The 72,089-nt window shown below is 31.2% G+C and overlaps 4 protein-coding genes across 4 annotated transcripts; 2 read left to right on the forward strand and 2 right to left on the reverse strand.

The window, feature by feature from the left end:
- The first annotated feature begins 1,345 nt into the window (after positions 1-1,345).
- Positions 1,346-1,825, forward strand: LOC137824594 (uncharacterized). Its single transcript, XM_068630257.1, has one exon. It carries the CDS (start codon positions 1,346-1,348, stop codon positions 1,823-1,825), a length of 480 nt encoding a protein of 159 aa, XP_068486358.1.
- A 24,490-nt stretch (positions 1,826-26,315) lies between these two features.
- LOC137824595 (protein ALP1-like) lies at positions 26,316-27,407 on the forward strand. The gene is made up of 3 exons (XM_068630259.1): positions 26,316-26,589; positions 26,750-26,974; positions 27,058-27,407. The coding sequence occupies exons 1-3, from the start codon at positions 26,316-26,318 to the stop codon at positions 27,405-27,407; spliced, it is 849 nt and encodes a 282-aa protein (XP_068486360.1).
- A 10,530-nt stretch (positions 27,408-37,937) lies between these two features.
- LOC137824013 (laccase-7-like) lies at positions 37,938-42,712 on the reverse strand. The gene is made up of 6 exons (XM_068629428.1): positions 42,371-42,712; positions 41,640-41,791; positions 40,352-40,593; positions 40,127-40,252; positions 38,456-39,427; positions 37,938-38,340 (listed from the first exon to the last, which is right to left on the reverse strand). Exons 1-6 carry the CDS (start codon positions 42,458-42,460, stop codon positions 38,210-38,212), a joined length of 1,713 nt encoding a protein of 570 aa, XP_068485529.1. The 5' UTR covers positions 42,461-42,712; the 3' UTR covers positions 37,938-38,209.
- A 13,131-nt stretch (positions 42,713-55,843) lies between these two features.
- LOC137824596 (uncharacterized) lies at positions 55,844-56,392 on the reverse strand. Its single transcript, XM_068630260.1, has one exon. It carries the CDS (start codon positions 56,390-56,392, stop codon positions 55,844-55,846), a length of 549 nt encoding a protein of 182 aa, XP_068486361.1.
- Between the last annotated feature and the right edge of the window lie 15,697 nt (positions 56,393-72,089).

Here is a 72,089-nt window from a genome sequence, read left to right on the forward strand (position 1 = left end):
AATTTACTGCCATGGATCATGAAGACCCATATATGCATCTGTCTACATTTATGAGTTGGTTGGAACAATGGGCTTTTAAGAAGGTGATATTGAATTTGTTTATTTACGTTTATTTCCTTTTTCATTAGTAGGTAAAACTAAAGAATGAATCAAGTAACATCGAAATCAGAGCCTCACTTGTTGGAAAGATGTTAAGAAGATGCCCAAATCATGGATTTGAAGATATTGCTCAATTGAACATCTTCCACAATGGCCTCAAACCTAATACAAAGATGATTATGGATGCAGCACCTGGTGGTACAATAATGGTTGTCGATGTTGAACAAGTAACAAGGATTATTAAGGCATTGGCTTCAACAGATTATCAAGTTTAAAATGATAGATAGATTGTTCAGAAAAAGGGGGTGCTTGAGCTTAATACTTCATATACAATTCTGGATCAGAATAAAATTCTAACATAGCAAATTGAAGTGTTGACTGCACAAATGTCTAAACTACCGCAACAATTACAAGTTGTGCATTCTTCCGAGAGCCATAATCAATCTATGAAGTGTGATTTTTGTGGAGGTGATCATCCAAATGGTCATTGTTCTTTACAGAATAATCCATTTGAAGAAGATGTCCACTACATGGGTAATCAGGGAAGATAAGGTGGTTTCTCCAATAATTATTAAAATAATATTCTCAAGGTTGGAGAAGCAATTAGAATCAGGGTTTTGGGTGGAAACAAGATGTTGGTTTATTTAACAGGAAAACTCATTCTCAATAACAACCACTTTATCCTTCAATTCAAAAGAGAATGAGAAAATTAGATGATCCCTTGGATATATTTATGAAAGCATCTTTTTCTAATTAGAAGAATACAAAAGCTTTAATTGGAAACTTATAAACACAGGTTGGACAAATTGCTAAATAGTTGACAAATCAACAAGGTGGTAAATTTTCAACTAATACTTAGACTAATCCCAAGGAGAATCGCAATTCAATCATCGTCAAAAGTAGTAAATTTATAGGAGAAGGGATTGGTGATAAATCATTTGTTGATGAAGGAAGAAAAGATGAGAAATAAAAGAATGAGTGTGAGGGAGAAGAGGAAAATAATAAAGAAAAGACTAAAAAAATTGAAGAAAAAAAAGGAGAAAAAGAAAAAGATGGAAAATAAAGAGAGAAATGCTCCCATAGTGAATATACTGTATCCTCTAGCTCCTTCAAGAAAATAAGGGAAAGGAAATTTGCTAGATTTCAAGATATTTTTAAAAGGCTTTAGATTACTATTCCATTTGCAAAGACTTTAGAGAAAATCCCTACATATGCAAAATTTATGAAGGAGTTGTTGACAAAGAAAATGAGATTTACACGGGAAGAAACTATAAAGTTGGAGGTAGGTTCCAGTGCTATAATACAGAAATCTTTGCCTTTAAAATCCAACCATTCAATAACCATAGTTGTTTTACTTATGGAAAAGGCTTTATTGGATTTGGAGGCTAGCATCAACTTAATGTCTTTGACTTTGAGGAAAATGATAGGCGATTTGGAGGTTAAACCAACCAGGATAAAATTACAATTAGTTGATAGATCATTTAAGTATCTGTATGGTATGGTTGAAGATGTCCTTGTGAAGGTGGATATATTCATGTTTCCTGTGGATTTTTTTGTGATGGACATAGAAGAAGACAATGAGGTTCCCTTGATACCTTTCATGAAAACTGTTAGGGTTATTATTGATGTTGAAGTGGGAAAGCTTAAATTGAGATCTCATCATGATGAGATGACTTTCAATGTTTTTGAGGTTTTGCATGTTGAACCAAGTGTGTTCAAGCTTTGAAGAATCCAAACCCTTTGAAGGTTGATGAAAGACTGGATGTGCTTGTTGTTGCTAAGTTGTCTTTAGATAGTATTTGGGTAGATTAATTGTATATATCCACTCTTAATTGAATCCAAAGCATAAGCATTCTCAAACCTTTTAATTGAAAAGTATTTTTCAAACTAAGTGGAAAACAACCTGTTGTTTTGTCGAAACAACCGATTGATTTGTGGAAACAACCGATTGTTTGTTTTGGGACTAGAACAGAAAACTGTTTTGTGCTTTGACTGAGCATTAAATGATTTTCTAACTGTTTACGCTCCAGTTTTTAATGCTTTGACCAATATTTAAATGCAATGAATAGTTTGTTAAGATTATGTAACAAACAACAACTTTGTTTTAATGCAGAAAAACAGATTTGAGTTTTTCACAGATTGAGATTTTGAAAAGTTGAGAATTGTTTAGCGATTGCATTGATCAAAGAGTGTGAGATAAGATTTTCATCTTGTATTGATTTCAGATTTGTTCTATAACAAGTGTAATCCTTTGTACTTTGAAAGAAACTCTGTGTGTATAGTTGAGAAGTGTTGTGTGTTTTTGAGGGGATCAAGATCAGCATTCTTAGTGGTGTTGTGCTGGACCAAAGGAAGTGTGTGTCTTGAGGGGATCAAGGTCACTTATTTGGTTGTGTTGTAAGTGATCTAGGGTTGATTGCTTAGTGGATTCCCCAGTGGTTTCTGGGAAGACTGGATGTAGCTCTGGGTTAAGAGTGAACTAGTATAAACCTTTGTGTGCATTCTCTCTATCCTTAATCTCTTTAAATTCAGTTTTTATATTTGTGAACTGGTATAAACAACCGATTCTTTTTCTGGTGTTGTGCTTATTTGCTTTGTGTTTTGTCAAACTGAATTCTGATTCAAAATATTACTCGAAGTAATTTCATTCTAGACTTAAAAGTTTGCGAAAACCCTCTTTAAACCATTCAACCCCCCTCTAGTTTAAAGCCATACATTCTAACATTGCAACCTTCCAACAAAGGGAAAGATTGTTTAAGAATAAATGATGGAGGAGGGCCAAGCACACCTACCCAAGGAAGCCAAGGAGAGCGTCTAGACCAAGACCAAGGTGAGCGTCTAGGACGTGAAGGTGAGCGTCTAGGACGTGAAGGAGGGAGGCTATCCATGGAGCTAGACCGTCTAGGCCCCCTTACAAGATCAATGGCCAAACATGCTCAAACACAAGTAAATGAAGCCACGGATGGGAGAGAGAAGGCTTTGTATATGTTTGCATAAAGGCCCATTAGGGGTACTTAGTAGATAGGATAGTGTAGAAAGCACTTTTGATGGAAACATTCTAGAAACTAGGGTTGTGTGGCCGGTCATTGCACATGGCACATGGCTTAGCATTTAGATTTAATTTTGGTTTTCTTTTCCCTAGAAGTTAGCTTACCATTTACGTCCAAGATAGCTTATAAATAGGAAAGCTATCTCATTGTATTTTTCAAGTTTAATTGAGTAAGGTTATGCTGCCATTTTTGTGCACAAGCTTTACTTCTCCTAGAAATCTAGGCTCTAAACTTCAATCCTTTCACCTTCTCCCTTGAGCTGGCCGAACCACTCAAACACCATACTCATCATGCACCTACAAGACCAACACAACTCCTAGGAGGGTCTTGATCATATCATCCATTGCTTCCGCACCTTATTTTCTACTTTGATTCAAGAAGAACACATGAAAATGCCATCATTTGGTATCATGAGCTTTTGGTTCTTCAAGATGAGTAGCTTGGTCTTTTAAATTTTCAGTTCTTCTTTATTTCATATTGTCATTTAAATTCCATACTTGTCTTGCTGTTTTTTACTTTTTAAATTGTTCTTGGTGTGCTTATGGAAGATCCAACCAAAGCACAATTGTTCAATTGATCTTGAACAAATTCTGTGCAGCTTGTGATAGGATTCCTTACACCATTGAGTGGCTGTTTTCTTTTAGGAATTTGAGTCCTTATTGCTTTCTTAATTTTGCTTCATTTTATGCTTTGAGTCTTTATTTTCTGAATCTATAAATGTTGTGTCAAGTCATGTGAATCCATATTTGTCAACAATTCTTAGTAGTCCTATTATTGGCTTGATTGTTTCTTGCTTTTGGGTCTCTTTAATTTGTTTGAATCTGCTGTTCTTTGATCCTTTTGTGCCTTTTTTATTTTTAGTTTGAGTTCATATTGTGTTTAGATCATACACAATTCTATTTCACAAATTTCCATTGTGTCTAAACTTTGGTATCTTGCTGTTTTTGTTTCCAGTTTTCAGATTCCCCTGTTTACACCTTCTCTGTTTTGGCTGTTTTAACCCAGAAAAATATTTCCACCCATAGAAAAATTCTGATTTTCTGGAAAATGCAAGTTTAAAGTGTTATAGAAAAGACAAAAAAAGAATGAGGTCAAAAGAAGCAACAGAAAAAAAATGATAAATCTTACAAAATCAGAGTGCAAATCTTGAGCGCTCCAGCTGGCCTAACCGAACACCAATTTTGCAAAATTTATTAAAAACAAATGGTGCATCCGTTTTGAGTGAATCCAAAGCCAGATTTTAGATAAGATCCTGAATATCTTGCATAACAAATTTCAGAGCCAAATTCCAAAAATACAGATCAGCATAAATCGGGGAACAAACACGTTTTCTGGCCCACAACATTTTCCAGTGGTGCTGTTTTTTTTTTTTATTATTTGGTCATCTAATCTAGTGCTTTTCTTTAGGAATTCTTTTGTGTGCCAACCTTTAATTGAGTACCTTTATTTGTTTGCTTTAATTTCTTGAATCTCTTTCTAAGTTGTCATATTATAAATCCTTTTGGTGGTACTGTTTTCTTTCAATTAAATTTGTTTCTTGCTTTTGTTCCTTGACCTCTCTTTTTGGGTACTGGAATTTAACTTCTCCCTTGGTGCTTATGTGCATGGAATTTGACTTGGTTTAAGGTTTAGCCCTTGTGAATAGGTGCTGGAAATTGGAGAATTAAAGCCAACATTTTAAGGAGGAGACAAAGCCAAAGCCGAAACAAGCTCTCTTGAAACAAACACTACAAACACTTAGGAGAACAACAATCAAGACAACAAAGAAGTGCACTAACCAAAAGGAGGAACAACAAAGGGAGTTTTCTTATTTCCTTTGCAACTTGGTTTATTGTTAAATACCTCTTTTAATTACGTTTTAGACGGTGAGTGTGTCTTCAAGGGCTCAAAGTGTCCAAGAAGCCTCACCTAGGGCCGAATAGTATAGCATTCTTGATTAGTAATTGTTACTTGTTTGTAATTGCTTTTCTTTTGCTTTCATAACTACGTTTTGCATGTTTATTTTTGTTTAATTTGTGTGCTAAACCGACTAGCTTTGATTGCATAGTTAGCTTGCATTTATTTCTCAACTTATTTGTGTTCTAAGTGTTTCACTAAGAGAAAGTCTTGTGTGAAGATATTGGGGGATAGTTTTTGGCAAGGAAAAGGCTTGGTACTTAAGTAGTCCTTTGTGACTCACCTCCCTTACCTGGAAAACTACCTTCTCTAACTTTCCTAAACTTTCTCAAAGTAAAACACCTATATACACAAAGTTTTAGCCATGTCTTCTTCTTCTCACTCTCCAAAGTCTATAGAAAGTGAAGTAAAATCTTTAAAAACTCTTTTAAAAGAAGTATCCCAAGCGGTACAATTGATATCTTTTAGACAATTGGAGAATGAGAACAAAATCAATGAGTTGGCTAAAGCTCAAGAAGAGAAGTCACAAAAGTCACAAAAATCAAAAAAACTCATGCATCCCATTCTCAAAGTATTGAGTCTCTAGGCAAAGGGAACAAGAGGTGCCAAGGGAAACAAGAGTAGACCTACCTCATTTTCATGGAAAAGAAAATGTAGAAGTATATCTAGATTGGGAGATGAAGGTAGAGCAACTCTTTGCTTGCCATAGGGTAAGTGAGGAACGAAAAGTACCCTTAGCCACCCTTAGTTTCCAAGGGAACGCCATGTATTGGTGGACCTCTCTCGAAAGAGATAGACGTCTTCATAGGGAACCTTCCATTACATATTGGAATGACCTTAGGGGAGCCCTAAGACGTCGACATATACCTTCCTACTACCAGAGGGAGTTGATGGACAAGCTCCAAAGACTCCAACAAAAGAACATGAGTGTGGAAGAGTATAGGCAAAAAATGGAGCTCTACATGATGAGAGCCTCCATTAGAGAAGAGGAGGAAACCACCATAGCTAGGTTCCTTAGTGGCCTATCACTTGAGATAAGAGATAGAGTAGAGCTCTTACCTTATCAAGACTTGAATGATTTGGTTCAACTTTGCATTAAAGTTGAGCAACAAAACTTGCGCAAAACCTCAAGTCAAAAGGTGAGCCCCTATTCTAGCTTTTATCCCAAGAAAGAGTTTAGAAGGGAGGGTAGTACATCCAAGGAAAAACCAAAAGAGCCTACCAAACCCTTCACCAAAGAAACCTCAACCCCACCCATCCGAGCTAGAGATGTTAAATGTTTTAAGTGCTATGGTAGAGGGCATGTGCAAGCACAATGTCCAAACCAAAGGACTTTGTTTCTTAAAGGTGTAGATGAGTACACTAGTGGCGAGGATGAGCCTAGTGAGAGAGAGGAAGGGGGAGAGGATGAGAGGGTAGCTCCACTAGAGGGAGAATTGCTTATGATTAGGAGAACCCTCAACAATCACCCTAGCACATCCATGGAAACACAAAGGGAGAACATATTTCATACAAGATGCAATGTTTTAGAAAACATATGCTCTCTCATTGTGGATAGTGGTTCTAGTTGTAATTGTTGTAGTGCTAGGATGGTTGAAAAGCTTAAGCTACAAGTGGTTCCCCACCCAAAACCTTACAAACTTCAATGGCTTAATGAAAATGGGGAACTACATGTAGACAAGCAAGTGGAAATCAAGTTTTCCATAGGGAACTACAAAGACAAAGTTTTATGTGATGTAGTGCCTATGGAAGCTTGTCATATCTTATTAGGGAGACCATGGCAATTTGATAAGAAAACCTTGCATGATGGTCTCACTAACGAGATTTCCTTCACCCATAAGTATAAAAAGTTTGTACTTAGTCCTTTACCACATTCTCAAGTGGTGAAAGACCAAATACAAATGAAACAAAAGAGGGATGAGGAAAACAAAAAAAAAAAAAGAGCTAGAAAAAGAGAAAATCCTTAGGGATAGGAAGGCGTGGGAGAAGAGTGTTCCTTCCCACAAGGTTGGTCAACAAGAAAAACCTCTTGAAAATGTTTTTGAAAACTTGCTTCTTGTTGAACAACCAAGCCTTATCTTTTGTAAAGGAGCACTTACATGCACTGCCACAAGTAGTGAACTCATGGTTTTACCTCCTCAAGTAGAAAACCTTTTGAGTGAATTTGAAGATCTATTCTCCCAAGAAGGACCCATTGGGCTTCCTCCTCTTAGGGGCATAGAACATCAAATTGACTTTATTCCGGGGGCAAGCCTACCAAATAGGCCTGCTTATAGAACTAACCCCGAGGAAACTAAGGAGATAGAATCACAAGTTCAAGACTTGTTGGAGAAGGGTTGGGTTCAAAAGAGCCTAAGCCCTTGTGCTGTACCTGTCTTGTTGGTGCCAAAAAAAGATGGAAAATGGCGTATGTGTTGTGATTGTAGAGCAATCAACAACATCACCATCAAGTATAGGCATCCAATCCCGAGGCTTGATGATATGCTTGATGAATTGCATGGGTCAACTCTATTCTCCAAGATTGACCTTAAAAGTGGATATCACCAAATTCGAATCAAGGAGGGTGATGAGTGGAAAACCGCTTTTAAGACCAAATTTGGATTATACGAGTGGTTGGTGATGCCCTTTGGGCTTACTAATGCTCCAAGCACATTCATGAGGCTTATGAATCACACCTTGAGGGATTGTATAGGTAAATATGTAGTAGTTTACTTTGATGATATCTTAGTCTATAGTAAAAGCCTAAAAGACCATCTAAGTCACCTTAGGGAAGTTCTTCTAGTTCTTAGGAAAAATAGTCTTTTTGCCAATAGGGATAAGTGTACCTTTTGTGTAGATAGTGTAGTTTTCTTAGGTTTCATAGTTAACAAAAAGGGGGTGCATGTAAATCCCGAGAAAATCAAAGCCATCCGCGAGTGGCCAACTCCACAAAATGTAAGTGATGTAAGAAGTTTTCATGGGTTAGCTAGCTTCTATAGAAGGTTTGTACCTAATTTTTCTAGTCTAGCTTCTCCTTTGAATGAACTTGTGAAAAAAGATGTTGCATTTTGTTGGAATGAAAAGCATGAGCAAGCCTTTCAAAGGCTCAAAGCTCAACTCACCAATGCACCCATCCTATCTCTTCCAAATTTTTCCAAAACTTTTGAGATAGAGTGTGATGCATCGGGGGTAGGCATAGGTGCGGTTTTGTTGCAAGGTGGACACCCCATTGCTTATTTTAGTGAAAAACTCCATGGTGCCACCCTCAACTACCCCACCTATGACAAAGAGCTCTATGCTCTTGTGCGAGCCCTAAAGACTTGGGAACACTACCTTGTGTCCAAAGAATTTGTTATCCATAGTGATCACGAGTCTTTAAAATATTTAAAGGGCCAACACAAGCTCAACAAGAGACATGCTAAATGGATGGAATTTCTTGAACAATTTCCTTATGTAATCAAATACAAGAAAGGGAGCACCAATATAGTGGCCGATGCTCTTTCAAGACGGCACACACTTTTTTCAAAACTAGGTGCCCAAATTCTTGGATTTGACCACATAAGAGAGCTTTACCAAGAAGATCAAGAACTCTCATCCATTTATGCCCAATGTCTACATAGAGCACAAGGAGGTTACTATGTGTCCGAGGGATATCTTTTTAAAGAAGGGAAACTTTGCATTCCCCAAGGAACACATAGAAAACTCCTTGTCAAAGAATCACATGAAGGGGGACTCATGGGCCATTTTGGAGTTGATAAGACTCTAGATCTTTTAAAAGCAAAATTTTGTTGGCCACACATGAGGAAAGATGTCCAACGACATTGTTCTAGATGTATCTCATGTTTAAAAGCAAAGTCTAGAACAATGCCGCATGGACTCTACACCCCTTTGCCGATTGCAAATGCTCCTTGGGAAGACATTAGCATGGACTTCATTTTAGGACTTCCTAGGACTGCAAGAGGCCATGACTCTATCTTTGTGGTAATGGACCGTTTTAGCAAAATGTCCCACTTTATTCCATGCCACAAAGTAGATGATGCTCAAAATATTTCTAAACTCTTCTTTAGAGAAGTGGTGAGACTCCATGGTCTCCTTAGAAGTATAGTGTCCGATAGAGATCCCAAGTTTATAAGCCACTTTTGGAAAACTCTTTGGGGTAAACTTGGAACAAGACTACAATTTTCAACTTCTTGTCATCCTCAAACGGATGGGCAAACCGAAGTAGTCAATAGATCTCTTGGAACTATGCTTAGGGCTATCATGAAGGGCAGTCACAAATCTTGGGATGAGTACCTTCCCCACATTGAATTTGCTTACAATAGAGTAGTTCACAAGACTACTAATGCTTCTCCTTTTGAGGTAGTATATGGTTTTAATCCTCTCACGCCCATGGATTTGATACCCCTTCCTAATCCACAAGATTTTGTGCATAAGGAAGGAGTACTTAAAGCTGATTTTGTCAAGAAAATGCATGAGAAGATTAAAATTCAAATACAACAACAAAATGAGAAGTACACAAAATACAACAACAAAGGGAAGAGAGAAATAATTTTTGAGGAAGGAGACTTAGTTTGGCTTCACCTTCGCAAAGATAGATTTCCAAATCAAAGGAAGTCCAAACTAAGTCCTCGAGGTGATGGACCTTTTCAAGTTCTCAAGCGAGTCAATAACAATGCATATAAGTTGGACCTACCTCTTGAATATGGAGTACATGACACTTTTAATGTAATTGATCTTTCTCCATTTGTAGGTACCAATGACGATGACGAGCTGGATTTGAGGACAAATCCTTTCCAAGGGGGAGGGGATGATGGAGGAGGGCCAAGCACACCTACCCAAGGAAGCCAAGGCCCAAGCCAAGGAGAGCGTCTAGACCAAGACCAAGGTGAGCGTCTAGGACGTGAAGGTGAGCGTCTAGGACGTGAAGGAGGGAGGCTATCCATGGAGCTAGACCGTCTAGGCCCCCTTACAAGATCAATGGCCAAACATGCTCAAACACAAGTAAATGAAGCCACGGATGGGAGAGAGAAGGCTTTGTATATGTTTGCATAAAGGCCCATTAGGGGTACTTAGTAGATAGGATAGTGTAGAAAGCACTTTTGATGGAAACATTCTAGAAACTAGGGTTGTGTGGCCGGTCATTACACATGGCACATGGCTTAGCATTTAGATTTAATTTTGGTTTTCTTTTCCCTAGAAGTTAGCTTACCATTTAAGTCCAAGATAGCTTATAAATAGGAAAGCTATCTCATTGTATTTTTCAAGTTTAATTGAGTAAGGTTATGCTGCCATTTTTGTGCACAAGCTTTACTTCTCCTAGAAATCTAGGCTCTAAACTTCAATCCTTTCACCTTCTCCCTTGAGCTGGCCGAACCACTCAAACACCATACTCATCATGCACCTACAAGACCAACACAACTCCTAGGAGGGTCTTGATCATATCATCCATTGCTTCCGCACCTTATTTTCTACTTTGATTCAAGAAGAACACATGAAAATGCCATCAATAAATGCATCAAATGAAGCCTTTCTTAGAACCAAAAAGCAGTTACGCACTTCAAATATGTTAGAGAAAGTTATAAATTGGTTTATTCCACAAGTAGTTGAAGAGAAGAAAGAGCTTGTAGCCAAATTTTTGGCAAAAAAAAACTCACTGCCAATAAGTTACCTACATCATGCTTGAAGGAGGAATACAAGGTTCACCAAGACACAATCATAATGAAAGAGTAGTTTAAACTTGGTCAACCAATTATGTTTAGTAGCTCTAAGATAAAAATCCTCCGTAGAAGGTTAAAGATAAAATGGTCAAATATGTGGGTTCTCAAGGAAATTAGGAATGATGGAACTATTGAAATTGAAATTCCATACTCCAAAAGAATTAAATTTGTAATTATGAAAATGTTACAACAAATGGCTCATCCACCGTGATTGACACAAGTGCCAAGCTATATGAAATTAAACAAGTGCTTTTTAGGAGGCAACCCAATGTTTTTAGATTTGTTATGTTTTTTTTTTAATTTTGTTTTGCTTTATTTTATTATATGACGAAACCATGTCTGAGATTGAACACAAGAAACACTTATTTATTTATGCACCTCCACCAGGGGCTTTATAATAGTATCCCTCGAGGGCAACCAAACCCGTGGATGACCCCGAACAAGTTTGGGTCATATGTTGCATGGCCTAGGGACAAATATTCTTTTCCTGGGGGCCAAGTCGAGTAGATTATGCTAGTAACTATTTTAATACGAGAGCATATGAAGGAGGATGAACTACTAAGAAGAGATTGACAGGAGTTTAAAAATAAATGGTTTTATCATTTAATTTTTATTTTTATTTTTCTTGTTTTTCTATTCTTGGATATCTAGTTGTTTTATTTTTCTAATTTTTAGGTGTTTAATTTTTCTATTATTGTTTATTTTTTATGTATTTGGTATTTCTATTAGAGTTATGGTAAATTAGACTTTGTGTTTTAAAATTAGAACAATGCAAGTGATATGAGTAAGAGTTGAAAAAGAAATTATGGGGAATCCATACTTGAATTAAGTTAATCATTTGTGCATAAAAATTAAGCATGATGATTAGTTGGAACAATGAATGACAAGCAAATGGAGAATTTTAAGTATGCGTTTTTTTTATTTGGAAAACAAATATTTTTGAAACTCATTTTCATTACAACCTTGTAAAAGACCTTAAGATTTATGTTCTGGTGTGATTGTGATATGAATAAAAATGAAAGGCAACTGTGTTTTGTTAGGATTCAATGAAAATGAAGAGAAAACACTTATCTGTGAGAATGTGAGAAGAAATTTCTTGATAAAATTGTCATTTCATTGTTAAAACTATTTATCCTGGAAATTGATTGTATATGTATCTTGCTGTAATTGGAGTTGGAGGCACCATAATTTTCTAATTTAATTTGTTGTTTAGTGAATGAGTTGTTTTGACAATTGAACCATGGTGTGATTTGTCTGAATTCCTTTACTTTGCTTAAGGACAAACAAGATTCTAGGTTGGGAGAGTTGATAAGTGCCATAATTTAGTAAAATTTTATGCAAAAAGCTAAACATTTATTGATTTTAATTGTTGATTAAGTTGTGACTCAATCCTAATTTGAGAATTTAGAATTCAATAATATATTTTGGAGTTATGAGATTAATGGGACTATTTAATCCCAATTTTTTCTATTTTCAGAAATTTAAGGAAAGATAGAGCAAATGACTAGAGGACTAATATGGAGGCTTGACAAGAGTTTGAAAAGAGAAGGGTTGGACATTCAAGATTCGATCAAACTCAGCCAAGTCAACTCAATTTCACTCAATATTCACTCAAGCGAGCCAATCTCACCCAAGTGAGAATGATCCAGAGGCATACTTGCTCTTTGGACCAAGCTCGCCCAAGACTCGCTTGAGCGAGCCTGCTTCAGAGAATAGGGATTTTTTATTTTATGATCTCGCTTGAGTGAGATATTATTAACTTGAGCGAGATGTCACATAACCCAAGCATAATTTGGTTAAAAAAAAGGTCTAAGGCAGAGAGAAAGGGAAAGAGAGGAAACCCTAGAAAGCATCCACGAAGTAGAAACGTTATGGATCTTCTTTTTTTGCTTTTCATCATATCTTGGTGCATGTAATGACTACTATGAGTGGCCAATTCCTTTCTTTAGGATTGAATGTAATCTTTTCAAACTTCTATGTATTTAGGTGATATTTATCTACAATATTTTGTTCTTATTTGATATTGTTATTTTCATTTTATGCTTAAAGCTTGAACTTTTATTCTTAATTTAGATCCTTGGATTTGACTGTAAGTATTTTTTATTATCTGACCTAAATGAATATACTTGAAATATTATGATACTAGGAATAGATTGTGATATAACAAATGTTTTATAACATCTTTTCTTAATGATAAGAACTTTTGTTGAATAGTTGAGGAATCAATGTTTAGGAGATGATCTTAATTATTTTATATTTGAGAAATCAATGTGAATGACTCTTTTTGTTACATCAATGTCAATTAAGAATTTTGTATGTTTTTATTTACTAAAATACAGACGAATGAAAAAGATAACTTCAATTTCAATTCTATCAATTGAATTCTTAAAATCTTTTACTTTTTTTAATTTAATTTACTTGCAAACTTTATTCAAAAATTGTCAACATATTTTGAATTGAACTATTGTATATATTTAAATATTTAATGTTACACCTTAAAACTTTAATAGAACTTTTTTTTGTGGGTTCAATATCCGTTTCTTGAAACAAATTATTACTTCTAACTCGGTACACTTGCCGAACTAGATCAACAATCAACCTATTGTAGTTCTTTGTTCCCCAAAATGTCAAGTAAAGACCTTTTGTCATCTTTTCCAACTTAGACTCTTCAATACCTTCCTTTGTAATAGTTTCTTTTATATTCTTCAATATCTTCCTTTGTAATAGTTTCTTTTATATAACGCTTTTTAATCACCTCGTAGTCACCTTATATTACGCTTTAAGAGTTTCATTGGACATTTTTGTTATTCCCATCTCCTAAATGTTTCTTCGGTAAAAAGTCTCTTTCCTCCAACTAAAATCTCAAAAGAACTCATTCTTCATCCCTGGTAAATGTTACACCTAATGCCTTGACTATATTCCATAGCTTCACTACCTCAGTAGGCCTATTATTTAACCATAAACCTTATTATAGTTTCTACTACATTCATCAAAAATAGAATCACTCAAAGAATGAATAACTAACCCTTGTATTTCTCATCTATTGTGCTCTAGATAACTGTTTGTAACAGAGACGTGTTTTGACACATTAACTTAAGAAGGAAGAAAATAAGTGATTTGTACAAGATGGATGATGAGAGTAACTTAGAGGATAAGAAGAAGTTTGAGAGAAGAGATTTATTAATAAACTCAAAGTGTTGTGTTATAAGCAGGAAGCGATGAGACAAAAATCAAGGACTAAGTAGATAGGCAAAGGTAATCCAAATTCTAGATATTTTTATTCAATGCTCAATTGGAGAAGGGTTAAGAATAAAATTAAAGGAGTGAAAATTGTAGGACAATAATGTGAGGAACTGACTATAGTAAAAAACTTATAAATTCCTTTTCTAGGGAGAGATATTATTAAAATTTATCAAAGCATAGAACGTATCTTAGTTAGAGAAAGGACAATGGAAATGGAAAAAATATAATACCGAAAATATATCTTTTTTTGTACTTGTGTAGGGAAAAAAGGGACCCAAGTAACACAATTTGGTGACATGTCAGTGCCTGCTGATGATCTTCTGAGTAACTTCGAGCTTCCTTCTTTCACTGTCGGACACAGGCGGTTGGGGGTACCTGTGATTACACTCCGACGCTCAAGTCAGTATTAGTATTTTTGGGGTGTTCTTTCAGAAAACGTACCTTACAACTTTATGGAAGTTTTATTTATAGTGCTAGTTATGGCCTTTCTTCATGATGGGTTGAATATCAGTTATTAATTGACAGATCGTGATCCTTGATTAATAGGGAGGTGTGATGTTTAAGGAATATCTATAACGTCTCTCAGTTAATTAGTATTTGACTGATTTTGCGAAGATGTTCCCACATATTTCGGATACGGTTACAACACACTAAATGCTCTTATAACTGGTGATTCTTATTCAATTTGTGACTCGGTCGGTCGTTGTGTTCAAGACAGACTCATCCGGTGTCGGGCGGTACAGTTGCCCCCCAGGCTTGAAGAGATTCATATATGAAGAGTCGAACATAACCATTGGAGTTCTCGAGGTCAGATGGGACCGCTAGAAGTATTAAATGCGTAACAGGGATGTGACGTTTGGCAGAGCCGCCGTTTCAAGATGCACTATTCCCTCAGATGTATTTGATGGTTAAGATTTTGCTTCGCTTGTATGCCGAGTGGTGCTGACCATTGGATGACGTTAGATCTAACACTTCCGATCAAATGGTGAGACATTCTCTCTCTTACTTGACTTGTTATAAATAGGGCATTTGTAGAACGTGCCGAGTCTTCCAACTTTCTTCTTTAGTGATCGAATTCTCAGGTTAGTAATGGCTTCTTTTGTGGATTCTTCCCATAATGTTGTGAATGTAGAGTCTTTTGTGACCCATACTGCGTTTGGTAGTGTGAGTAGTAGTTCGAGTCAATCGTCAAGCAGTCCAAGCTACAATTAAGTGAAAGACTCCAATAGTTTAGACCAACTTTTGTTTAAGAATTCATTTATAAGATCCGATTGTCCGAGAGATGCGGTGATGGCCGATATTTGTGGTCTGACCACCAACCGCGTGTGCCACGGTCGGGAAAACGCACCGCAGAATTTCTTCTTTGTGTATAGTACTTTCTTTGTTGACTTGCATGTAACCTTACCTTTCGATGATTTTACTATGGGGGTCCTTCGGATCCTTAATGTGGCACCTACCCAACTGCATCCTAAGTCGTGGGCAGCCCTTCAGGCGTTTCGAGTGCTTTGTGACCTTTTTAAGCTTATTCCCACCCCTCAAACCTTCTTATATTACTAAAATACCCGTCTGAGTACTCCTGTGAGTTGGTTATCCTTATCCAGTCGACCGGGGAGCATTTGGTTTGCTGCTTATACCACATCTTATAAAAATTTCAAAGAAAAATATTTTAAAATCTTCGTGGAGCCGGATGGCTGGGACTTCTTCTATAATGCGGAGGGGCAAACAAAGTTTCCTTTCCATTGGACAGAGAATCTGACCCAGCTTAATAACTGGTTGAGGTCATCCATGTCACTACTGGATAAGTCAATTCTGGTAGTGTTTGACCAGCTGATAAGTGTCTAATTTCAGTAATATTTCATATTAAAATATAGGCACTTATGAGGATTTATTGCTAATTTACATATAAAATAATCCCTAATTTATGAATTTATACCTTTTTACATTTTTTATGATCTTTATTTGAATAAGAGTATTTTATTCCCAAATTTGGTGTTAATTGCAGATTTCTAAGGAAGATTGGAGATTTGGGTTAAAGATGAATGATTTGAGCTAAAAAGATAAAGATAGAAGGTCCCAGAATGGAAAAAGATGTAAAGAAAGATTGGGCCTTTTTTATGTTTTATCATTTAGCCCATTAGTGCGACATAGGAAACAACCTAACCCTAGAAAACTGGGATAAATAGAGGGCTAGAGGCTCAACCTTAGTGTGCCAGATTGAGAGTAAAACACCATAGAGTGAATTGTAACCCAATTGGGAGAATGGAAGGTGATAGAAGTATGCGTGGCTAATTCTACCCTTTGGGATTGGGAGTAATCTGCTCAAACTCTTATGTATTGAGGTGATATTTTATATATTAATATTCAGTTCTTGATTGATTATTGGTATTGTTGTTTTACTTTTAATTCTCCGTGACAAATTGAGAATCTTAAATCTGACCGGGAGGTATTTTTAGGGTTCGGACCTAAACAACAATACTTAACATATTTGAGTGTTAGGAATAGACTTGAAATGTTAATTGCTATTAACGTCTGAGCTTCGTTCTAAGTTGTTCTTATAATTATGCGAGGGATCGATAGTTAGGGAACATTCTTAAGGATTTTATATGCGAGGAATCGATATAAATGATTTTTATACGGGCATCAATTTCAATTAAAGAACTTAATATTGACATGCTAATCAAAATACATGAGAGGGAGAGAGATGAAACCTAATCCCTATTTTTCCAATTGAAACAATTAATTCTTTGTCTGTTTTCTTATTGATCATCGCCAACACAACCACTTTCAATATACTTTTAATTGTTTTGTTCTATATTTAGCGATTATTGTACTTGATAATTCACTGTTCCTTGTGGGATCGATATCCGTCCTTAGGGACAATTATTACTTCTGACAAACGCGGTGCACTTGCCGTAAAAAGTCATCACCAGCTCCCTTATAAACTGCCTACCCGAGAGCTGATAGTTTTACATGGGTCGTCCAAGAAGTGGGCAGATTTCAATGGTACATAGATTTCTTGCATCTGACTGTGTATTTGTTATGTTGATATGGTTTAATTCGTATGTACCTTATAGCGATTATCCTACGGATGGATCCAGCTTTGGGTAGTTTAATTAATAGCCTCAAGTGACAAGCGACCAATCGAAAGCTTGGGAGTCTGATGGTGAATGGGAAGGACAAAGCCGTTGTCCCGATTGAAGCAGGTTTTACTGATGTCTCGGTTTCGCCGGTCGCTAGTAGAAAGAGGGGTCGACCATCCAAGGCCCAAGCAGGTGATGAAGTAGGCAGTCGTCCATCAGGCAACCTTCAATGTTGAGTCCTTCTCTGCGACTGGCACAGGCTGTGCACTTCGACTTGCTCCCCGAAGATGAAAGTGTGTTGGCAACCATCCCCACCGGAAATCTCATAGAGGAATTAATGGAGTTGCAAAGCCGAGCCAATAAGGCACTTGGTGAATAATTTAAAAGGACTAGTACAATCCTAGTGCCCAAGTTGAGGTCTGAGTTAGGAGAGTCGGCCAGTTCATTGAAGGCGATCGTGGAGACTGTTGAGGCGTGCAGAGAGAAGATGCGGCAGGATCAACTGGAGTCTGAAGGGATGGTGGAGGCACTGAACACTCAACTTAAGAGGATGGAGGAGGAGAGGGCTCAATTTCTAGAAGAGAAAGCTGAAAGAGAAGAGCGGGAGAAAAAACTAGATGTTGAGGTGGCTAAATGTCACAAGTTCATGCTCCAGATTAGCGAGGAGAGCTTTCGTCAAGGTATCCGCCAGGTAGCCTTTTTCCATGGTGTAGCCGCGGACGACCGTTGCTATGACTCGAGTAATGATGTGGTAAATGACAAGCTTATGCCACTTGGCGGAGGGACGGACGAGGTGATGGTGGATAATGAAGTTGAAGGGAAAGTCAGCCAAGCGGGGTCGGTCGAGTCGGAGCCTTCGTTTGAAGTCATCATAGATTCTTAAAGTATTCAACCTGGACCCGAGGTGTGGGCTTGATACAATGTTTTATTTTTCTTGAACAAGGTATTTCCGTATTCGCAATTTATATGTTGTGCCAACTGACAAATTGTTGGATTCGTACTCGATGTTTACAACTATTTGAAAATATGCTTTTCCGACCGACCAAGCAGTAAAATCAAAGTAAAAGCAATGCTAATCTGATCGACCAAGCGGTAAAATCAAAGTAAAAGCAATGCTAATCCGAATTTGATTTAAAAATGCGTTGTCCTGGCCGACCAAGCGGTAAAATCAAAGTAAAAGTAATGTTAATCCGACTTTGATTTAAAAATGTGTTGTCTTGACCAACTAAGCGATAAAATCAAAGTAAAAGTAATGTAGTTTAAGTCAGACCGTAAGGTGCAATATATATATATATATACACACGTTGTATTGATCGCTTGGGGCGATAATTGATATGTTACAAATCGGTTTGACCGATAAAATATGTGCAGGTCGAGTTTATTTTCTCCATAGTTTTCGTAGTTTTTCTGAGGAATGATCCTTTTATTAGATGCGACCGGAGTCGAAACTCCTTATTGTCTGACCGACCGTAGTGGTATGAGTATAAAGACGGGAAATAAGATGAATAAAGTATTTAAAGTGTCTCGTTAAAACTTTTTGGGTCGAAAACCCTCCTTAAGGATAAAACAACTGAGCGAGGAAAGAGTACACTATCAATGTTTATTAGTTGTAATAAAATTTTAGATGCGTGGCATTCCACGTTCTTGGCACAATTTTTCTTAACAAATATTCTAAGTAATATGCACTGCCGGCTACCGTGTCGACAATACGGAACGATCCTTCCCAATTGCTTGAGAATTTTCCTTCAGCTTTTCGAGTGTCGCTGCACATTCGCCATACTAAGTCTCATTTTTTGAAGTTTCTTGGCTTCACTTTGGAGTTGTACCGTCTGGCTGCCCTTAGTTTGCATGCTTCCTCTCTGATTCGACTTTTGTTTCTCAGCTCGTTAATGACGTCGAGGCCGACAAGCAGACTTTCTTTATTGAGGTCTTGGTCCAATGATTGACGTCACAGAGAAAGTTCTCCCACTTCGATCAGAATCATAACTTCTGTTCCGTAAGTGAAACTGAACGACGTTTCTTGGGTGATAGATTGCGATGTACACTGATAGGCCCATAGGACCTTTAGAAGTTCTTCAACCCACTTGCCTTTAGTCAGACCAAACCTCTTTTTTCAATTCATTCAGGATTACTTTGTTGGCAGTCTCCGGTTAACCGTTTGTTCGTGAGTGTTCAACAGAACTAGTAACATTTTTTATTTCTAAGTTTTTCATTAAACGCGGCAAATCCTTGATCGGTGAATTGCCCGCCATAACACGAAAAGAGATCAGAGCCGATGTGTCATAGTTAGAATTCATGACAGTACAAATACCATAAAATACACCACTATTTTTTATCATTCACGAGATAAGGTACAAGTTTTTTCAACCTTAACCAGATCCATTGACAAAACTAGTGCAGTATCCCACAATTTTATATTTTAATGATAAAAAAGTAGTGCAATATGTTATTTTTTGTATAAATAAAAGACTTAATTGTGTTTTTAATCTAATGAAGTTTGAGGTACATTTTATTTGTGATTTCTTAACATTAAAAAATATTTTAATTCCTTAAATTTAAAAAGAAAAATACGTTTCTACATAAGAAATTATGTTTTTATTTTTTATTTTTATACCATAAAGACTACATAATTTTGAGAAACTAAATATTTTTCTTAAAAGATGAAGTTGTATTAGTCTAAATTTGAAAAAGTAAAGACATAATTAAGTTGAATAAAGTGACGACTTTAATTTCTTATTTTCAAACAAATTGAGACCATCAATAATTTTTTTATTAAAAGTTAAATTAAGGAGTATATGTTGATTTAAAGCCTAAGAGTTACCATTCATCTAAATTGGACCTTTATAAAAAAAATCTATGAGTTGATCAACATTCATCGAGAGAGAGTATTGAGTCAAGTGTCAATTGTTACACAAACATGATGCAGTATAATATATCTTGGTAAATTAGTAGAGGTGTAAGAATGAGTTGAAATCCACATAATAATTTAGTTCAGAGTCCATTTTGGTTGAATTTTTTTTTTTAAAAAAAATATGGATCAAATTAAATCTGATTCACTTAAATTAAGGATTAAATAAGTTTAAATCAGATCGAAAATAGTTTGACTCGTAGTCCACGAACAATAAGTTTGTTTTTATTATAATTATTTATTATATTTAATGATAATTTGAATTTTTAAAGATTAAAATGCTACTCAATAGTATTTGAATAATTTACTTCAAAGTCAACTCGTTTTGAACTGCATTAACTCACTTTCAGATCTCTAAAATTTAGAATGAATTGTTTTTAAAGATCAATTTATAGTCAATTTATCACTACATAAAATAATTTTAGAAAGTTACTATCTAATTGACAGTTTCTTTTAACAAAAAAATCAATTAGTTATCGATAATTAGTAATTATAATAATTATCTCGTACTATCATGATAATTGACAAGTTAGTTGACCTTGTGTTTTCCACGAAATCTTGTTTCATTTAAGAACTCAGCCTTTTATATTTTAATTTTAAATTTAATATTTAATACACAAATTTGAATTGATTTTTTTTATTTTAGAAAGTAGTTATAGTCAAAACATTATAGTGCGTACGCGTGTGTGTTGCATCCGTTAGTATGGGGTTACCTTTTTTGTGCATGAGATTACAAGAAATAAATATTGACTTCTTATTATAAAATGATTAGTATTAAGATACGTAACTAAGTGACATAAGTTTTTAATTAAGTGTGAATTAAAAATTTATAATCTTGATCACTGATTTGATTTTATAATTTTTGTTTTTTTCTTACTCATAAAAACACATTTCTAATTACACACCACGTGCTCATATACGTATGTATTTGGTGAATTAAATGAAAAAGTCCTTTTAGTGTAAAAAAATACGAATAAAAATTATATATATAATAAAATAATACGAACACAAACATATTAAGTTTTTTTTAATAAATTTTTCATCTTATGCGTTATTATGAACATGAGAATCCAACTATATTGACAAATGCATGCCATCAATAATTTACATTAAAATATAAAAAAAAAATTTAAGAAACTTAGAAAGAGATCATCTTTATTAATTATTATGTAATAAATTTTATTTTTATTAAATATTTTATCTCATTAGAAACATATAGATGTAATTAGCATATATCTATCTATCTATTATAATAATAATAATAATAATGTATGTTTATGTTCACCTACAATTGTTTAACATAATAATGCAATAATTAGTATAATATTTGTAATAATATAATAAGCTGATCCTTCTTTAAAACCATTATACTTCAATTAATTAGTTGGACACAATTTTATATACACTAACCTTATATAATATGAACTAACTTACTTGATTACATTTTGCTGTTTCTCATTTATTGTGTGCTGGTCAAAGGAAACAGAAAAAAAAAGATAGATTATATATGATTTTTTATGAAAATTTAATAATCAAAGAATAAAATATTTCACTAAAAAAAATAATACTGACAAAAAATGTAGTTATTTTTAGAAATAAAATTTTAATATTTAAAATAGAAAATAAAATAAACTTAACATTGATGTTCAAAAAAAATAAAAATTGACCAATAATAATAAGTTGCATTATAGAAATTATTTTTTATAACAAAAATACGAGCAAACGAAATTATTTTAAAAATATTTTTTGTATAAGTTGGGAATATTTCGTCCTAAGAGTATTGTTCACATATGTCTTCTTGGTTTCTCTTTCGAATAGATCTTTGTAGTTGTAGTTGTCACGTGTAATACCTGCAAAAATGTCTTTCGACATTCAAGTTAGTATTTGATATTTGATAGTTGTAGGATATAAATGTTATTAAATGCGTACACTGGTATGAGTATGGTCAACTTATTTATAGAGTCGAATTGAGTCTAAAAGGTTTTGGGTCCAATTAGCATGAATTTCTTTGAATTAGTCTGACATATAGTACCTAATTATGTGTTAATATTAGTCTGACATATGAATTTCTTGGAAGGTAATTTCTAGGTTGTCAAGATGTATTGGGCTATGAGACAAGACACTCTTATCATGGATGTGGTCTGACACATCTAGGCCATACAATACAAAAAATAATATATTAAAAAAATTTATTTTAGTCTTTTTTTTCTTCAATGAAAAATAGTACTAATTTTATAAATGTATTAAGATAAGGCTTATTTAGTAGAATAGCAGGATCTTTTTATTGAGAGCAACAGAGCAGCAGAGCAATAAAATTAATAAAAAAGTTCTAAAATTTTAAAATTTTACCTCTGGCGTTGGAGTAGCGACGATGAAGGAGTGGAATCTGACCGTCGTGAAGCAGGAGGTGGAGCTCAACATCAGGAATGAAGAATGAGAAAAAAATGGAGGTAGAGTTGAAATGAAGAATGAGAAAAAAACCTAGAGCGGGAATGGAGAAGAAGAAAAAAATAAAAGACCAAAATAGAAGAAGAAAAGACAACCAGTGAACAATGCCAGACCAGTAACGATCACACAATGCAGTGGAGCAGAGACAACGATGATGAAATCAACAAACGGTGGAGTGGAGCAGCAACACGGTGCAGTGGAGCGGAGACGACGACATCGACAACAACAAGCGGTAGAGTGGAGCGTCAACACAGTGCAGTGAAGCGGAAACGACGATGCGATAAACGATGGAGTGGAGATGGCGACAGTGGAGTGGAGTGGTGATTGGAGGCAAAGTGTGTAAGGAAGGTAAAACGCGAACTTACATTTTCTGATTTGGGGAAAAGTGGACTAAGCGGAGCAGCACAAATTTTTTAGTTTAAATAAAATAGACTATGCGTCGGACGTGGCGAACTCATAGGTTTTATAAAACTTAATTTCATTTAAAAATGAATTAAAATTTTAAAAACTGAATTAAAACTTTAAAAATTTTAATTCAATTTATAAAAAAAAACTTCAATTTATATAACAAATAAAATAATTTAATATATAAAAAATGCATTTAATTTATACAACAAAACACTTTCTTTAATTTATACAAAACAATTTAATTTAATTTATAGAAAAAAAAATTAATATAATTTATACAAAAAAAAATTGATTTATACAACAAAAAGTTAATTTAATTTATACAAAAAAAACTTATACAAAAAAAATAAATTAATTTATATAACATAAAATCAATTTAATTTATACAACAAAAACTTAATTTAATTATACAAAAGAATTTATTTTAATTTATACAAAAAATATTAATTTAATTTATACAAAAAAATATTCATTTGATTTACACAACAAAAAGTTAATTTAAATTATACAAAACAGTTTAAAGAAAAAAAATAATTTAATTTATACAACATAAAATTAATTTAATTTATAGAACAAAAAAATAATTTAATTATAAAAAAGATATTTTAATTTATACAAAAATAATAATTTAATTTATACATTAAATTTAATTTAATTTATACAACAAAAACTTAATTTAATTTATACAACAAAAATTTAATTTAATTTATACAAAAAAAATTAATTTAATTTATACAACAAATAATCAATTCAAGTGTTCGTTTTATCTACTATTATCTAAAAATAATCAATTTATTAATGTCTTGATGAAATAAAAAAAAATACTCTTAGGGGTTGTTTGCTTCTAGGGGTGGTATTGTTGTCGACGACGGAAGTCACAACACCACCTCGTTTGGATCCATGCATTGTTGCGGGTGAGGGTGGAAGGAAAGAGAAATGTGAGTGAATTGTGCTTCTCCTTTCAGATGAAGAGAAAGTTGCACTGTGAAGTGCGAGTGCCAAATCATCCACACGAACTTACAATCTTGCCCTTGCTTTTGTGCTGGAATCAAGAAGAACAGTGGCCCTGCATGCATGCCACATGAAAGCATGAGATTCCTGACTTGGCTCAGGAATCGTTTGACCATGTGAAAGTTTGAAAGGTCATTAATGAAGTGGGTGAGGTAGGTGTGGAACCTGGTTTCTTTATAAAACGATGAAGGTGCATGAAGTTGGTTCCTCCATTCACAGATAAGCAAAGAAAGCGAAGCCATAGAGTGTGTAGTTGGAGAGATTCGTAAGTCATAGTGTGTGGTAGGGGCTTGAGTTACGTATAGGTTGTTCATCTCAAAGTGTTGTGTTCATCTCTGGGTTGATCTGAGGTGAGTGTATGTGTTTGATTGTTGCTTAATCGATTATGGCTGAAATAGCACAGGTAAAATAATCGATTATGATGTAGATAATCGATTAAGTTAAGCCAGTAACCGATTATCTGTAAAAATTTCGACCCATAATCGATTATCTGAAGTGTGTAAAAGGGGTCTTAATCGATTATTTATTGTCATAATCGATTATGCTTGTTTTTTTCCTACTAACATAATCGATTATACGTTGATAATCGATTATCCTGTGTATATAAGTGATGGGATAATCGATTATGTTGTAAAATTTGTGAAATAGAAATGTTTCTTAATTTGTTTTATGTTGTTTTCAGGTGTGTTCTTCATCCTATAAGTCATCTCTATTGCTGTTCTTGAGTGCTTATCTTCAGGTTTTTAAATTTTTTATGTAAATTTATTTTTTTTAATTTCTGTTTTATATTTCTGTTTGAATTATTATGGTTTTGTAATATAAATTGTTTAGAATTTATTTTAGTTTATTATGTTAAGGCGTTAGTAAATTCATGTTGGTTGTAATATAATTTGTTTAGACTTTAGTTTAGTTAATTATGTTAAGAAGTTGGTAGATAGTTAATTAAATATGTTAAGGAGTTTAGTTAATTAAATTAATTCTTTCATTTGATTTATTGTTTTAATTTTTGTAGATAGTTATTAATTTTTTAACATTTAAGAAAAATATTTATTTGTATGAAATGAATGATTTAGAGAATGGAAACAGAAATTTGTAAAGTTTAGGTTTTTTATTATATTAAACATAAATTATTAATGTTATAATTAAATCAAATAAAAAAATGTTGTTGTGATTAAAAAAATTTGAAAAAGTTTAGATAAATATTGTTTATATTTATAATAATAAATATACAAAGTTATTTTTTTTTAACACTTAATTGTTTATAAGAGAATAGATTTATTTATTTTAAATGAATATTTGTATTCTGTATGGTTAATATTTTTTTTAGATTGGACAAAAATTATTAATGTTATCACTTGAAAAGATTAAAAAAAATGTTTTTGTAATTTTTGTTATAAGATTTAATTGTTTATAAGAAAAAAATAAATGTATTTAAAATGAATATTTTTACAAGTGGAAATAGAAATTTGTAATTTGTAGGTTTTTTAAAAAGTAATTGATATTTTAGAAGTGCTATTTTTAATTGATATTTTAATTATAAATGTAGAAAGTAATTATTTATTTAAAAATGAATTGTTTATAAAACAGATTTAAAAATTTTAATTTTGACAGAATGGAATTCAAAATTTTAAAAATATTTTTATAGGATTTTCATTTTTGTAGATTAAACATAATTCATTAATGTTATAATTAAAAACATTATAAAAATGTTGTAGTAATTAAAAAAAACAGTAAAAGTTTAGAGGAGAAATATGATTTTGACTTAATTTTTTTTAATTTGTATTTCACATAAATTATTGGTGTTAGAATTAAATGTTAAAAAAAATATTATAGTAATTTAAAAAGTCAGAAAAAGTTTACAGAAGAAATTTGAATTTGTAATAATAATTGTAGATAGTTATTAGTGTTTAAAAATTAAATTGTTTATAAGAAATAATATTTTTACAGAATCCAAATAAAATTTGATAATCTGTAGTTAATATTATTTGAGATTGTACATAAATTATTACAAAGAAAAAAATTTATGTATTTAAAATGAATATTTTTAAAAGTAGAAATAGAAATTTTAGGTTTTTATTTAATTTTATTTGTTTATATTTATTTGTTGTTTGATTAAATTATGTTATTGAATGATTGAGTAATTTTTATTAAAATTAATTAAAAGTACGTTTTAGGGTAACTGTATTGGTGTACTTTTACACCGATATGGTAACCGCGTTCAGTATGAATTCGGAAAGAAATTATGACGAGACAGAGATGGTACACTTTGAGGAAACAGTTGCAATTTATGACGATCTTGTTGCGGCGAACATGAATTTAATTTCACAAATCGAAGAACAAATAAAAAAAAATAATTAAGGTGCATCAGTCATGATTCTTTGTATGATTGCTTTTGGATTGAAATTGTTACGCACAATGCCTACTACAAGCAACTGTATCAGTCAGTCCCAACCACAAGCGTCGCAGACAAGAATTGATGGAGTACTTGGTTCACATTGAACAATCTCGTCACATTATTCGCATGGGACCGAAAGCTTTCATTAAATTATGTGAACGAATACGGGAAACTGGACTTGTTAAAGATGCATATCGATCAACCGTGGAAGAACAAGTAGCGAAATTTCTCCACATTATTGGGCATAATGTGAAGAATCGAAGTGTGTCATTCTTTTTCCATCGGTCTGGAGAAACAGTTTCTCGTCACTTTCATAATGTTTTGAGTGCAATTTTAAGGTTGGAGGGGAATTCTTAATTCAACCAAATGGAACGGTTGTAGAACCACACATCCTTAACAACAGTCGATTTTTCCCCTACTTTAAGGTTTGTTGATAATAACATTACTTGAAATGATGTGTAATGTCTTATTTAGTTTGTGTTTAACTAAAATTATGAATTTTTGTTTACATTAAGATTGTTTAGGGGCCATAGATGGGAGTCATGTACATGCTAAGGTTGCACGTGCTGATGCACCTCGTTTTCGAGGGAGAAAAGATTGGCTAACCCAAAACATATTTGCAGCCTGTGACTTTGACACGAAGTTCACATATGTCTTAGTCGGTTGGGAAGGAACTGCCTCCGATTCAAGGATATTGAAAGATGCTTTGGTACGAGGCGATCCTTTGGTTATTCCAGAAGGTTAGTTATAGTAGATTGGGTGTGCAAAACAATTAAAAGGTTGTAGTAGTTTATACTAACCCAGTTTTCCACAATCTTTGTAGGAAAATACTATCTTGGTGATGCAGGTTTTATGTTAAAACGAAATATAATAACACCTTATCGCGGGTTGAGATACCATTTGAAAGAATATTCACGAAGAGGGCCACAAAATGCAAAAGAGTTGTTTAATCATCGACATTCATCACTTAGGAACGTAATTGAGAGAACCTTTGGGGTGATTAAAAAACGTTTTCCAATTATAGCCAGTGGGACTGAGCCACATTATGATGTGGATACTATGACAAAAATTGTTTTAGCTTGTTGTATTGTGCATAACTTTCTACGCGGGATCGAGAATGATGAGTCTCTGCTTGAAGAAGTAGATAATGAATTGTTAGAACAAGATGTCTAACCAAGCACCACCCATGCTCGTGAACATGATTACAGGATAGGGTGTGATATTAGGGACACTATAGCAAACGAAATGTGGCAAGATTATGTAAACAATTAATTTCATGAAATAATATATTTTCTACCATTTTTCAATGTTTGTCATCCTAACTTTATTTAAGTTAATTAGATGGATCACGGAAAAAATGTGGCTTCAAATTCATCAGGTTCTTATAGAGAGTTCACCAAGTGGACGACAGAGATGGACCTAATTTTGCTCAATGCAATGATTGATGAGGTACGAAAAAGGTGTAGAATTGATGGTAGCTGGACCACTCAAGGATACACTAACATATTTATTCAAGGGTGTAGGATTAATCATTATTTATTCTTTTTTTATATACAAGGGTAAAATTGTAATCTCACAAACTTTACTATTCAAAATAATTTATAATATTCTTACAAGTATCACATCACTCACAATTTTCAATAAACTTTCCTCACACATCCACTCTAACATACCCCAATCCAAACAACCTCAACTTTCTTCACACTTCCACTCCCACTCACCCTTAACTTTCCACTCCCCCACACTCTCTAATCCAAACACACCCTTAAGGTGTGATATTGAAAAAAAGGTTCCCTTTCAGATCAAAGAACTCCATCAAATTATGTATAATTTGTATGAGTCATAGCATCTACTACCACAAATATATATGAACTCTATTATTGAAATTGCTCATGAAACCCTCTTTTAGCCTTTACAATCTAGTTCTTAGTTCAACTCTTACCTTATTAACTACAATAAAAAAAAACAAGTACATATGATCCACCCAAAATGGCAATGGGCTAGGATTATGAACTTATAATTCAAAATCTAATGATCAACTTTATTCCATAATTCTAAATTCATTCTACTGGACCCAATCGAAATGGAGTTATATATGTTACATTTATTAAGAACTAAGTCTACTAAAATTACTATGTCAAAGATCTATTATTCATACAATGATAATTGTTTTACATGGTACAACATTTATGTTCTTTAATACGAAGTCAATGACATACAATAAAAGAAGCTAAATCTATGAATTTGTTCTTTAATGCATTGAGAAACTATATTAACACACTTATATGAATATTGCACATGTGTCATCTCGTGACTCAAAACTTACTACATTTTTATGTGTTTTAGTTGAAAAACATCAATTTCTTTTGGAGATCATATTAAGTAACTATAAGAATTGCATTTATAGAACATGTGGTCAAGTTTGGGACACTTTGGGTATTGTAGCAATCTAAGAATTAATAATAAGTTACTTACTCACACACTTAGTCTTAATATGCTTGTATCATATACATTCTTGATAAATCATTAAGATGATCTTATGTTTTATTTATGATAAGTAACATCTTTTAAATCACAATAAATATCAAAGAAAACAGTTCATTCATCCATTTCACAAATATGACATTCAAATTTATTTAAATTATCAATCAAAAATTTTATCTCACTTTTTATTTTCTTAAGTTTACTTTACATTTTAAGATAAAATTGATTCTCTATTTTTAAATACATCCATTACATTTTACATTAATTAATTACTTCATGTTAATTTTATATTCCTAAATTTATGTATATTTTACATAATATTTACAAAATTTAAATACATATTTTTTTTACTCAATTATTATTTTTCTACATTTTTTCAATTCTTTATAAACTTTATAAGATAATTTCTTTAAATAATTTTAAATTTAAACACTTAATCATTTTAATAAATTTAATTTAAATAATTTATATCAAAATTTAAATATTTATTATAATAGTATACATTAAATAAATTTAAAATAAATAATCTTTAAAAAAATAAAATATTTTATACAAAATTTAAATACATATTTCTTTTACTCAATTATTATTTTTCTACATTTTTCATTTCTTTCCAAACTTTTTAAGATATTTTTTTTTAATAATTTTTAAGTCAAACACTTAATCAATTTAATAATTTAATTTAACTAAGTTATATTAAAATTATTATAATATTAAAAAAATAAAATTTAAAATAAATACAATAAAGTATTAAAAATTAAAATATTTTTTACAATATTATACATTAAATAAATTTAAAATAAATAAACTTTAAAAAATTAAATATTAAAATATAACTATGTATTGGCTACGTCCGATGCAAAATATTTTTTTACAAGTATCGATGCAAAATTATTTTAAAATCTCTTTGTTATGTGTCAGACCACCCACGAAAAACTATTTTGTATCAGTTTTGTATTGGTTTGGCCGACGAAAAACGCATCGACATTAAGTCCACGCAAATATCTAGAAGCTAATAGCCTGTTTTCTTGTAGTGATATAATTAAAATATTAAAAGCATTGGTTAATATTTTTCTATAATCACTCTTAATTGTTTTAAGGAGAGTATTATCTATTTATGGTTTTAGGTCTAAAAAGTGTTTTAACGTGAGGAATTTTCAAAGTTATAATAACAATATTTTTTCAATAACACTAACAATAATATTTATTAAAATGGTTATATCTTTGTAAATATTTTATAAACTGTAATTAAATAACTGAAATTGATTTCATTTTATTGTGTTTTAGGAATATTTTATGGGTTAAATTTGACCAGAACTGAAATATTTAGAGTCAAGCTATTTAAATAAAGTTAATTCATAATTATTTTTGAAAATCAGAGGTAGTAAAAAAATCAAGGTCTTAAATAAAAGTTTTTGTTTTGTTTGACATTTTTCCCTAACAAGGTTAAAACTCCATTATCAGAAAAGAAAAGCATGTTATCGTTATCAGTATACTTAACTAATTATTAATAAAAAATATATAATTATTAATAAAAAATATATAATTATTAATAAAAATATATAATTATTAATATTTAATAATTTTTTAGCCGACTTGAACTTTGACCGGCACTGCAGACACTATTCTGTACTCATTAATCCGTTTCTCTAAAGTGATCTTATCTTGCTCACTTTTTTAAAAGAAAGTAAACTAAACAATGATTATGCAAATATTGTATTAGCATCCCTATCAGATAGTCGCGGGATCTATGCTTTTACCCCTTCAAACTCTTTGACTTCACATTAGTACTAATTATTATTTTAGTTAATTATTACCAGTCTTTCACAATTTCAAGGCTCATTTCAAAACAATATCAGTGTATTTGGTGAGGTATTTTTAAAGTAGTTATTTGAATGTTAATAAATAAATAAAAAATTATTGAAAATATGTTCATGAAACAAGCAAACTACTTTGACAAACCTTTCTTTTAGTTTAATACAGCATGCATAACCAGAATATTTTATATTTCTTAGGATTTTTCTATGTGAAACTTTCACAATATATATGAATTTATAGGAAATTCACTTTCTACAATTTTTTATATGAATTTTATAGAAAAAATGTCAGAAAATATGAGAAATTATTGATCTCATTCTAGGATAGCCTCTCATCGATTTATCACATTATTTTGGTATCACAACAGTCAAAATTAACATCGTTAGTAAAACGATATTGATGGAAGAACTAATTTGATTTAATAGAGAAACTTTTAGAAATCAAAATAAAACATTTTCGAAACCAAAAATCCTAATGATAAACAATTAACTAAAAAAACTATATAATGTTTCTGAATAAGAGCTCTTCTTGTGTCAAAGAACTTTTTTTGTGGTTGTTAATCATTTTGTCATATGTAAACTACCCGCTTGTGAAATCAAAATAAAGAAAAAAAATATTGTTTATTTTATAAACAAAAAACGTTTATAAAAAATGTACCAAAACAATTTAAATATTTTTTTGATTCATATATAACTAAAATAATATATATTTTTAATGCCTAAGATAGTCAAGAGTTTATTTCATTAGGGAATTTCTTTTGAGAAAGCATACTCTATTGGTCAGTGCCTTTGGCCTAGTCTAATAAGTTTTCTTTATTTCCTTTTTCTTCTATTTCCTTTTTTTTTCTTTCTTTTGCTTTTAAAAGATTTTCTCTTTTTTTTTTCTATCTCTATCTCTTTAAATATGTTAAGAGGTTTTCATACATATAAGGATAAAAATGATGAAGGGGTATGGAGAGGGGATTTGTTGGAAAAATACTTTGTAAAATTTGTATATGCAGTGATTGAAAAGGTGAAACTTGAGTGGATCAATAAGTTTATATTAAATTATGGAAATCTAGAGTATTATCATATGCCACTGCTTTGTGCTAGAGTTTTATATGACAAAATTATCACAAAGCAGAATTTACTATACAAAAACATTCAAATCCAAGAGCTATAAACTATCATGTATGATAAGAAATTTGAAAATACAAATAATTTATTTTTCATATACATAGAAGTTGTGAAAATTTGTAACATAATTGCTAAGTGATTAGGATTTATCTCAGTTTATCATTGCATACATATGCTTTGTTGACTTTGTTTTCGTGGATCTAGAAATAAAATTCTAAATATTATATGGATTACGATCATATGAAATATATGGACACACATGAATAATATCTTTTTTAATAATCACTTACAAGATTGAAAATAATTTTTTATGATCATTTAGATAAAAACTTAGCATGGATAAAATCCAAATTTTTAAAGGCCTCTTTCTCTTATTTTTTTTTTATTTTGATTGGGTTTTATATCATATTACTTGCATTCAACTATTAAGCTAGACTACATTTTTTCTTATCGCTTTTCTTTGTGTTGAATGCTGCCAGGTTGTTATATATGAACAAAGACTGCTTTGTGACTACAAATCATGCTACCTTTTCAGTTTTTAACACTTGTTCTTTTCAAGAATTTGAAACAATGTAGCTTAGGGTTATGGGCATTTGTTTTTCTATTTGGTTTTAGGATAGGTTCTGGTTGTTTTCTTTGCTTTATGGCAAAATGGAGTTTTGGATGATCTTTTGAGGGGACAGATGATGACATGCTATGTTGACTTTTTTTTTCATCATCTGTTATTTCTTTTTTCATAGAGGTTGAAACACCCTAATGTTTCCTTATTTATAAAAATTTTTGTTGCTCATAAAAAAAAAACTTTGTTATTCTTTTCACGTATCTGCATGCTATTCTTTTCACATATCTTACCTTATAATAACACATATCTTACCTTGTAATATCCTACTAGAATAAAATTTATTTTAGAGTAACTGTCGTTTTGTTTTGAGAATCCATTAATTCTTATTTTTGCTGATATTTGAGCTTAAGTTTGGTTTACTCAAATAAAAGTGATATTTTAACTAGTTTAACATTTTACTACTTTTTTAGGTCTTTAAATTTTGTGTTCCCTCCAAATCTTTCCTAACAAATTCTTGAAGTACAAATAACTTACACATAAAAAATATCTTAATGAAATGTTGTTAATGAATTAGATTGGAAAATTTAATTAAAACTAAACTTGGTAGGATTATTGCAAGTATAAAAAGTTAGGATTTTGAGGGTACTTTTAAAAAAGATGAAATGTGTTGATTGAATTTTGTTTCAATGAAAGTAAATATTATGTTGAGCTTTGAGTAATAATTTTGATGTTGAAATGATTAGAGTACGAGTTTCGAGCATATGAAAATTGTAATTGAATATTTTAAACTTTTGAATAAGGTTTAAAACTGTTAGAAAGATATTTGGTGAGTTAGAAAAATTATGAACTATTGTGTAAACTTTTTTTTTATTTTTTTATTTTCACTAAAGCTTGTGATATTTTTTGCTCAAGCAAGAATGTGAAGGAGTCAACTCTCTCACCTCTAAGATATTTTTTCTCAAGTGACACACTTCTCACTCAAGTGAAAATATGAGCAATATCTTGGCCTTGTTTTTGTTGTGCATCTCGCTCATGTGAGATTATGTCACTCAAACGACATTTTCAAGTATTACAATTACTATTTAACTTAATTTTTAATAGAATTAAAGGATATTATGATTTTGAGTGATGATTTATTGGTTTGTTTGGATTGAAACGTATTTGAAGTGATGAATATTTGAAATTGAGTTCAATTGAGGTCACAAATTTGGGATGATATATGAACCATTGTTTTAATGTATGTATTAAATACTTGAACCTACATATAATAGAGAGATTCTTGTTGCGTTAATGGTATAAATAATGTAAAGTAAGATATCAAACGACAAGAAGTTAGGTCAGAATTCTTATTTGCCCATAACATTTGAGATGCATAAATATCAATTGCATTAAACTTACTTTGACCTATTAAGTAAAGTTTTGTTGACATGAGATGCTTAAACGAGTTAGATGTTAGTTTCTTATAAAAAAAATACTTAATAGAAGTATTCTAAAATACGTTAATAAATATCTCTTATTAAATGTTTTTTTGCTACATAAATATACAGATTGATATATAATTGATGAATGATTGGAGACATGTATCAATTATATTTAATATAGTAATTAAATTCATATAAACTATTTTTTTTTTTGTTTTAAATAAATTATTATTGTTGTTTATATGGAAATCTATGATAATTATATTTAGTAGATGAATGAATATTTTATAGATCCAGAAGGTAAACTGGAAAGAAAACCGAAGAGCTCTGATATCATAATACGCTTGATTGAAGATGACAAAGAGACCACTAGGAAGATGTTGTTTAGGTAGAAGCCTCTATAATGGGAGAAATATTTTTGTACTGTGAACTTATTTTGATCTACCTCTATTAAATATCGTTTGACTAAGGAACCCACATAAGTCTTGAAAAACTAATCCTGTTGAGTGAATTTTTTTGTTGAGGAATCAATCTCAAAAGCAAAGGATGACCACCATTAATACTTGGGAGATGATAGTAAAATTCATTAACCTTGGTGGTGTGATGTCAAATGGTGTTGAAAGATCACACAACCATAACAATAAGCATATTCATCATTAGTTAGCAAGAGTTTATCTAAGTACCAAAGGATATGATGTACTCTTAACAGTTATCCAATTTAAATAAAGCAAGTATACTAAGACTTGTGAATTGAAGTGATAACAAATCCAAAATATGATAAGTTAAGGACATAAATGAACTTTTGAATAATGCGATAAAAGAAAAAGAGAGATTGTGATTTGGTAAAAATGAATGATATAATTTGTATGTAACTAAAAGGTTTTATGTTTGTGTCTTAGAAGGATTGAGAATTCACTGCATGCATAACATTTTTCATGCATAACATTTTTATAACATTTTTCATGCATAACATTTTTTTAGAGTTGTAAGTGCATGAATTAGTGTTTACGAATGCATGATGCTAGATGAACAATGATATATTGACATTTTGTTCCACTATACAACATCTAATTGATGATATGAAAAAACGATATTTTTCTCATTTCATATAAAAATTAAAATTTTAGATAAAGAAAGAAGGTTGTATAATAGAACAAGTTGTCAATGTATCATTTTTCTATGAATGAGTCACATTTTATTATACATTGTATCAATAAATGACTCACATACACAACTTAGACTTACTAGTGTTTTATTTAGGGGAAGACTTACTAGTGTTTTATTTAGGGGAATATAGAGATTGAACCTTCTGCTCAACCTATATCAAAGACCATGTTAGCTATTGTCTGCCATGAGCATCACAATAGGTGACTAGAGTGTAGGACTGTTTGAAGGTTGCAGTAGGAGTTATTTGGAACCAGAAAAATAAAGTTATTTTTAAGAATGGTGGCATTGACCATAATGAAAACTTCATTATAACTCAAATTAAGGTTTGGTGACCAACGAAAGGCGATCTTTACATATTTTCAATAGTGTATGGACCTAAGACATGTCTGAAATCCATAAAAAAGAAGTAAACTCGATGGGTGGGAACATCGATCTTAGAATGGTGTGATGCTGTTTTTTTTTTTTTCTGATGTGTTTTGGGTGCTGGTAAGTCTATCATATGCAGTTGCAAGGAATGAAGCATGGTGCAGAGCAGAATGACTACATTTTTGGGCTGTAATAGTGTGGTGGTCAAGCCTACATAGCTACGCACATCACGGTGCTGATCAGGGAATGGCATGGGAGGCTGAAGGACAATTTTTTGGCTGCTGATAAGAGAATGACAGAGGCAACGATGCTAGCAGATGTAGCAGGGGCTCTCGGGAGTAATTGCTACAGTGGAAATGTGGAAAATGGTTGGATGATAATTTGGAACGGGGTAAGTAATTCAATTTACATGGGCATGGAGTAATATGTTTTGAAGGGTAATATAGTGTAGACTCTGGTGGAAGAATATATGGGGTTCTTGGCACCAATGTGGTATGTGCGGTTACCGCTGTTATAACCATAAGTACCAATAACTTTTGTTATTTACCTAATTTGTATAAGCTAAATCTGCTAGGATGCATTGTTTATTTGTCAGTTGCTATGCATGAATTTTTTTCGGGTAAGGTTTGGAAGTATCTTTGCTTTGCTTTTTCTTTCATCTTACATACTCATTTTAATTTGATTCATTCAATTTTGTTATCTGCAAATAATAAATGAATTAAAATATCACTGTCTTAACCCTTCTTTTGTAAGTGTTTAGAAAACTTCACCACCTATAATATAATCCAAAAAATTAGACTTATGCTTCTTTAGCATTTCCTCCACATCTTTAACATTACAAATGCTACACCAACAACTATTTGTCCAACACTGATGCCATTACAACTCTAAATAACAAAACTATTTCTTACAAATGCAATCCCAAAACCATTGCAGCTCTAATCAAAACAATTTCTCACTCACAACCACTATAGCTGAATTATCAACAGCCATAGCTCCTTTAAATATATAAAATTCAGCACCTTATTCACTAATTGGTGGGGTGGCATAAAAGAAGGTGCGGCTAAAGTGGCTAGGCATAAACCAAGCTCTTACTATTCCACAACAGCATTGCAAGCTTCAAAAAAAGGTTAGGAGCATAGCAAAGCAGGACATATAGCAAAATGAGCCTAGGCTTCTCAATTATGAAGCAAAACAAAATAGAGTTAGGCAGCAAATTCTGCATAAAAAACTTACCCAACATCTGCAGCACTTGCATACCAGCACCTGCAGTGCCCTCTATTCATAACCGGTTCTGCATTTCTTTCTGTTTAGGTTTGCCTCAGAAGAAACCATCTTGCTTCCATGTGATCTACAACTTTTGTTCTACTAAAACAAAGTTTGCTAACAGCTGCTCTGTTTTCGCTCCTTCTCCCTTCATATCCCCTTCCTCATGTCTCCCTCATTCCTCTTCTTAAAATCCCCCTAGATACGTAGGAAACCATACCCCTTGTGCAACATCTATTTCGTTTAAACATATAAAATCTTTGACAAACAATATATCTTTTTTAGTCTGGCCAGTTAAACTAACTTAAAGAGTGTAAACAGTTTAGGAGATATAATATCCAATCAGAATATATGAAAAATTAAAATTAAGTGTTTTCCTCTTCAGCCAAGACCACACTTGCAATTAGCTAAGCTAATAATTTCTTCAGCAAATGTCTTATCCTCTTCAAAAACATCTTCATTCCTTTGGCTCCATATGCTCCATAACATTGTCACTTAAACCCTTTTTCAAACTCGATTCCTTTTCAAGTTGAACTGAGGAAGGTAAAACTGTACTAAGTGGTGTTTGAGGTCATTATGATATGCTCCATGTAACCCCATCCATCTAGATACCTTCGATCGACCACACCAGATAAACTATCTTGCCTTCCAGAAAAAGGTGATGGATCATTTGACACATTAATAATGTTAAGCCTCTTCTATATAGACTCACTCTAGTTGGTACCTTAAATACCTTTAAGGATCTTCCAAGCTAACATAATTAAGAGCATCAGGTATCACTTTGATTTCCGATAAAGTTTTCATAGTATTAATAAAAAAATTGATTTCATAAGTGTTTAAAAATAAATGAACATGTTTCATAAGTGTTTATGATTTTTTTTATCAACAGTGTTTATGACCATATACAATTATCAATGTGCCATTTATATGTTTACAAATTATTAAAACATTTAATCATTATTAACTTTTGTCTCATAAATGAATAATAGTCTCATTAGGTATTAAAATGTCTAAAGTTGGTTAAAGTCATCTCACAAATAATTGATAGTGTACAGGTTTATAGTTATATTTTTTATTTTTAACCATTTATTAAACGTAACTAACTAACTAACTAACTATATACATACAAACATATACATACATACATATATATATATATCCACTTTTCCGTTTGTTCATAAGTTTGATTTTCCACACATATAACTTTCTTCTATATATTTATTTGCTTCGTTTTTGTGATTGGTTTGCCTGGTCCTGTGTTATAATTAATAAAATTATTCATTTCTTCGTCAAATTGTGACAGAAGTGACTACCCATTATGAGATTAAAAAGACAGCCAAAGGAAGATCGAACTTAAAGTTGATTTAATGAATTGGGCATATTTTTGAATTAAGTCATCTCACATTTCCGTTGATTATGATGAAACAGAACGATTTCTAAGAATATGATGATTCCTACGAAGCTGAAGATATATAATAGACATGCATTTGCTGTTGCAAAATACTTTAAAATGCTGACAAAGATTCCCACTTTTTTTATTTCTCACACTTTTACAAGATGAACTAATTATAAAATAAAATGAAAATGAAAAGAGGAGAATTGGTGGAAGGTGCTTCTATTAAGGTCCTTTTAGTTAGGAAGAATTTAGAAACAATTCTGGTTTATGCTTGATCCTGTGTTTAAGTAAAGCTAAAATTTTAATATCTGATTAAATACACAGAAAAACACACAGGAGGAGGGAAATTGGAATTCAATTGTGATTGCAGGCACATATTGTTAACACTTGGGTAGATCAGGTGGTGGTGGTGGGAGAGAAGTTGAAGCTGTTGGTCCACTCTCAACCTCAAAAGCCATGTTTAGTCCCCATAGCGTATGATCCTCCACATGGCAATGCACAAACCACATCCCTAGAAAAGAAGATATTATTATATCAGTGTCACATATATCTCAATCAAGATCATTAACTCAATTATTAACTCTAATGTTATATAATGACGATAGTTATTCTGAATAGACATGCACCTGGATTGTTTGCTTGGAATCTGACGACAGCCCATCCTCCAGCTGGTACAGCAATTGTGTTACGTATTTGTGGATTCACCAAATTATACTTGACTCTATCTCTGGTGGCATTATAGTTCCCAAACCCTTGAGCCAAAATATGGAAACTAAAACCATGAAGGTGCATGGGATGACTTTGCGGATTCAAAATTCCGGTGTTTTGAAACACAATCTCAACGGTTGAATTGAACTTGAGTTTCTTCACCTTGGTCGATTTCGATGGATACATGCGGCCAAAATCCAAAGCATTTTTGGGGCTTGTGTAGTCAAATGCTACAGGAGGGTAGTCTGGAAAATCAGTAGTATACACACCACTCACATTGTAAAACGATGCCTCCATCATGGAGAACCCTTTCCCTACAGGGTGCACAAAGGACTCGTTGTTCAAGCTGGCAGAGAATTTCTGTTGAAACAAACCTAGGCACGTGGCATTCTTGGAACACCTTTCTAGGTTTATGCTAATGGTCATGAACATGTTCTCGTCCACCTCAAGTGGCACCGGGACCCAGTGCGGGGCCCCCACCAAGCTTGTGATGTTGGTGAAGAATTTGTTGGCGACTTGTGTGGCGTTGAAGGGTGGAAGTATAGGCATGATGGGTTTTGAATCTCTCAATGATGACGTGTGACCTTCGTAGACGACAATGCCTCGCGTTGTCGTGTTGTCGAACAGTGGTGACGGCTGGCCCACAACGTAAGGAGAGGCTGCCATGTAATAGGAGCCTATGGGTTGGTCGGCTTTCAGAAGCACATCAGCGGTTTGGCCAGGACTGATGGTGATGATGTCAGTCACGTAGTGTTCGATGTATGAAGCGTCCATGGCAACCACTGTGAATTTGTGGTTGGCTATCTTGAAGAAAAGGTTGTTATTGAATGCAGCGTTGACCATTCGTAGCAAGTAAGTCTTTCCTTGTCTCAACTTTAGCTTGAATGTCTCTGAATTATGTTCATAAGTTCATGCATCAGAGATAATTAGAGATAGATAGATAGATACACCACTATCACTTTATGTCACTCAAACTTTCAAATTATGCTGATGCTCGATTACAGGTTTACTGTAATGAGAATATTATTAGGGTGACATCAAATTACCTGTAATTTTCTACAAGGATTATGACAAAAGTCAAAATCATACAGCTGCAACTTATTAAAAGCTCAAATTTTATTACTCTCACAATTAGAAAAATATTACTGATATCTTTTCTATCATTATTCTTTTTTAACGGTTTTAATATAAAATTTATTTGGTATTATAATTTAAGGTAAGCTTAATCTCTTAGAGGTTAAGTCTCCCATTTTTTTTAATAAACTTGAATTAACCTCAAGTGTTAAAAAAAGTTGTAGAGAATATTTTTTTAGTGTAGTCAATAATTAAACTCACATGTACTTAGTTGTATTTGCGTATAATTATAGCTGTATATATATATACACACACACACACAGACAGTAGCCGGCTAGTAACATGTCATAATCTAAAGCATATGGCCCACTATTTTTCATGATTTGGTAAGCACAAGCAACCTTAATTTAAAATTATTATCCTACGAGTTTCAACACATGTTTTCCTTTTGAATTGAAGTGGTCCACTTTAGATACTCTAAAATAAAACATTCACATTAGAAGGTGAAGACTTACGTTGTTTTGAGCAGTTGAAGAGATCACCAGGCAAACCATTGATGGTGAAGGCATCAGATACTCTTACAGCACCAACGGCGAGAGTGTAGTCATAAATATCCACCACATTACCGTCATACCAATCACCTGTATTTAAATAACAAAATACAAAAAATATATAAAAAAAATATTTTCTTCATGAGTTTTTTCATAGTAATTACATTGTATTAAAAGATTTGGACTTACCTAATATTATTGGAACTTCCTTGTAGGGTTTAGGAAATGGGTACTTTCCCGAACGAGGGTAAATGATTAAAGCACCATGAACGGTGGCACGTAAAACTGAAGCATGAGCATGCCACCACACTGTTCCTTCTTGTTGAACCACATTGAATCTATATGTATAACTATGTTGAGGACCAATTGGGCACTGTGTTATGTATTCAGGGCCATCTGCCCATGCAGTAAAGAGCTGAAATACTCCATGCCTACAAAATAATATTTACGTTCATCAGTGATATAGGAAAAGAAACTTGGAGAACAAGGTGGAGAAATTTTGTACTTACCCTTCAAAACTAACTACTGACAAATTATACAATTTATCTTAAATAATAAAAATATTTTTTTAAAATAAATATTAAAATTAAATGGAGAACTATTTTTTTTTTGTGAACTATAAAATGGAAAAGGTTGGTAGCAGCCAAGAAATAGAAAAAATATAGTCAACCGTATACTTTTTATTTCATGCCATTTTAAATCTCTCAGCCTTTCCCTCTTCTCTTCTGTCACACGTTTACCAATTTTTTCTTTGTTTTTTTCTCTATTTGTTCGTTGTTTCTTGCTTCTAGCCACCAAAATATATCTGTTTAATTTAAAACGAACTTTCCGCCAGCCTTTCTTGAACCTCGTAGGGACCACTTTTGACTTTTCAACATCTCCAGCCACATCTTCCAAGCAAATAATGATAGAAACACAAAACAAAATTGAACATGCAAAAGCCTATATGAAAGAGATGGAAAATATATGCATGATAAGTAGTATGATTAGATAGAAAAGAAATAATCATTAGATATTTGAAAAGCAGATTGGTCAAAAAATTACATTACTATTCTAATAAAAAAGGAAATTCAGTGCTTTGCCACTTCATTGTTGACAAAAAAAATAGTAGGTAAAGAGAAGGGAAAAGAATTGGAAAATTAATTGACAATATTCCAATGCTTTCATTGAATTTCATTGTAAACGTCACTATAGGTGACTGGGAATCAGCAAAGAAAGAGAGCATCGTAATTTCATTCACACCAAACTTGTAGTTCTTTAAATTTTTCTGATAAAAAATAGCTTTTCGCACAATACCAACATTATCATATTTTTTATGAAGAAATAAAGTAATATAAAACAATTTTATTGATTATTTTTTAAACGAATCTAAGTCATGGCCAATTTACATATGAAGTAAGAAATAAAAATAATTGTATAATATAAATGATTTGATATTACAATAACAAAATTGATTAAAATGATTAGAAATGTTTACCAGTGAATAGTGATATTGTAGGGTGAGTTGTTAACTACATGAATAATCACAGCGTCCCCTTCTCGAACTTCTAACTTTGGTCCAGGAAAAAGTCCATTAACTGTGACAATTTCTCGCTCATTGCACAAGCGTTTGATAATTTTGTTTTGAACCTGTAAATCAAGGAATTAGTTTGAACATTATTGTCATTTATCAATAATATTAAAGTGTGCATGTTAATCAACATTAATTAGTATTGTGCAGTAGTATGATTATATTTTCCTTTCTTAATAGTATGTGTCACAGCATATACAAAATGATTGAGAATATGGGTTGAAAATATTATTCTATAAATCACTGGCTGAAGTTGGTAAAGGAGTGGTTGGTGATGTACAAGTTGGAATAAAATATTCATAGAGTCGAAGAAATTTACACTGATTAAAAAATTAGTAAACTCATGACTGTATAAGGATCCATCAATACAAATTATACAAAAACACACACACACACACTATTAAGACTTCAAATTTTCAAAACCTGATTTTACCCTTTGTCAATCTTTTTCACTCTTTCTTATCACATCTATCCGACTTAAATTCATCTCTCAATAAATATGTTTAGTGTTTGTATGTATGTATATATATATATATGAACTTTTAACCACATACTTAAATAATGGATTTGTAAAGAAAAGAAGAAAAGTAAAGTAACAAACAGAACCAGTAAAGAGGAGAAAATTGTTAGCCATTTACAGTGAAAGTGTGCTCTACTGTTGCAGCTGAGGCCAAGGAAAAAAGTAGAAGAGCAGAAGCCAATGCAAACCAAAACGCCAAAAGCTTCATGTTGAAGTGGCAAACCGAAAGAAACAGTGAGATAGAAGCTTTTCTATGAACTATCAATTGGTGACACAAAAACTTCTCTGAGAAAGTAGAGAAGTTGCACCTGGTTATGTTAGTGAACTGTTTGATTTGTTTTGCTGGCACAACAACACAACAACAAGGACTCCACAGAATGTAGAGACTTGTTTCTGTGTGCTTCCCAATGCAAGGCTATGGATGGTATATATATATGGAGTCAGAAAGCTAGTGATGTTCACTGCTTCAATGATTTTACGTTCATATTCTTTAAAAATTCATTTGTTTAGTTGGTGTTGGTTGCATCACTTGGTCCACAATATCAAGTTGTATAAAAAATATGAAAGTTGATATGCTAGACATATGTTCTTAGAAAATCATAAGAAGTCAAAAACTACACATTAAAAATTGGAATTGAGTTAGGAAACCGTCAATTAACATATCTGTCATATTTAACAAATTATTCAAAAAGGCAAAAACATCTATAATGCATTGCATGGTCGTTCTCACATATTCTTTATTTGACTAATGTTTATACTCCTTAGAGTGTTTAAGATCTATTTATAATTTAATAATTTATTGCAATACAATATTCTACTTCGCCATATAAATATTTAAGAGTCATGCGTATTAAAAATATTTATTTTAGTTAATAATATTAAGTTTGCAGTTTTTTTTTAAAATAACAAATTAAAATTATTAAATTTATAAACTGCTGCATATGGCAAACTGGGATTATCTTAGAAATTCGGAAAATAAAGTATTCCATAAAAAATGATGGGTTCACAATGCTCCACCAAAGATTTTGTGAATAGATGTCTGAAACCGTAAAATTTAAGAAAATGATTCCTTGACCGAAAAGAATGACTCGAACGAACATAACATATAGCAATTTTTTTAAACATTTTACATTGATTTTTAAAGTCCAGATATCTATTCCTTGTAAGTAATCAAATACTACAGCGAAGTCACGAGTATTAAGGCGAGTTAAGTTTATATAATTTTTTTAAAAACACGTTAATTCAATTTGATTCACTTTTTGTGAATAATAATTTTTGTAACCAAATTCGATTTACTATGATTTTAATAAATTATTATTTTTTTATCGGCAATAAATAAATTAGATAAAATGAGATATTTTAGGAGTGTTCTAAAATTTATTTAAATATATTTTGTTTTTTCAAATTGTTTCTTATATTAAAAATAATTTCTATTGCTAATTATGTACTAAAAGTGTTTCTATTGCTAATTCGTGGGGCTTAAAAGTGTTTCTATTGCTAATTAATGTATATATTGTATATATTTATACAAGAGTTAAGATGTCTCTAATGTTTCTGTTATATTATATATTTTTTCTTGCTAAAATAAATGACAAAAATAAATTTAATTTAAGTATTAACTATTTTAAAAGTATCATAAGTTGGGGTCTATAATTACTAAATAACTTATGTAAAACTGGTACACATATAACAAATAAAAGTGGTTACAACCCATTTAAATTGATATAAAAATAAAGTTCTCTTTTCCTGTCCAATGTTTTACGCATGTCTTGATTAGGGTGAATTTGTTTGAATATGTTCAAATTATTTTTAAAAAAAAATATATTTTTTTTTTACATTTATTTACTTTTCAAGAAACGTAAGTTAGAAAAAGAAGTTGGTGTGGAGATTATTATTGTTACGACTTAATTAAGAAAACATTATCTACAATTATAATTAGGTATAAGAAATAGGGATGACAAAGTGGGACGAGTCATGTGGTTCGCATTGAGGAAAAATGCAGGACGAGTTGCAATTTCAACCTGCGGACTCATTTAGGCTTATCTTGTAATATCGTGATTTTTTTAAAAAAACCAACTTAATCCCCCTCCCCCTAAAGTGGGACGAGTCATGTGGTTCGCATCGAGGAAAAATGTAGGACGAGTTGCAATTTCAACCCGCTGACTCATTTAAGCTTATCTTGTAACATCGTGATTTTTTTTTTAAATCATATATTTTAGAATCTGATCACAACACGTTGTAGCTGAGGAGGTAAGGAACATTTCTACCTTTATCAGATTTTTAAACAGAGTAAGTTCATTTTTGCTCCATAGATTATTCTCTATTTTTCTTTAGGATTTAGTCATCAATCTTGGTGGGATCACTTGAGAAGAGTAATACGCATATTTTAATTTAATAAATTATCTACAATTTATATGAAAATCATGTTTTCACATATTAATCAATTATTACTAAACATATATTGATTATATGCGTATGTATGAAAATTTTCCTCATAACTGAGATGATAGATTATTCTTTTTCATAATCAAATATTTTTTTCTTGTTTAAAAACACTAGTTTTAACTTCATTGATTATATATTAAGCCTAATGGGTTCATTATTCATATATTTGTTTTACTGCACTAAATCTCTTAGAGATTAATTTATATTTTATATTTTGATCGTAATAAGCAATCGAGGGGGAAATCGTCACCATAAGATACATGCATCATCAAAATATCATAATCAACACATTATATTTTGACATCTTTTGGTAAAAATAAGTTATAGAAAATACTCATTTATGCTTTATTGGCGAGGGACGTGGAGATTAAATGATTAGTTAGAGTTATTTGGAGAGAATTGTGCTTGGTTTAATGGAAAAATAATTGATTTGAATATAAAATTTATAGATATTTTTGATTAATTTAGTTGAATTAATGGAGGTTGGTAAGTCATTTTTACTCTAATATCAAAATTGTCCGTATTTATATTTTGTAAAAGTATATAAACATTTTTCATATGAAAATATTAGTTGAGAAAATAAAAATAAGTTATTTCTTAAAATAGTATATATTTTAAAAAATATTATTTATTAATTTCCAATAATCTTTATAAAAAAATTTAAAAAACCTAAATACATAAATCAGATATTGAATATATGAGTAAATTAACAACTTACTAAATAATGCCCAAAAATCTACCACTTTAACCTCATTTCACTTAGTTATCTCTTTTCAATTTTTTTCCCTACAAATCATCATAAGTTTACCTAATTACCTGATTAATTTGTTTATATTAATTATAATTAAAAACATTTTAGAAATGTTATAAGTTTAATTCATATAAAATATGATTATACACCAATTAAATTTGATGTTCATGTAAAATGTCACATTGTATACCATTTATACCTAATTGTTTCTGAAAACATGTGAAACATATATATAAAACATTTGGATGAAATGAAGTATCAACTATCCATCATTCTATAGATATAAAATGTTCAATAAATTCAATATCAAAAGACGTAATATAAGAAGCACAAAAAAAATAATGAAACAAGAAGTAAGACGCGGTTTTCTTTAAACTCTAAAAATAAAGTAATTTTGATGAAAATATTATTAATAAGTGTTTTTTGTAAAAGCAAAAATTTCTTATTGGTATGTTTGTAGGCTAGTCCGCTCTACATTTGGCCGGTTCTATATAGAAAATGCGAATTGATTTTACTCGTCTGTCTCGTATATTTTTTGTTTGTTAAGTTAATTCTTTTTCTTATTTAGATGAATTAGGTAAATGATCTCATAGTATTATTTTTACAAGACATTCATAATAAGATGAGTAAAACAAATTATAATGATGTTGAGAGACTTCCCAGGTTATAGAATTTCAAAGTTAAAATTTGTGTTTTGATTTGTACAAATTTACAATCCATATTTGTATTTTAGATGGTAGAATTTGAAAATGATAATTTTAGAATTTTTGAGAATATAAGGTTACAGAGAAATTATTAGGGTTTAGAAAAAAAAATATAATTTTTTAAAATATATGGGTTATGTCACCCCGCCTTGCACTTGGTCTGAGTGGATTGTGAGTTTAGATATGTAACACCCAATAAATACTTCTAACTATTACAATACAAGTTCTACATATTTCTATACAAGCTTAGAGTTTTTTAAGCTATAATAAGTGCAATTTTTACCCATAATTGGTTTGAATGAAAAGAAACAGTTGTACTAATGCACAGAGTTTTAAAACAAATTTAATACAATGCTGTCAGAGGTAAAACAATCGGTTGCTTCGTGAAAACAATCGATTTTTTTTTTCTGTGACAAGAGTTTGGATTTTTCATAAACCAAAAGCTTTGGCAGAGATGAAAATGTAGAACGCTAAACACACATATTTTTGTATGAAGATGAATGAAAGAGTTTATTTAACCAAACTATATAAAGTGCACAAAATTGAAGAAATGAGTTCATAGCTTTTGAGAATGTTTTCAATCAAATAATCATAGTACATAAGTCAAATATTTCACTTGACTCTCAAGAAACTGTGTGCAATTAAGAGTTGTACTCAAGAAACAAATTTTGTTCTTTCCCTTTCAAACTTGATTCTTTAATCCACAGATTATTGGTCTTTGAGAGTACCTACAAAAAAGCAAGATCAAGTAGCAAGGTTTGGTCCCCTAACAAATTTGGGTCCATTGGCATTAATTGGATCATTAGAACCCTTAGGATTCTTGGGAACCCATTTTAAAATACCTTTGGGAACAAAAAATTTCCTAACTCTGCAGAATCTGACAGAGTGACCCTTTTTCATACAATAGAATCATGAAACAACCGATTGTTTCAATTTTTTAATCAGTTGTTTTTCAAATAAGGTTGAAAAAGGCTTTGAAACACCACTTCTCTTGCTCTGTGGATTAAAACCCAAACCAATTTTACCAAAGAAACATTTTTTAGAAGAAAGAACAATTTCAAAGTTAGATTTACCTTTTGAAAGCTTGTCCATAGTTTTCACAAGATAGTGAGCCTTCTTTTCAAGAGATTCACAATTTTTACAAGAACTTAAGTCACATTTTCCATAAGAGTTTTTGTAAATCAGTTCCAGATTTTCAAAATCATTTTTCAAGTTATCCAACTCTTCTTACTATGCTTTGACTCTATTTTCCAGCCAATTATTCAAGCCTTTCAACCCGTTATTTGAAAGGGTCATCCTATTAGCTTCTTCATGAGTTTCTTTAAAGGCATCAAGAAGTTGGTTGTAGTTTTCAAAATTAATTGAAGTGCTGGAACTTACATTGCTTATATCAGTTTCTTCTTTTGCCATTAAGCAAGGATTTGCTTCTTCAGCTCCTAAAGATGAGCTAGAGGAAGAAACTTCATTATCTTGCCAAACAATGTAGGCTTTCTTGGCTTTGCCTTTCTTTTCACCTTTCTTGCTTGCTCTTTTTTCTTTATTCTCATTGTTGAGGAAATCAGTTTTAATATGTCCATGTTCACCACATCCAAAGCAGGTATATTTGTTAAAATTAAAATTATTAAGTTTTTTGCTATTATACCTATTGGAGGATTAATTCATGTTGTTGTTTTTCTTCAGAAATTTGCTGAATTTGCTGGTCAACAAGCTAAGGTTTTCTCCATCACTGTCATCACTTGAGTCTTGACAGTTTTTATGTCCAACAGTCTTCAAGGCAATGTTTCTCACATGCTTATCTTCATTTTCTTGAACATTCAGCCTATTCATCTCCAATTCATGTTCTATGAGCTTCCCAAACAATGAAGTTGTGGTCATAGATGTTAAATCTTTAGATTTAAAGATGGTTCTTGGGCTGCCAAGATCTGTCTAGGCACTTGAGGATTTTGATGTTGAGTTCCGTTTTTTCAAACACTTTTCCAAGACTCATGAGGTGGTTAACAATATGGGTAAACCTCTTTTGTACTTCAGCAATTGTCTCCCCTTTTTGCATCCTATACATCTCATATTCTTGGATAAGAGCATGTTTCCTTGCTCTCTTCACGTTATTTGTTCCTCCATAAGTAACTTCTAGAGTATCCCACATTTCTTTGCGAAGCCACATTGTGATACCCTAAAAAACTCATCAAAACTTAAGGCAAATGTAATAATATTTTTTGCAATACAATCATATTGAGCCTTTTTGCTTTCATGCACAGTCCATTGGGACTAAGGCTTTTCACAAATCACTTTATCATTTTCAAGCATAGGAACAAAATGACCATTTTTAATTGCATCCCAAATTCCTTTATCAATTGATTTTACAAAGATCTTCATCCTTACCTTCCAAAACTTGTAATTCACACCACAAAACAGAGGTGGTCTGTTAATAAATGCACCCTCCTCAAAGAGTAGTTTATCAGTCATGAAAAAAAAATTAGGATCAAAACTTGAATGACTTTCAAGAACCTAACTCTTGATGCCAATTGTTAGAATTGTAGGCCTTAAACAAGAGGGGGGTAAATTGTTTATAAAAAAAATTTCGCAAATATTGAAGGTATAGTGATGGCCAAAAAGAATCAATCAATTAGAAATCTGTTCAGATGAATTAAAAAACAGTTTTCTCTTAACAGCAGAAAATCAACCGGTTGTTTTTGTGAAACAACCAGTTGTTTAGAGCAGCAATTATAAAATTCAAGAAAAAACATATTTAAAGAGATAAGAGATTGAAAGATTCATACAGTAAATTTATATTGGTTCACTCTTAGCCAAAAGCTACATCCAATCCCCAGAAAACCTCTGAGTATTCCATTAAGCAATCAAAACACCTTGATTACAACACACACACAAAAGTGGTAATCTTGAACCCTTCAAGAACACACACCACCTTTGGTAAATACACCACAAAATTCAAAACACCCTCTGAATCTGCACACCAACAGTTCTTACAAAAATGCAATTGTTAAGAGAGAAAAGGAATGAAAACAAATACAATCACAGATTGAAAATAAGAAACACAATGCAATCTTATTCCACTCATAGAAAGAATCCAAAGCTTGAAGCAATCTTGGAAAAACTTGATTTGAAAGCAATAATCTGAATCAATAATAATCAAGAGCGTAAAACAAATTATACATACTCCAATCAGTTATTAAAAACATTTAATGCAATAGGCAAATCAGTTTTAAAACAATTAAAAAATATTGAAGTAACTTAACAAAATTCTGTTAAGAAATTCAAAAATCAATCAGATGAATTCTCGAAACAACCGATTGAATTGGTTTGACAACAAAGTCAACCAAAGTCATGTTGTTCCAAATCCTTTTCAAAAACCTCTAAGTGTAAAACAACCGGTTGAAATGAATATTCAACAGGTTGATTTTCCACTTCTCTTTGAAAACACATCTTTTTCAAAAAGCTTAAAATCAAACAAACATGGATCAAATCTATGAGTGGATTACAAATTCAAACTACCAAAAACCTACAAACACAAACAACAACAAAATCTTCAAGCAATCTTCACATATTTGGAGACATCAAAGCCTATGTTCAACATAGTCTATATTAAAAATACTTCCAACTCTTCAAGTAGCTCAAATGAAAGTGAAGAAGAAGAAGAAGAAGAAGAAGAAGGTAATCTTTTTTTGATGGCAGATAAAGAATCATCAACTTAAAGCATTGTGAGTAGTTCTAATTTTGAAATTGATGAAAACTATAATCAATTGTTTGATGCATTTAATGAATTTCATGAAGAAGAAAATCATCTCTCTTATTTAAACAATAGACTCAAAGTAGAGAATAAAGGGCTTAGGAATAGGTTAAAACAATTCAGGAGGAAAATGATAATTTGAAAATTGATTTTGATGCTTTAGAAATTATTTATGAAAACTCCTCATGCAACTGTAAATCAAATTCGTAAGAGGAAACTCCTGATAGTGAGGATTGCAAGAAGCATTTGACAAAAAATGAGTATCTTATGAAAAACTCTTGTAAAATTCACATTAGGGAGATCAAGTCTTGATGTACTCCTAAGTTCACAAAATTTTAATGGACAAAGTTGGAATTGGTTTTACACATCAAAAGAAATAAAAAGCTTTTAGAAATTCCTTTAAATTCTTAATACTATCTACATCACCATTTGTGACTTGTTTCTATTATTCGAAAAAAGTTCATGCATCAAACACATGCTATATAAAAAAAATCATGGTATTCTTAATGGAAAGTATGTTTCGATTTCTAAAGGAAGCCACAAGAGTGGTAACCCCAAAGGACCCAATATAAATTAGGTACCTCAAAATTCCTATTAATCAGTATTGGAGATATGTTTTGAAGCCAAAAAATTCACGTGGTATCTTAATAAGTGGTTGCTTAATATATATAAAGTGAGCACAAATTGCTTAGTGTAATTTATCTTTATGACAAATGTCTTAAGGTAATATTTGCAGTAAACGATTTTTTTATATGTTTGTGCAACATCAATTAGGTATTTTAGATTATTCCTACACTAATTTACTCTATTTTATGAGATTTGTATAATTTGGTTTGTGTTTCTATGTAACTTAATCAACTATCTTGTCATGATAATCTAATTCACTTCATTTCACTATCTGATATTTTCTTTTATAGATGATATTTGGTTATATCAATAATCATTCATACTTTCTTTTAAAATTGTTAACAAGTTCTTTTACAATTAACATTGTCCTTTTGTCATTGCATTGTGCTCGTTCCTAGGGGAGCTTTTATGACTCATATTGGAGACAAATGTTATTGTTAATAATGTTGCTAATAATAATGTTGTTGATTAAGTGATGTGTATATGATTTATTTGTATTGATTGATTGGTTATTTTTAAATATGTGATGTTTAATTGTATTTTTTTGAAGTTTGATTTCTAATATATTTTGTCTACTTTTATAAAATGAATATCATATTGAATATTAGTTTATATTCTATTTTGGTATCATGTTTAATATTGTCTGGACTATATTGTTTTCTTTTTTATCATGTCCAAAGGAGCAAAAAGATACTTATTAATTGTTTCAATAACAAATGTCATGAATTAACAACACAAGACTAGTTTTGGTTAGCTATCATAAAAAAAGTGAAGATTGTTAGTAAAGCATGTCAAAACATGATGTGTTAATTTGATGATGATTTTGACAATGCATGCACCTCATGTTGATGATCAAAATGTAAAATATAAACTAGTCTCCAAGATGATATTGAGTAGCAAAGCTTAAATATGAATAACTAATCCATTAGGTTTAGTATATAATCAATTATATAAAGTTAAAATGAGTGTTTTTAAAGAAGAAAATAAAATAATCAATGATAAAAAAATAATCGACTATGTTAGCTCTATAGGAAATTTCCATAGATACGCATATAACTTGTTATGTTCAATAATAATAAATTAATTTGTGCAAACATGATTTTTCATTTAATTTATAATAGATTAAATTAAAATATAATCAATTGTTTTGTGTTTCTTTCAAAAACACAACATTTCATAAAAAAACAATTAAGTCAGGTTATAATCGATTAAATTGACTTAAAATGTTTCATGGATTGATGAATGAACAAATTTATTGATTATATTTAATAATAATCGATTATTATGTTTAGTTATTTCAAAATCCTTTTAAAAGTAAGTTCTCTCTCTTTCAATTAGACATTCATATTTTTCAAATTATAACTCAATTGTTTTAGAAGAAAGATTGCTCAAGGTTCATCAAGAAATGTTGAGTATGATACATGTTGATTTGTTGTACAATTTGTCACACACCAGGTGATATCTTTCTTTGTTTTTTTTTTCTAATTTGAATTTGAAATTTATGCACCATTGTTTGGTGTGTATTGTATGTAATTGAGAGTTTTAATTACATGTTTAAAATCTTAGAACGGTATTTCAACATCTTAGAACGGTATTTCAATGAGTGCTTGTTTCTTTCTTGATCTAGTTACATAAGTAATTCTTTTAATTAGATATTTTAATATTGTAGTGAAAATTAAGCTCAAATTATCATATCAGTATACAAATTCTTGTGTGTTCTTGAGTTTTTAATTTTGCTTATGATGTTTTGGTGTTCATAAAACACTTTACTTAAAGTTCAAAGTTTTCTTTGAAAATTTCTAAAGAATATTTTTCAATCTCCTTAATTGTGTTTTTAGTTATTATTTGTTTTATATTTTTCTACAATAACAACTAATAATAGTGATTAATGATTAAGGGGAGTGATATATTATTAGATACACTCATTCATTATGGAAAAATAAATACTCATTGTATATAATTTCAAATAGTATTCAATATTAGTGTCAAGTGAGAACTCATATTGTAAAAAATGAAAAAAGAATAAAGTATTGGTATGTTATTTTTTATAGACTAGACTCGTATTGGTCAAAATTATAAGATACTATATACAAGGTATTACCTACCTAAAACCCTAAGAAGTAGGTAATTTTATAGTTATATATACTCCACTCATTTGCATAAAAACTCTACTTAACAAGACATTTCTTGCACCGCAACAAACAATATGTTTCTCTCCTTTCTTGACCTATAGAGGTTCAATTTGTATTGTTATGTGATGAACCAAAAACATATTTGCACTCTTTTTTGCATGATCCTTTTATGTGAAATTTCTTCTCGTGGTTGTTGAAGATCCACATTTCCTAATTATATACTTGGTATATGTTCTTCCACAGTCCATTTTTGCCTAAAAGTGACGTTTAAGACTAGAATATGTTATGCTGGTCTTATAAAAGAATGTTTGGTACGTATTTACCATTAAAAACCCAAAAGTACATATGTATTAAATGACTTACAAATTAAAAATAGGTATTACACGACTTTTTCATTTTTTATGTAAAAAATATTTTTTAATAATTATTAATATTTCTTTATTTCTCATCATATTTTTATCGACATATAAAACAGAAAATCTTAAAATAAAAAGGATTATGATCCACCCTTTACAATAATAATATTTTAAAAAATGTTTAATACGTTTATGCATTGAAATCACGAGACTGAATTATTTTCAATGAAAAAAAAAAGTTACATAAGTGCATCACTATAGGCAGAAGACTTTTTGACTCATTCACCAGTTATAAAATTCAAAGATGTTTTAAACAAATCAACGAGTTCACCTACCCAGAACAAGTTGCAAGTTCAACTCTAACCATGCTGCATTTGTAGACACAAAAAATCTCAAACCATTTTCTTAATTGTTTTTATTCACTCTACCAGCACAGCTTCACGTGCCTGGGCCATCTACCAGAACCTAATCATTTTAAAATAGGACTGTAGGAACACATATTCGAATATTTTTTAATTCACAATTATTTATAAATACAAATTTATAAAAAAATAGTTATATAGAATGAAAACAAAGATTTAAAATAATGAAACTCATAACATTTATAGCTTTTAATAAATTTTAAAAAAATAAAATAGAAAATGTTTAGAAATGTGTTTTTATCTTTATTTATAAAAAAAAGCATGAGTTAATCCTTCAAAAAGCAACCCTAACATTTTCCTGGTTTAGATTTAACCCGATAAACCACTTAATTTATTGGGTACAAGTTACACTACCAGCTTGTCATGAAATTTATTAATCTATTCCCGTTGAAGCAACAACATAATAATATTAAATTTCTAGTAAATTATTTTTTTCATAGGAAACAGATATCCATGTGAGGATTCAGTAATTTAAATCCCCAAGTTTCGTAGATTTTAGTTTTGAGAACTTGCTTATATTTTTTAATGTTTGATATTATTTCCAAAGTCATATTGGGCTTTAATTATGGATAAGTTACTGTACTAGTAATTAAATAGTTAGATTTAAATGTTATTATCTTAATTATTTAGGGATTAGTGTAGTAAATTGTAATTTTAAAAATAATTACATTTATTAGAAAAGAAAAATAAAACTATTTTTATAAATTAAAATTAATTTATGCACAACTTCAAAAATAGAAATATGAAGAAACTATATAATAAAAATTTTATAAAATAGTTTGTATATATAAATTATTTTATTTTATTAAAAACTCATTTTATTTTTTTTCTCTTATTTTTCTAACTAAAAGCTTTTCCAAAAACGTCTCTAGAAAACTCTAAACTCAAATTGTTCGCCAACTTTTTTTTAACATGATAGTTAATGTCATAGCAGTGGCAGTGTGTAAAGAATTTATCTAATTTTCGTAAATATTCTAGAACCTGACGAAAATAGAGAGAAAATCTTTGTGGTATTCAATCAATATTTTATAATGAAGGTGTCAGTTAAACCACGTTTGCAAAAAGACAAAGGAAGATTCAAGAACAAAATAATTTCAACGTCGTATGTGACAAGTGTTATACACAAATTATTGCAGAAAAAAAATATTGTGCAGATTTATTTAATGAATGAAAGTCAATGTGATACTGCTATAGTGCATAATTGTAAACGTACCCACCAGCAAAAAGAGAAATTGTAAACATCTATCAGTCACTTTCGAGTTATCAAAGTTTTTAAGTTATATATATATATATATATATATATATATATATATATAAATGGTTTTATATTTTCAATTAAAATATTTTAACTATTGCAGACAAACATATTTTAAAAATAAAATATAGAAGATAAGGAAATAAAATTAAACAATGTGATATGATGAGAAATGTTTATAGAAAGAGATCGGAAGATACAAGTTAAAGTGAGTTGTATGAAAATAAGATAGATGTTTAAAAAAACAAAAGCATTATAGTTATCTTTGCAGAAGATTGTATTAAGATTTGTATCCACATTAAATGAATTAAAAAAAAATACTATGCATATCATTAAATTAAGATACATGTGGACAGTAGTTTTATATTACATCATTGACCAATGACAACTGTCTCACTTACTAGTATTATTAGTCCTATGAAAACTTAAATACGTAGAGGACATAAACCTTTTAATCAAAGTTTTGAACTTCTAAATGGTATTTTTTAATATTTTTATCCGTTTAATAGTTATATCTTATTTCCAAAAGAAAAATTATACTTTCAAATGAAAAAAAAACACACTCACTTAACCATTTTATTTTAAAGATATATTAATATTTTAATTTATAAAAAAAAATTAAAACATTAAAATAATTAATCTCACTCTCTTGTCTGTGTTCTTAGTCTTCATCTTGCTCATTTCTCCGCTCAAACGCAGATAAGCTTTTCACATTCTCTCATACGCTCTGTTATCTCGTGCCTGCGTCTTGCATTATTGTCAGTGACAATTTTCAAACACAAACATTTGAATATGATCTTTGTTTTTTTTTATCAGTAATAAAAAATAAATAAATAGGAACCATTTCAAGGGTGGTTTAATCCTTATACAAAAATACATGACATCAATCTCTTATTAGAGCGCCTACCAGCTTAGCATAGAGACAACTAGACCAACACTAACCAATATTAATGAATCAACCTCATACAAGCCAAAGGATTTAAAACCCAACTAGAATAAGGGAAATAAGAAAAACGAGACTTTGCAAAAATTCACGACCAAACCTTTACTTGCACCGATGCAAACACTTCAGACACATCTGTCACACCTCTATTGAAGATGACTGAGTTCCTATGTTTCTAGATTTTGCTCACTATACCAACTCAAATTGCACCCTAGACATCATTAACCGAATCAGAAGCCTGACTCATCTTGAATTGTGAAAAATTTGACATAGGGTCCTTGTGAATTACGAACGACACTCCAAGCCACTCAAAGCACAGACACCAGACACGCCAAGCAAACTTGCAAACAGAGAACAAGTGACAAGACGACTCCTCCTCCTCCCCACACAGATAGAACAAGGAATTTTCTACCGCCACTCCGCGCCTTACCAAATTAACCCTATAGGCGATCCTATTCTCCAACACCCTCCAAGCAGTGAACAAAGCCGAAGGCAAGACTTTACACCTCCACAACTTACTGTACACCGGAGAAGACTCCCCTCCTCGAACCCTCATTACCTGAACATAGGCTGAGTTAACTGTGAATATTTGACACCCCCTAACCTTCCAGACCCAATTGTCCGCCTCCCCCAAAACCAACTTCACCTCTTGTAATCTTTGAACCAACTGCTCCACCAAAGACTTCTCCCAGTCGAAAAAGGATCTTCGCCAGTCCAAATGCCAAACCCAATCACCATTATACCTGATCCGATCGGTCATCGGTAGTCGATGACGTCAGCAGCAGAGAACCACGTGGACCACTCGCAGGGTGACACGTGGACCAGGTGACAGAGGGATCAGGAAGGCGATCGCCAAGAGCGGTGATCGGGGGTCAGTAACCAAGTGACCACCGACAGATCAGGCGGCAGAGAGGTCAGGGGACAGATCATCCAGAACGGTGATCGGTGGTCAGTAGCCAAGTGGCCACCAACAGACCAGTTCTCAGACTAACGCCTGGGGGCAGAACGCGAGAAGCAATAGAGCACTGATCAGTCATCGGGGTCACGTGCTACACGCAGTTAAACTGGGACTGAGGTTCCCAGCGAGAGCGTTACGCATGGACCTCGCATGAGCACATCTCAGGGGATCGTGCACGAGAGTGGCCTGAGGGAACTAGTAAACCAGTCAGTGATTGGTGATTCCCTCAACCCATTACGTGCGTGACACCGTGAAGGGTAAGCTGTATACGTAGAGAGCAACGTTTGGTGAGTGTGCCTAGACCAGCCACACTTGGCATTCTCCTAAGAGTATGCGATTTACCCAGATGAGAGAAATATCCCAAGTTACTCCGCAAGGGCGTAGCTTAGGCACACAAAGAGAAGCGCTAGAGCCCTTCCAGTAAGTGACACGTGTGTGGTTAGATGCGAGTCCCATGCCTCCACGTGTCGTCATCTGAGAGGGGTGCGAACCAGATAAAGGTGCACTCCGTACCACTAAAGGTACAGACAGGTACAGACAAGCGCAGAGACGCGCGGACACCCACACTCTACTGATTCTGCAGGTACACTGTCTCTGAAAAGCATAACAGGGTTCTGACACATGCCAGAAAAGCATAACACAATTCTGTTATGCCCAGAAGCAGAGAGAGAGAGATAAAAGGGAATCAGGGAGAGATTGAGGGGGATACGAAAAACAGAGAGCAAGAGTTTTTCACACACACTACTAGTTTTCTCATTTGGTGGTTCTGTGGACTAACTTGATCGTCGGAGTGCAAACGGCCGCTAGAGGCGCCGTCTGTGTATTTTGCAGATCACGTTTGGAGATTCAAGAGAAGGTTCTGAGGGTGACTCTGCAGAGAACGCAGTCGCGTAGACGGGACAGAGAGTGCTACAAAGCGATTCCTCCACGTTCGAGTTGCCGGCAGGATCAATACCAATACCCAAGCTCAACCACCTTTGCGTCTTTAGCCGAACTTAGAGAGAATAATCTCGGAAAAACTCCCTTCAAAGCACCACAGCTCAACCATATGTCCTCCCAGAAAGAGATATCCTTACCATCACCCACTTTCCACTTAATCACATCTTCAAAACTTCTTCCCCAACCCTATGAATCCCACACCTCCTTCAAATCTTTCCACCAGAGGGAGCCCCTACTAAACTTATCGCCCTCTCTCAAACTTCTCCAACCACCATATTTAGAATCAAGAATCTCTTTCCACAAACCTCCCTTATTCGTACTCAGTCTCCAAATCCACTTTCCTAATAAAGCCAAGTTAAAACTCCTAATATCAATGATTCCAAGACCTCCAAAATCACGAGGCTCACACACCTTATCCCAAGAAGCCCAAGTGATCTTCCTTTCATCAGAGCCCCACCCCCAAAGGAAATTTCTTTGGATTCGAACTAACTTGTCTGCCACCACAGAAGGTAATTTAAACAATGACATAAAAAATAACAGGATTGAAGAGAGAACAAACTTGATCAAGCAAATTCTCCCTGCCATTGACAAGCACCTGTCTTTCCACCTAGACAGTTTACTCTGCACTTTCTCTAACACCATGTTCCAACAAGCACGTCGCTTATGACACCCTCCTACCAGTAGCCCCAAGTAAACAGAGGGAGTTATCATCACATTACAGTTAAGAATAGCCGCAAAACGCTGAAGCGAACTCAGATCCAACCCCAGCCCACCCAATCTGCTTTTTGAAGAAATTCACCTTAAGCCTAGAAACAAGCTCAAAACAAAGCAAAATCGCCTTAATATTGAAGATACTTTTGGTGTCCCGCGCGGGCCAGTAGCGGGGCTGGGCGGGCTGGCCCGCTAACTCGCAAGAAAAAAAAAGTATCATTTTTTTAATGTGTGCAGATGACGGGGAAGATTATAATTATGAAAAAATGGATGAAAGTTCTTCTAAGAAGACATCCAATGTTATTGAAATGAAAGAATGTCAATAATGTTTATGTTTAATGTTTTTTAATTAATGTTTATGTTTATGTTTAATGTTTTAGAATTAGGTATGTTTAATGTTTTGGAAGTGGAAGAATAGTAATATTTGATATTTATCTTAATGTTTAATTTTTTGATGTTTGACTATTTTGAAAAGGAAGAAAAAAAAATTTGGATTTGATAGTAACAAATATATAGGTTTAATTTGACAATTTTTTAAGAACAAAATGTAAAAAAAATAATATTTAATTTAAAAAAAAGAAACGCGGGCTGGCCCGCAAACCCGCGGGCCAGCTCTTATGCGGGACGGATCGGGAATTCTAACCCGCAATAACTTTGCGGGGCGGGCCAACCCACCCCGCATTTTTGCGGGCCAAGTGCGGGACGGGCCAATGCGGGGCGGGCTGGCCCGCTTTGCCACCCCTAGTCGTACACATTCTCATAGTCGACTTTGAAGAACATACAACTCTTCCTCTTTCTTTTATATTCCTCCAGCACCTCATTAGCTACTAACACACTGTCCAGCAAACCCCTACCGTCAAGAAAAGCCCATATCAATAACTTTACTAATTTTATACAAGCATCCAACTAACGAAATAGGTTTGAACTCACTGAGTTGCATGGGGTTTTCTACTTTCGGGACAAGACATAGGAATGAAACATTTGAACCTCTAGGGCAATGACTTTTAGTTGCGAAATCCTTCACTGGTGAAACCACATCCATCTTTATAATTTCCCAACAGAACTTTAAGAAACCAAAATTAAATCCATCAGGACCAGGACTCTTTGAACTTTAACAATTCCAAACCGCAACCCTTATTTCTTCTTCAGTGAAGTCACCAACCAACAACTCGTTATCAGCTTTCGAGATAGAATTAAATTTTACGTTGTCCAACCTAACCATACAAGCTTTGTTCCTGGCGAACCTATCTTCAAAGTAATCCCTAACTTTGTCCTTGATCACAACCTTATCCTCGCACCACCTTCCATCAACAAACAACCCATGCAACTCGTTCCTCGCCCTTCTCCACTTTACGGACGAGTGAAAAAAATTTGTATTAAGATCACCCTGTTTCAACCACTTTTGTCTTGCTTTTTGAAAAATGACACCCTTTTGCTTAAACATAACTTTATTAAGTTCAACACTTCTTTCCTCCCATTCAGTCTCTTCTAAACCTCTATCATCATCTCGCGCATCTAACTCGTTAATCCTCTTTTGTAACTCCTCACTAGCAAGGTTAACATCCCCGAAGACTTCTTTGTTCCAAACTTTTAGATCAACTTTAAGCTTTTACAATTTTTCTTTGAAAATATAAATCCCACCTCCTTGAACATCATAGCTAGCCCACTTCAAACTCACGAATTCTTCAAATCTACTATTTTTTGCCATACATCCAAATTCCTAAAAGGTTTTGGTCCCCATTTGACAAACACTTCCTTAAGGACAACTGCACAATGGTCAGAGATAGATCTGTTAAGGACAAACTGTTGGCACGAGGCCAAGCTTCGAGCCATTCCTTTTATACAAGAACCTTGTCAATTTTGCTCTTCTCCATTATGTTCGGCGTATACCAAGTAAACTTTCTGCCAACCAACGGGATATCAACCAATTCTGATTTTTCAATAAAATCGTTAAAGCCTTTTATTTCTCTATAATAATCTGACACCGAGATCATACTCTTCCTCTCCTCTTGTCGTCTAATAGAATTAAAGTCTCCAATAACGCATCAGGCCTTTGAAAGTTGATTCAACTTGTAACTATTAATCTCTTCCCAAACCTCTTTCTTCTCCCGTAAGCAACCCGAGCAGTATACGTTCACTATTGTTACATGTAACCCATTGCCAACCTTCCAAAAGCCCTCAATAATAGAGAAATTCCTTCCATTAGTAAAACTAGACACCAGAAAAGACTTATTACTTCAGATCGTAAGAACCCCGCCAACACTATTATTCACTTTGTTTTCGACGCAATCAACTTCGTTATTCCCCCAAAGAAGGCAAACTTTCTCCCTACTAAACTCAACACATTTTGTCTCTTGTAAGCACACCATATCTGCCCATTCCTTACTGATCAAATCACTTAAATATTTTCTTTTCAAGGTGCCTCCCAACCCTCTAACATTCAAACTAATTATTCTCATCAATAAACGTTTTTAACTCCTCCCTTGACTTCCTCGCCTTGCAATCAACCTGATAAGTCAATGCTTGTAAACTACTAATAACTATGTCCTCTTGACCAGGGTGAGAATACCCTACTTCTTTACCAACACTCCAAACACTAGAAGCTTCGTTCTTGTCATTTTCCCCCAAAAAATTATGTTGCAGTTTTCAATTGCACTATCAGACGTGAAAAGAGAATCATTCTTTGGTATCTCACAGGCTTCAATTTGTTCTTACAATCAAGTAGGGTTTTTTTTTTCTTTGATTTTATTTAGTTTTCAATCGGTGTGTATCGTAGTCAACCTATTGAAAAACTTGTTGTAGTCACCAGACTTGAACAAAAGGTTTTTCAACTGATTTAAATCACAAAACAACTAACTAAATTTAACACAGATTTGACAAACAAAAATTTTGAAAGATATTTCAAATCGTACGAAACCAAGTGCAAATTAACAATTCAAATCTACCTAACTATAAACACACAACAATAGATTCTTCAAGCTGGATTTGGAAATCATTAAAGCAACCTTGTTCAACACAATTTGTTGTGAAATTACTTTTATAATTCTATGGCTAGTGGTGAGAAAGAAAAACCTCCTTTGTTGGCGAAGAACTGTAAAGTGTCATTTCCAAGTGGTTTTATGATTGAAATCCTTGACAAGTTGGAAGAAACCGCATCAAGACCTACTCAAACTCCATTGCACCACATTGGTTTGTTATTTATATATGTTTATTCAAATATGTAATTTGTTACTGTATATGTCTAGTAGGCAATGTACTAATTTCTTAATTTTATACTTAATTAATAAGGTCTACTAGTAAAAGAAAAAGAGGTCCTACCAAATGTCTCATGGCTTGAAATATAAAGAGTGTTTACCAGTTAAACTTAATGCTCTTCGCAACGTGTTGGTACTTATCGAGCTACATTGAGTAATTATTTAGCGAAATTAACTAGGAATGCACACCTTACTCCTGTAACTTTCACTATTTGGAAAGGACTAAAAGATCATTAGGATGATATGTGAAAAACAGTATTGGTACTTCACTAACCTTTTATCTTCAATTATATATAATACTAAAATTATAATATTTATTAATTGATGAGATGTGGTCAAAATTTGATATTGAAAGAACGTGTCAGAAAGTGGGTTATGACAGATGATTACAACTTAAAAAAATCGTCCATTAGGTGTCCCTCTTGACCAGTGAAAGTTCTTGTTAAATTTTGAAAATCTAACATAGTCAACGTCATTTGATTATCTATATTTTATTATATGATTATTTGTACTTATATTTTAGTTTATTTTTATTTTTATTATTTCCATAATTTTATTATAAAGGTTCGTGAGAAGAACAAAATAAATAGAGCAAAATTTATAGTACGAACTAAAACTTTTGTTGAGATACTATTAAACCAATTGCATAGTGTATTAATGGTTTTATTTGTCTTACACTAATTTTTTTTCTTTTACGTGATAGACAGTAAAGAATATTGATGAAAGAAAATCATCTCATACGAAAATATTCATCATAAGCCTAAGAGTGAAGAAACGAAAAAGTTATTGCATGTAATTTAAACCATTATCTATTTTTATAGTAAATGCTATGCAAAATTTTATATAATTTGATAGGTTGATGTACTTCTTCCTCACTCTCAATAGTTATTCCTTAAATATTAAATTTTGAATAATTGATGTTTAACTGCTATATTTATATAATATAAATTACATTAATTTAATATTTAATAATTAACGTCTATTACTAAACTTTTCTAAATCCTACAGGTTGAAGAAATGTAGGAATACTTCTTAACATTTAATAATATTAATAATATTTAATTATATTAATAATATTAATAATATTTAATAATATTAATAATATTTAATAAAATTAATAATATTTTATAATATTTAATAATATTAATGATAAATAAAAATATGAATAATAAATAATACTCTTTAATAATAATTAATAATATTTTATAATATTTAATAATGTTAATAATAAATAAAAATATGAATAATAAATAATACTATTTAATAATATTTAAAATTATTAATAATATTAATAATATTTAATAATACTAATAATAATTATAATACTAAGAATATTTAATAATAGTAATAATATTTAAAAATATTATCAGTATTTAAAAATATTATCAATATTTAAAAATATTATCAGTATTTAAAAATATTATCAATATTTAAAAAAATTATCAGTATTTAAAAATATTATCAGTATTTAAAAATATTATCAGTATTTAAAAATATTATCAGTATTTAAAAATATTATCAATATTTAAAAGTATTATCAATATTTAATAATATTTAAAAATATTATCAATATTTAATAATATTTAATAATAATAATATTTAATAATACTTATAATATTTAATTATATTAATAATATTTAACAATATTAATAATATCAAAAATATAAATAATATTATTAATTTTTATTTTATTAATTATATTAATATTGTCCTACATATATAATAATTGTCAATAATAATTATACAAATTAAAATAATATTTATAAATAATCTGGAGTTGGTGGATAAAAATAATACGGAGCGCATTGTAATTGTTATATATTGAAGAGATATGTATGATTTGGGTATGAATAATTAAAAGAGGAAGACACTCAAGTGATTTTGGTAAAGAAATATAAATATTTATATAATAGTGGTTATAGAGTTGTCTCTATAGATGTTATTTTAGTCTTAAAAGGAACATGTCAAGCGTAATAATCAAATAATGACAAAGCAACGCATGCTTTTAATCTATTATCCACTGTCAAGAGTCAACCCTTTCAATCCATCTTCCTTTCATTAGTGTACCTCTGGGAGTGCAAGAAAGGAAGAATCTAGACCTTTAATTAAAGGAGAGTTTGGTTGTTTTGGCTGCACATTTCTTAAAGTTGAAGAATATTGAGAGAAAAAAACTTCAACTATAATGAAACTAATATAAATATGTGAATTTTCATTATTTCTTTAAAGTGCTTAGTATGACAAAGGAAGAGATAGAGAAAGAAAGAGTTTGAGCTAAAGTAGATGATTCTTGTTATTTTCATTCATTTTCACTTAAAGCTTGAGGATGTAATTGGTTCTCTTTAAGAAGAATTAGATAAAAATTCAACTTCAGATTATGTATTTTTCCAAAGTCTTTAGTAAAGAGCGACATGGTTATGTGTGAACATATGAAAAATGGGTTGTGTCTCCAAAATGATGAGATCAAAATATTAAGTTGAAGTACAAAAATTAATTGATGAAGTTCAAAAAAATGCTCAAATTAAGCTTCAAAGCATAAAAGAAAGAATGCAAGAGGAGATGGAACCCAAGGAAAAGAGCCAGTGAAAGTCATAAAAATCGAACTTTTAATTTTAAACAACTTCAAATTTGCTTTCACTCAATCGCAAAGTTGTATTCCAAAAGAAATGACCCAATATTTAAAAGAAGTTGTTGTTGAGGTATATAATATAAATTTTACATTAAGTTTATTATTGAATTAGATATTATACATTACATTTCTTTTTACCTTAATGTAGAAAAAATGTCAGACCACCCCTATAAGCAAAAAAGTGAAAAGTGGAGAAAACTAACACGAAATTAACTAAGAGGTGAACTCGGGTAACATTTTTTTATTTATTTTGTTTTTATATTATTAATTAACTAATTTTGTTAATCTTGTTTTGGGATACGTTCTACTATTTTATTATCTAGGAAATCAGAACACATTAATGTTAGAGTTGTCACACTTGAAAAAGATCTTAAGACACTCCAATATCCATTCACTACCATTGAACTCTTCTCGTAAATCTAGTTCTCTAAAGTATGTTTCTGATTTTGTTCTTTTGAATTATTAGCTAATAATTATCATTATTATAGACAAGAATTTAAAAATAATTATAAAGATAGAAATGTTCATCGAGAGAATATCGAAATAATAAGTGAAATACAAGAAATTGATAAATTTTAATTATTTAAATTCATTTATCAATTAGCATTTCTTTTAAAAAAAATATGTTCTTAAAAAGACGGTTAAAGTGTGGAAGTCTATGACTAATGAAATGAAGTAAGTCTAAGTTTTTTTATTATTTTAAGTAATTTAATATTGATTGAGTCTCTTTTTTATGACATTTGAACTAGACAAAACTCACCGAAAAACTACAGTTCAATACATTTAAAAAAAAGTTATTAATGTAGTTTATTATAAGATCATGATTTTCATTCATAAGAATTATTTATTTATTGTTGATTTTATATGTTTATTTTGTTTCCTTTTTTGTTTCATTATTTTAATTACTTGTTAATGAAGTTCGTTTAGAAATCAATAATGTTCATAGATTGAAAAAAGGAACGTAAACCAAAAGTTCTGATCGGACAAATTTCAGTTGATGATTAGGTAATTAGATGTTTTATATTTTTTATCATCATATGTTTTATTTGTTTAATTGTCATATCATATGTGTTAAAAGCTAAAGTTAAATTAGAATAACTCTCTTTATAGAATGGTGATACTGTAAATTGTGGAAATTAGTATAATTATATCTATAAAAATGCAACAACCTTATTTTATTAGTATTATTTCAATACATTGATACACCAGTCAAAAATGTCTAACAATGAATTAATTAAAAAGGACATTACTGTAAATTCAGTAATACTCGCCTGAAGTGAGAATAAGAAATCGACGGCATCATATAAGTTTTGAGTTTCTATTTTTTCTCCCACAATTTCCAGTGACATGGTTGATAAAAGCAGACAACACTGAAACGTCGGATAACAAATGAATTGGTTAACGTATATATTGTTTATGAAGTGTATTGACAAATTAAGTTGTTTGTGATAAGCTTACCTTCAAACATTTTGCAGTGCAATTAGAAACTTGCAATCCATGGTCATGGTGAGTAAAGGTCCATGATTTCATAAATTTATTGAATATGGATAAATTTTTTTTTAATTTGAATGTTTTGTTTTTGTTGATTAACGGTTGTAGCGTTTTTTTGTAAGTGTTGTGAGGTGTTGTACTGGTTAGTTTTGTTAATGAGGCGTTTTATCTGTGGTGGCTGGAATTTATTGGTAATTGATGAATGAAGAATTGTATCTCAAGAAAGAACTGCACGTTCCTTTTTGGTGGAATATATTGTATTTGCATGTAAGGTTATGTGAGTAGGGTTTATAATTATTATTTTTTATGTTAGAATATATCTGATCATGTAAGGTTATGTAAGTAGGATTTATAATGATTTGTGTTTTTTGTGCTCTCTTATGTTTCAAGTTATAATAATTAGTATTATTGTTATGTTATTGCATATGAGAAGAATTTTCATTTGTTTCAGAATGTCCAAATATTTAGAGAGGGCAGGTCTGAATTTACTTTCGAACATGTAAAATCCATTGTAGTATTACTAGTTTTTGTGTTGACAGAATTTGATTAGTAGCTAGCAGTCAAACATAAATTACTATACATCAAATATAATTTTAATATGATCAATTTGTAAACTTTCATTAATAAATGAATTTTTTTTATCAGTAATAAATAAATAAAATTAATAAATGAATAAATTCACATATTACGATCTAAACCTAAATAATTTGTATATGTTTTTATTATTGATATTTTTATGATTTTATAAAAAAATAATTTTAATAACAATTTTAAAATGTCATTTCTTATTAAAAAAAATTAGTAACATTTTTATAATGTTACTTTTTATTAAAAATATTATTAAAAAAATTTAGTAACATTTTTTAAAATGTCATTTCTTTATTAAAAAAGTTACTAAAGATTTAAATAACATTTTTATAATGTTATTTTTTTAAAAAAAATTGTTACTAAAAAATTTTAATAACATTTTATATCATCTCTTTTTAATAACATTTTTATAAAATTACTTTTTTTCAAAGAAATATTTTTAAAAAGATTTAGTAATATTTTTAAAATATTTTTTTATTAAAAAAAGTTGCTAAAAATATTTAATAACATTTTTATAATATTATTTTTTATTTAAAAAGTGTTACTAAAAATATATAGTAACATTATCTTTTTATTAAACAAATATCGTTAAAAAATATTTAATAACAATTTTAGGAACATATATATTGAAATGTAAAAGTATTATTAAAAAATTTTATAAAAATTAAATATTGGTTATATTTAATAAAAAAAAATTGTCAGCAAAAAATAAATTTAAATTTTAAATTAAGCGGGATACTTCAGGATGTTGTATCAACCCTCATACAAAAGACCACAACAACCACATGAATAAAAAGAAAACACTCACAACAGCACAATCATACACTACAAGAAAATCATCAAATAAAAATTAATTTTTAGATACCAAAATAATTATTTGTAGTAACTAAATTAGAGATCATTTTAGAAATTAAAAAAAAATTAGTTTATATTATTGTTAAATAGTTTCTAAATTAGTATATAATTAGTTACCAAAATTTTAACTGTCAATTATTTAGTTTCTAAGTTTGGTAGCAAAAACATTGATTACTAATTAAATACCAAAAAACCATTTAACAATAATGAAAATTAATTTAGAAACCAAAAATTTATTTAATTATAGTAATAGATGTTTAGGGTTTAGGGTTTACGGTTGCGACATAAGTATCTATAAGTATCTAGGCGCAGATCTAACTCAAAAAACATAATAAAGCTACAAAATGTAGCAGCTCTTCAAACCTTGGCCAATATACATGAGATTGACACCTAACACCTTGATTGTTCCAATTAAATCATGTTAATAATATTTTGTTTGATTTAGTAAAAAAAATTTATGTTACATCTAGTAGTGAGTATAGCAAAGAATAATGTTTACTCATAAGACATTAATGCACTACCATATAGGGGAAGAAAACGGTATAGAGTCAGGTAGCAAATTACTTTGAAAGTGCGTTCAACTACAGCAGCAGAAGCGAAGGAAGAGGCTAAAAGAGCAAGTTCATGCAAGCAAAAACATGAAAAGCTTAATCTTTTAACTGGATAAACCAGAGAGAAGTACGAAGAGAAGCTGTGTAAAGAGTATTAGGGATATTGCATTACTAGAAGGTTAGTATTTTATGACTTAAAGTCACATTAATGGTGAGTAATATCAAGTTTTATGTGTGATATGAAATGATACTGCTCCCCGCCAATAAAATTTGGGGATGGATTCTTTTGAGGATATGGACAGGCATAAGTAGGGTAACTATACATGCACCATTCCTATGCCCATCTTTAGCAAAATGCAGGAATAACAAGGTTGATTCAATGTCCATTATTTCTTGTCTCATTTTTCTTATACCCATATTATATCCTTTTGTCTGTCCTTTCTGTTCCACATCTTTCAATTTTTTAATTTTTCTCTTCCTACTCATCCTTCTTTGACACTAGGTCATGTTCTAAACCTAAGCACTTTTTGTTAAGGATATATATATATATATATATATATATATATATAAATTTTTATGTATAAGAATTGATTTAATAAGTTCTTACTAATTTGAGAATTCATTTTTAATATTTCTTATATTAAAATCATGTAAGACATTATTATAAAGTGGAGTGTTTCTTTAAAGGCATGCTCTAAAATCATGTATAAAATGGAGTATTTCTCTAAAAAGTAAAAAAGTTACTCTTAGACATGGTGGTAGGGGGAATTCGAGAAAAGGAGAACAATGATAGGGTGTTTTGAATAAAATAAAAAATAAGTGGGCTAGTTGGGAAAGAAGATTTTTAGTTTTAGCGGTAGAATGTATTTGTTAAAATTTGTAACTTCTACATTATCCTTATATTACATATCTTTTTATAAAGTTTCAACAAAGGTAAGACAACAAATTAGACAAATTCGAAAGAAGAGGAGGATTTTAGGACTTAAAAGACATTAAACTATTCAAATTTAGCTAGCGCTGTTGGCTAAACAGAAATAGAAGTTAGGGTTGATAAATCACAAAGGTTTAAGAAAAGATATTGTAGAATCTAAACATGATTCATGGAGAAATTTGAATGTTAGTAGATAGATATGATATGAGTTATGGTAGTGGACAGATATTAGAAGATTTGTTGGCCAAACACAAATGGGGAGTGATTTGATGACAATGTCAGGAGGAGGGTTGTAAAAAAACAATAAAATAAATTTTGGAAAGATGGATGGTATGAGGATTTATCCCTTATGCAAAAGTATCCTATACTTTTTGGGAATGAAAAATCTAAAAATGTAAATATTAAGGATGTTGGTGGATGGATAGTGATAATTGGGTATCATGTTTAGAATGGAGAAGATTTGAATGGGAAAAGCAACTACTCACATAGTCTATACAATATATAAATACATTAGTTATTCGTAACAAAGGATAGATGAATGAGTGTGGAAGGATCAACACTCCAAGAAAATCATTAAATATAATTAATTTTAGAAAACAAAAATAATTAGTTGCTATAGTAACCAAATTAGAGACCATTTTAGAGATTAAAAAAAATTAGTTTCTAAATTAGTTTGTATTATTGTTAAATGGTTTCTAAATTGGTATCTAATTAGCTACCAAAGTTTTAACTACCAATTATATAGATTCTAAATTTGGTAGCCAATTAGATACCAATTTATAAACCATTTAACAATAATAGAAACTAATTTAGAAACCAAAAAAAATTTTAGTCTCCAAAATGGTCTCTAATTTGGTCATTATCGCAACTAATTATTTTTAGTTTCTAAAATTGGTTTATAATCAATTATTTTCTTGTAGTGGAAGAGGAGGACACATATACTCTGAAATTAGCATATAAAAAGCTAAAGAGTTACACTAACGAGGAGCTAACAGATTTTTCCAAGTTTTGGAAAACAAAGCCATATGCAAATCATTTGACATGGAGAGTGATTATAGGCAGATTCCTACTATGGAAAATCTGGTTTTAAAGGGTGTCTAGATCTATAAAGCTTGGACACGGCGAAAATGTTGGGTATGAAGTCAGGACCAATTAGGTTGGGTTGACTAGGCACCATGTTTAGTGAGTGAGCTTAATCATTGTGTCCCTTTTATAACCTCTATTTAAAGAGATCATTGTACTTGTAATCGGTGTGCAACAGGATAGAATGAAAACCTAATATTTGCCCGTGTGGATGTAGGTTGCAGTTGGCGACTGAACCACGTTAAATTTTGTGTCGTTTATTTTTCTACAGTTGATTCGTGATTGTGTGTATTGCTTCCGCGTGTGTTTTTTCCATCAGGAAAGATATCATTTTCGCGTTTCTGATACACCTTCAATGCTGACACTTGACGGAGACGTGCACGACAAGGTGTTAGACACATCTTCGTGGCTAGACACAACCCTGTTTCAAGGAGAGGACATGGTCCACTCCTTAAACACCTCTTTCACACAAAATCTCAAACAAATCATTTTAATAAAAAATTATACAAAAATCTTAGGAAAATCCATTATAATTTAGAGAAAGAAAATAAGAAATCAGGAACAAATAATATATTTTTTCCTTAAAAAGATTTATAATCTGGAAAATAGACTCTATAAATCATATAAAAATTACAAAAATAAAGAACAAAATAGTTACACACTACTAAAACCTGAGTTGGAATGCGGCATAGCACTGTCGTGTGGTAGTGAGGGTTACTGAGTTGCAGGTTCACAACACAAAAGAAGAAGAAAAGGACGCAAGAGAAGAAGAAGAAAAAAAGGAAGAAAAAAAAAAGAGAAATTAAGTATTTGGATAGAGATAAGTGTGTTGTTATTAATGTTTTTTGTTTTGTTTTATTATCACTTGTGCACTGCCCAATGTTAAAGTTTTTTTTTCATTGAAAGCATACTTGTCATTCTCATAGCACGATATGCTTTTTCTTTTATATTGAATATACATACAATATTAGGTTTTTCTTTTATATGGAATGTACATACAATGGCAATTTGAATTTAAAATTTAGCTTTTATATTTTTTTTCATATAACAAAATATATTACTATATTATATTTTAATTTTATATATATATATATATATATATATATATATTTGTATCCTGTGTTCTATAATTTTCAATTTAGTGGTATCTCCGTGTCTGTGCCCGCATCATATCTATATTTGTGCTTCATAAGTCCATTTTCAAAATAGTACGTGTTATGTATGGAAGGAAGGAGTAATGCGAGTAATCATCTTTCCATTACATATAAATTTTTTGTTAAAGTTTGGAACACGTCTAAGATTTGGATAGGGGTGAGCATTATGCAACATTGTCAACCTAGTCTACATTTTCTACATAGTTTAGCATTCTTCAATTGAATGGGGTAGAAAATAGGATCTGGATAGGGAGGGATGTGGATAGTTGTAGTTAGGTGTTCATGCGATCAATGGAAAGGGATTGTCTATATGAGCGCAAGGTTGGATATAGAGGAAGCGCAACTCAAAATGTTGCATGCATTGCAATTTTAGTAAGATTGTATTCTAATATTTTGAGTGGTGGTGTCCCAATTATATGTGTTAAAATAATTGGCAGACACTAGTACAAAAAGGTAAATTAACGACGGTTAAAAATAACACATAAAGACGGTTCCTGAACTGTCGTTATTGCGGGCATTGTTATAAAGTGGTGATTTTTAACGATGGTTCTTAAACCGTTGTTAAAAGGCGTGTTTTTAACGACGGTTCTTCAATTGTCGTTATAAATGGCTGTTAATTAGTTTTTTTTTAAAAAAAATAAATGACTTTTAAAGACGGTTCCCTCTGGAACCTTCGTTATATCTAAGTTTTTTTTTTAAAAAAAATTGTTTTTTAAAAAATCATAAACCTGCATAAAATTTCCAATTCCAGAAAATTAAAATATTTAAAATTATAATTTAAATATGAAAAATACATACAACAAATTATAACATTATACAAAAAGTTTTGCTAATATATGAAAAAGTATGTCATTGTAATGATTTATCTATCCTAAGGTGTTATACATGGTTACAAATTAATTTGACCATGTTGTTCTCACATACTTCAATGCTTCCGAATCTAGCGAGTGTTCGTCGTTGAACAATTATGACATTTGAAATTTTTTGAATTAGTGCATGAATAATAAATCCCAAATTTTAAAGTGTTTATTGTATTGAGGTATTACCTAATCCCAACCTTTCTTAATTTCAGCTTGCAAAATAGTCAACATCCACTGCATAACATAATAACCACACTCATAATTTCCAGATTGCTTATTGGACTACATGTGAAAATAAATATATTAAATGAACAAGTGAAACACATTAAATTGAGTGAACAAATATACTTTAAATACCTTAAGGTACATCCAAGTGAGTTTTTGTGCGTTTGAAATTCTCCTCCCACACAACATATTATATCCAGAGTAAACTAAAATAATAAGATTTCATGTTAG

Source organism: Phaseolus vulgaris, chromosome 8 (genome assembly GCF_000499845.2).
Source record: "Phaseolus vulgaris cultivar G19833 chromosome 8, P. vulgaris v2.0, whole genome shotgun sequence".
Taxonomy (NCBI): domain Eukaryota; kingdom Viridiplantae; phylum Streptophyta; class Magnoliopsida; order Fabales; family Fabaceae; genus Phaseolus; species Phaseolus vulgaris.

Excerpts from the sequence above, each read along its gene's own strand:
- LOC137824594 (XM_068630257.1), top strand. The coding sequence starts at position 1,346 with ATGAGATTTACACGGGAAGAAACTATAAAGTTGGAGGTAGGTTCCAGT.
- LOC137824596 (XM_068630260.1), bottom strand. The coding sequence starts at position 56,392 with ATGACCGATCGGATCAGGTATAATGGTGATTGGGTTTGGCATTTGGAC.
- LOC137824013 (XM_068629428.1), bottom strand. The coding sequence starts at position 42,460 with ATGAAGCTTTTGGCGTTTTGGTTTGCATTGGCTTCTGCTCTTCTACTT. Across the intron at positions 39,428-40,126 it reads CTTCAACTGCTCAAAACAAC|AGACATTCAAGCTAAAGTTG; the intron begins GTAAGTCTTCAC and ends AACATAATTCAG. Across the intron at positions 38,341-38,455 it reads ATTCCAAGCAAACAATCCAG|GGATGTGGTTTGTGCATTGC; the intron begins GTGCATGTCTAT and ends CTTCTTTTCTAG.
- LOC137824595 (XM_068630259.1), top strand. The coding sequence starts at position 26,316 with ATGGAGTACTTGGTTCACATTGAACAATCTCGTCACATTATTCGCATG. Across the intron at positions 26,590-26,749 it reads AAGGTTGGAGGGGAATTCTT|ATTGTTTAGGGGCCATAGAT; the intron begins AATTCAACCAAA and ends GTTTACATTAAG. Across the intron at positions 26,975-27,057 it reads TCCTTTGGTTATTCCAGAAG|GAAAATACTATCTTGGTGAT; the intron begins GTTAGTTATAGT and ends CAATCTTTGTAG.